Source organism: Bos indicus, chromosome 15 (genome assembly GCF_029378745.1).
Source record: "Bos indicus isolate NIAB-ARS_2022 breed Sahiwal x Tharparkar chromosome 15, NIAB-ARS_B.indTharparkar_mat_pri_1.0, whole genome shotgun sequence".
NCBI classification, from domain to species: Eukaryota; Metazoa; Chordata; class Mammalia; order Artiodactyla; family Bovidae; genus Bos; species Bos indicus.
Genome location: NC_091774.1, coordinates 49965970 through 50016873, shown reverse-complemented (window position 1 = coordinate 50016873; position 50904 = coordinate 49965970). Strand labels below are relative to the sequence as shown.

The 50904-nt window shown below is 37.6% G+C and overlaps 2 protein-coding genes and 1 pseudogene across 2 annotated transcripts; 2 read left to right on the top strand and 1 right to left on the bottom strand.

The window, feature by feature from the left end:
- Positions 1-17875: 17875 nt before the first annotated feature.
- Positions 17876-18817, top strand: LOC109569452 (olfactory receptor 52A5-like). The gene has a single exon (XM_019974809.2). It carries the CDS (start codon positions 17876-17878, stop codon positions 18815-18817), a length of 942 nt encoding a protein of 313 aa, XP_019830368.2.
- Positions 18818-20708: 1891 nt separating this feature from the next.
- LOC109568955 (olfactory receptor 52A5-like) lies at positions 20709-24555 on the top strand (annotated as a pseudogene).
- Positions 24556-46280: 21725 nt separating this feature from the next.
- Positions 46281-47267, bottom strand: LOC109568954 (olfactory receptor 52P1-like). The gene has a single exon (XM_019974303.2). The coding sequence runs from the start codon at positions 47232-47234 to the stop codon at positions 46281-46283; it is 954 nt and encodes a 317-aa protein (XP_019829862.2). The 5' UTR covers positions 47235-47267.
- Between the last annotated feature and the right edge of the window lie 3637 nt (positions 47268-50904).

Below are 50904 nucleotides of genomic sequence, written 5' to 3'. Positions count from 1 at the left end.
AGAAATCCCAGGGACGATCTCCTTCAAATGGACTGGTTGGATCTCCTTGCAGTCCAAGGGACTCTCAAGAGTCTTCTCCAACACCACAGTTCAAAAGCATCAATTCTTCGGTGCTCAGCTTTCTTCACAGTCCAACTCTCACGTCCATACATGACCACTGGAAAAACCATAGCCTTGGCTAGATGGACCTTTGTTGGCAAAGTAATGTCTCTGCTCTTGAATATGCTATCTAGGTTGGTCATAACTTTTCTTCCAAAGAGTAAGTGTCTTTTAATAATAATAAATAATAATGACTGCATCATGGCTGCAGTCACCATCTGCAGTGATTTTGGAGCCCCAAAATAAAGTCTGACACTGTTTCCACTGTTTCCCCATCTATTTCCCATGAAGTGATGGGACCAGATGCCATGATCTTCGTTTTCTGAATGTTGAGTTTTAAGCCAACTTTTTCACTCTCTTCATTCACCTTCATCAAGAGGCTTTTGAGTTCCTCTTCACTTTCTGCCTTAAGGGTGGTTTTATCTGTATATCTGAGGTTATTGATATTTCTCCCAACAATCTTGATTCCAGCTTGTGCTTCTTCCAGTCCAGTGTTTCTCATGATGTACTCTGCATAGAAGTTAAATAAACAGGGTGACAATATACAGCCTTGACATACTCCTTTTCCTATTTGGAATCAGTCTGTTGTTCCATGTCCAGTTCTAACTGTTGCTTCCTGACCTGCATACAAATTTCTCAAGAGGCAGGTCAGGTGGTCTGGTATTCCCATCTCTTTCAGAATTTTCCACAGTTTCTTGTGATCCACACAGTCAAAGGCTTTGGCATAGTCAATAAAGCAGAAATAGATGTTTTTCTGGAATTCTCTTGCTTTTTTGAAGATCCAGCGGATGTTGGCAGTTTGGTCTCTGGTTCCTCTGCCTTAAACATCTTTAGTGGGTCATTATTCAGCCTATTAGAATCTCCATTTTGGAATGTCTAAATTGAAACTATTTTGATTTGAAATCCATAGGGTTTCCTTGTTTTCAGTTTAATAAAGTGTGTGATAAAGACTTTTTTGTGTGTGATGGTAAAATATCCATAAGACAAAACTTATAATTTTATCTATTTTTCAATATACAGTTCAGTGTCATTAGAATAATCACATTTTTTATGTAACCATAAGCACAACTTAGCTCCAGAACTTTTTCATCATCCTACACTGAAACTCTGTTCAATTCAGTCACTCAGTCGTGTCCGACTCTTTGTGACCTCTGCAGCACTCCAGGGTTCACTGACCATTACTAACTCCTGGAGCTTGCTCAAACTCATGTCCATAGAGTAGGTGATGCCATCCAACCATCTCATCCTCTGTTGTCCCCTTCTCCTCCCACCTTCAATCTTTCCCAACATTAGAGTCTTTTCCAATTAGTCAGTTCTTCACATCAGCAGGCCAAAATATTGGAGTTTCAGCTTCAGCATTAGTCCTTCCAATGAATATTCAGGACTGATTCCCTTTAGGATTAACTGGTAGGATCTCCTGGCAATCCTAGGGACACCCAAGAGTCTTCTCCAACACCACAGTTCAAAAGCATCAATACTTTGTAACACAGCTTTCTTTACAGTCCAAATATCACATCCATACATGAATACTGGGAAAACCATAGCTTTGACTAGATGGATCTTTGTTGGCAAGGTAACGTCTCTGCTTTATAATATGTTGCCCAGGTTTGTCATAGCTTTTCTTCCAAGGAGTAAGCAAGTGTCTTTAAATTTCATGGTTGCCATCATCATCTTCAGTGATTTTGGAGCCCAAGAAAATGAAATCTGCCACTATTTTTATTGTATCACCATCTATTTCCCATGAAGTGATGGGACAGGATGCCATGATCTTAGGTTTCTGAATGTTGAGTTTTAAGCCAACTTTTCACTCTCCTCGTTCACTTTCATCAAGATGTTCTTTAGTTCTTCACTTTCTGCCATAAGAGTGGTGTTATCTGCATATCTGAGATTATTGATATTTCTCCTGACAAACTTAATTCCAGCTTATGCTTCATCTAGCCTGGCATTTCGCATCATGTGCTCTTCATGTTTAACTTATATAATATACTTTGCATATTTAACTCTTGAGAATCCCTTGGACTGCAAGGAGATCCAACCAGTCCATCCTAAAAGAAATCAGTCTTGAATATTCATTGGAAGAACTGATGTTGAAACTGAAACTCCAATATTTTGGCCATCTGATGTGAAGAACTGATTTATTTGAAAAGGCCTTGATGCTGGGAAAAATTAAAAGTGGAGGAGAAGGGGATGACAGAGGATGAGATGGTTGGATGGCATCACCAACGTAATGGACATGAGTTTGAGTAAACTCCTGAAGTTGGGGATGGACAGGGAAGCCTGGTGTGCTGCAGTCCTTGGGGTCACAAAGAGTCAGACACAACTGAGTAACTGAACTTAACTGAACTCTACATATAAGTTAAGTAAGCAGGGTGACAATATACAGCCTTGATGTACTCCTTTCCTGATTTGGAATCAGTCTGTTGTTCCATGTCCATTTCTTTTTTTTTTTCTAATTTAATTTTATTTTTTAAATTTACAATATTGTATTGGTTTTGCCATATATCAACATGAATCCACCACAGGTATACATGCGTTCCCCATCCTGAACCCACCTCCTTCATCCCTCCCCATACCATCCCTCTGGGTCATCCCAGTGCACCAGCCCCAAGCATCCAGTATCATGCATCGAACCTGGACTGGCATCCATGTCCATTTCTAACTGTTGTTTCTTGACCTGCATACAGATTTCTTAGAGGCAGGTAAAGTGGTCTGGTATTCCAATCTCTTGAAGAATTTTCCACAGTTTGTTGTGATCCACACAATCAAAGGCTTTGGTATAGTCAATAAAGCAGCTGTTTTTCTGGAGCTCTCTTACTGTTTTGATGATCCAACAGATGTTGGCATTGTGATCTCTGGCTCTTCTGCCTTTTCTAAATACAGCTTGAACATTTGGAAGTTCATGGTTCACATATCATTGAAGCCTAGCTTGGAGAATTTTGAGCATTACTTTGCTAGTGTATGAGATGAGTTCAACTGTGTAGTAGTTTGAGCATTTTTGGCGTTTCCTTTCTTTGGGATTGGAATGAAAACTGACCTTTTCCAGTCATGTGGCCACTGCTGAGTTTTCCAAATTTGCTGGCATAATGAGTGCAACACTTTCACAGCATCATCTTTTAGGATAGCTCAACTGGAATTCCATCACCTCCACTAGCTTTGTTCATAATGATGCTTCCTAAGGCCCACTTGACTTCACATTCCAGGATGTCTGGCTCTGGGGGAGTGATCACACCATCATCATTATGTGGGTCGTGAAGATCTTTTTTGTATAGTTCTGTGTACCCTTGCCACCTCTTCTTAATATCTTCTACTTATGTTAGGTCTCTACCATTTCTGTCCTTTATTGCATCAATCTTTGCATGAAATGTTCCCTTGGTATCTTTAATTTTCTTGATATCGCTAGTCTTTCCCATTCTGTTGTTTTCCTCTATTTCTTTGCATTGACTCCTGAGGAAGGTTTTCTTATCCCTCTTTGCTATTCTTTGGAACTCTGTATTCAGATGGGTATATCTTTCCTTTTCTCCTTTGCTTTTAGCTACTCTTCTTTTCTCAGCTATTTGTAAGGCCTCCTCAGACAAACATTTTGCCTTTTGCTTTTCTTTTTCTGGGGGATAATCTTGATCATTACCTCCTGTACAATGTCTCGAACATCCATCCATAGTTCTTCAGGCATTATGTCTATCATATCTTCCCTTGAATCTATTTGTCACTTCCACTGTATAGTCATAAGGGATTTGATTTAGGTCATACCTGAATGGCCCAGTGGTTTTACCTACTTTCTTCAATTTAAGTCTGAAGTTTGTAATAAGGAGTCATGATCTGAGCTACAATCAGCTCCCGGTCTTGTTTTTGCTGACTATATAGATCTTCTCCATCTTGACTGCAAACTATACAGAAAATTCAATTAAAGATTTACCAATTATGGCCCCACCCATCAGATCAAGAGCCAGTTTCCCCCATATACAGTCTCTCCCATCAGGAAGCTTCCATAAGCCTCTTATCCTTATCTCTCAGAGGGCAGACCAAATGAAAACCAGTCACAGAAAACTAATCAAATTGACCACATGGACCACAGCCTTGTCTAAATCAATGAAACTGTGAACCATGCCATGTAGGACCATCCAAGACAGATGGGTCCTGGTGGAGAGTTCTGATAAAATGTAGCCCACTGGAGATGGGAGTGGCAAACCACTTCAGTAGTCTTGCCTTGAGAACCCCAAGAAGAGTATGAAAATGCACAAAGATATGACACTGAAAGATGAACTCCCAAGGTCGGTAGGTGCCTAATATGCTACTGGAGAAGATTGGAGAAATAACTCCAGTAAGAATGAAGAGACAGAGCCAAGGCAAAAACAGCGCCCACTTGTGAATGTGACTGGTGATGGAATTAAAGTCCGATGCTGTAAGAACAATATTGGATAGGAATCTGTAATGTTAGGTCCATGAGTCAAGGTAAATTGGAAGTGGTTAAGCAGGAGATGGCAAGAGTGAACATCCACGTTTTAGGAATCAGTGACTTAAAATGGGCTGGAGTGGGCGAATTTAACTCAGATGGCCACTATATCTACTACTGTGGACAAGATTATCTTAGAAGAAATGGAGTAGCCATCATAATCAACAAGAGTCTGAAATGCAGTTCTTGGATACAATCTCAAAAATGACAAAATGATCTCTGTTCATTTCCAAGGCAAACCATTCAATATCATAATTATCAAAATCTATGCCCCAACCAGTAATGCTGAAGATGATGAATATGAACAGTTCTATGAAGACCTACAATACTTTCTAGAACTAACACCCCAAAAGATATCCTTTTCATTATAGGGGACTGGAACGCAAAAGTAGGAAGTCAAGAGATACCTGGAGTAACAGGCAAATTTGGCCTTGAAGTAGAAAATAAAGCAGGGCAAAGACTAACAGAGTTTTCCAAGAAAACATACTGGTCATAGCAAACATCCTCTTCCAACAACACAAGTGACAACCCTACACATGGATATCATTAACTACATTGCTTTCAGACAAAACTGATTTAAGAACAATGAAAACTATCACAGATGAATAGGAGCACAACATAGTTCAATTTGTTACCCAAAATTAATATTCAGAGCTTTTCATGGTCATGTGTGGACATGCTCAGAGTATGAGAAATTGTATGTGTCCCAGCTGGGGTCAAACAAGGTAATATTCTTCCTTTAAGTTTCACCTCAAATACTATAAATAAATGTCCTCTTCATGATGTATTTTGTGTCATGATTTAAACATTCTTGTACTTTTGGTGATAATTTGCTGTTTAAAATGCCTCCAAACATACTGCTGTCTAGTGTTCCTAGGAGCAAGAAGCTGGATGTACACGACAGACACAATGTATGCGGTACACAAGCTTCTTTCAGGTGTAATTCATAGTGCTGTTGTGAGTTCAGTGTCAGTGAATCCATGATATGGTATATCCAGAAAAAAAGAAAAAGAAAATTCCTGCATCCTTATGTGAGGACCTTCTAGAAGGTGCTAGAATAACATCTATAGTACATGATGAAGCTTGAAGAAAAGGAACAGAAACTAAACTTGTGAATTCATGAGATGACAACTAACAAGAACTACATAGTGGACATCACTGTTATGTGGTTGAAAGCCAAAAAAATTAATGCAATTCTCAGCTTCTAGTGATGTGTATGAAAAAGAGCCAAAACTTCTTCAGGAAACGGATAACTCCAGGGCCAGGTTAGTGAAAGTACATTGAATACACTGTTGTACCAAAAAGCAAAGAAATTATCAAAGAATACCAAGCACATGTCAAAAATATGCCAAAGCCAGATTATGGTGCTCCCACAGGCCTAATCTGGAACAAACTGAATGTTAAAGGGATGATAGTGGCTACTTATTACCTACTGAAAAAAAAAATATGGAACAAAGATAATGTAACAAATCTGTATAGTTTCAAAGTTTCTCCCACGAAATACTAAATACCAAAGGAAAATATATAACTTAACTGGGACAAATTCTGGCAGGCCCTATCTTAGTTAAATTATCAGTGACAGTGATCAGTAATAAGGCAAATTCATACCAGGAATAACCTGAAAAGATACATGGGAGTGAAAGAGCCTTCCTTCCATGGCATTCCCAGATAATCTGATATAACCATGAAGATTCATCAAACAAACCTCACTTAGGGACATTCTACAAAATAATTGGACTGTGATGGTCAAGTTTGTGTCGTACAAGAGAAGAGAAAAGTGAAAGTGAAAGTCATGTCCGATTCTTTGTGACCTCATGGACTATGCAGAGCCTTTCCTCTAATCTAAATATTTCCCCACTAGTGACCTAATGAACAATTATTAAAGGATTTGGGGATAAAAAATTTATAACCCCTCTGTTGCAAAGATTGTCTTAATTTCCTTTTATGCTATTAAGATATAATGTTATTGCAAAAAGACTCATTATTCTACATTTTCACTAAATATTTTATTATTCAGTTCAGTTCAGTTCAGTTGCTCAGTCAATTCTGACTCTTTGCAACCCCATGAATCGCAGCATGCCAGGCCTCCCTGTCCATCACCATCTCCCGTAGTTCACTCAAACTCATGTCCATCGAGTCGGTGATGCCATCCAGCCATCTCACCATCTGTCGTCCCCTTTTCCTCCTGCCTCTAATCCCTCCCAGCATCAGAGACTTTTACAATGAGTCAACTCTTTGCATGAGGTGGCCAAAGTATTGGAGTTTCAGCTTTAGCATCATTCCTTCCAAAGAACACCCAGGACTGATCTTCTTTAGAATGGACTGGTTGGCTCTCCTTGCAGTCCAAGGGACTCTCAAGAGTCTTCTCCAACACCACAGTTCAAAAGCATCAATTCTTCGGTGCTCAGCCTTCTTCACAGTCCAACTCTCACATACATACATGACCACTGGAAAAACCATAGCCTTGACTAGATGGACCTTTGTTGGCAAAGTAATGTCTCTGCTTTTCAACATGCTATCTAAGTTGGTCATAACCTTTCTTCCAAGGAGTAAGCATCTTATTTTTAGGATTTCTCTATGGCATTTTTGATGCTTTTGAACTGTGGTGTTGGAGAAAACTCTTGAGAGTCCCTTGGACTGCAAGGAGATCCAACCAGTCCATCCTAAAGGAGATCAATCCTGGGTGCTCTATGGAGGGACTAATGTTGAAGCTGAAACTCCAATTCTTTGGCCACCTCATGCGAAAAGTTGACTCATTTGAAAAGACCCTGATGCCGGGAAAGATTGGGGGCAGGAGGAGAAGGGGACGACAGAGGATGAGATGGTTGGATGACATCACTGACTCCATGGACATGAGTTTGGGTAAACTCTGGGAGTTGATGATGGACAGGGAGGTCTGGTGGGCTGTGGTTTATGGGGTCGCAAAGAGTTGGACACGACTGAGTGACTGAACTGAACTGAACTGGTGGCATTTTTGTTCCTCATAAAATCTTCAGGAAAAGAGTTTAGTTTAGGCCCTGTGGCAAAAGCATAATAGAGAAATGATGGTGGCCTCAAAGTACTGATTTGAGAATGGGAATATGATAACAAATACAATTATTATTTTAGATATGTGAGTAAAACTTAATAACTGTGTATTGGTGAACAGATGGAGCAGTTTCATAAAAGTACACCAAATGATAAATCTATTTTGTCAGTTTGAGAAACCATGAAACTATTTCCCAAAGCTGCTGCAATATTTACGTTCCTAACAACAACATCCGATGGTTGACATTTCTCCAGAATCACATCACCACTCATTTTCTGTCTGTTAAATTTAGCCATTCTAGTAGATGTAAGTTATTTTGTGGTTTGCATTTGCATTTCCTTAGTACTCTTACCTGGAAAATCCCATGGATGGAGGAGCCTGGTGGGCTGCAGTCCATGGGGTCGCTAAGAGTCAGACATAACTGAGCGACTTCACTTTGACTTTTCACTTTCATGCATTGGAGAAGGAAATGGCAACCCATTCCAGTGTTCTTGCCTAGAGAATCCTAGGGATGGGGGAGCCTGGTGGGCTGCCATCTATGGGATCTCACAGAGTCAGACATGACTGAGGTGACTTAGCAGCAGCAGCAGTGACTAATATCTGGCTTGGAGCTGGTTTGTCAGTTGTTCTCTGGCAAGGAAACTAATTCACAACCCCACACAGTGGTGAAAACAACATTCAGTCTGCCTGACCACGAAACCTCACCAGAGATCATAGGTAGCTGCATAGGCCATCCAAAAGCCCTGCTTACAGTGGCACTTGGTCAGAGAACACAGCCCCATCTGCAGAGCAAAACTGGTAACCTTCATCTAACCAGGGAATTCAGGGCACAGTCTTGCCTGATTCTGCCCCAAACCATGAGCTGCACAGATCCTCTGCCCCAATCCTGCTGCGTCACCAGGATAGAGAAGCTAATTCTTAATTCTACCTATTGATAAATATAGTTCACAGTCCTGATTGTCTAATAAGCCACATCTCCCTCCCTTAGCTCCTGACCATGACTTATCCGTCATCCTTTCATTTGTATGTTTTGCCCTTCAACACAGTTTGCAATTAATTTTTGTTCAAAAAGCCCTTCCCATGCAGACACATGAAAGTTATCATATGGGGTTTCAACACGTAATATCTAAGAACCAGGATTCAAATGAACATTCTAAAATTTCCAAACAAGTAACCTGGATCACTTTATTTTCTCTCTGTATTTCTTTCCACATTTGTGTGCTGGAGATAATAAATAACTAAATGAAATGATATAGCCCTGAAGTTTTTATCCAGAAAAATCATTCAGTAAGCACCAGCTTTTATAGATCGGGGGCTTGTTAGAATTCCCATTGGAAGAAGATGAAATTGAAGCCTAGGTTGAAATAGAACTTGAAGTTGGTATTCAAACTTTTTAGTTATTTCTAAGGTGTGTTTCTTCTTCCAAAATTACTAAGAATTTTACTGAAATTTCAGGTGAATCGATATATACTGTGCAATGTGTCTTGGAAAAAAATGTGACTTTCCAGTAAGAAACAATATATTAAATCAAGTTGTTCAATAGCCTTTTGTGTCTCTTAAGATAAAGTCTAAACTCATTTATGAAGGTTTTGAGAGTCAGTTTAATAAGAAGCCCATGGTCCCTGAGGAAGAGAAAGGGGCCTGGGGCTCTTGAAGAGGAGATAGCGGTCTGGAATTCTCAAGGAGGAGGAAAGGACAAAGGTCTTTTTTTTTTTTTTCCTTCTACATTCCTTAGTCTTAGTCACATAAAACTTTTTTCTTTAAGTCTGAAGCTGGTGATTACACAACACAACAACTCAATTTAAACTCTGTACTAAGGATTCTATAGCAACAATGTATCCTGCTTGAGGACAGTTTCTCCTTCCTGAAAACCTTCTGAATATTCTTCTTATTTTAAAATGTATATTATGGAAGTGGGTCTGGCAAGATCTTTCTAGTGCTACTTCTAACCCTGTCACCTTAAAATGTAACTTGTGGGAGCGTGTCTAGTAAAAATCTTTACAACCTTGAGACATTCTTTTGATTTATTATAATAACCAATTAAAGAAGTATATAGCTCCCTTGCTAAGACTAGCAAGGGGGGCACTCTCCAGCCCCCTTTTTATGTCTATGTCAGAAGCATTCTCTGTCCCTTTTCATATTTTAATAAAACTCTGCTACACAAAAGCTCTTGAGTGATCAAGCCTGGTCCCTGGTCCTGAAGTTAAATCTTCTTTGGAGATCACAATTCCGACATCGTTCACCATAAGCTATCATCTTGGGGGCTCATCTGGGATCTTCAGGACAAGGTAAGAACACTCAGAGCTCTAGTCTCTGTGCTTTCTCAGTATACATGCCTTCTGCTTTACTTTACTAACTCTCCAGTGTGCTTATGTGAATGAATGACATGCCCTGCATGAAGCAAGTGATGAGCCCTGCTTTGTGGTTTCACGGAGCCTCATAATGACTGAAGACAGCCCCAGAAAGGAGAGCCTTGTCAGGGGTTTATACCAACCTGCCAATACCAAGAGATACCCAACGTCCCTGTGAGGGGAGTGGCCAGAAATGGGCAAAGCATGTGGACCAAACTTTCCTTTCTCAGTCATCTTTTCCTGGTCTTTTTAACCATTTTGTAATTGAGTGGGGAATTAGAACTACTAACCTAATCTGTCGGATCATAGACTTTCAAGGGACTTGTGATCCATGCTGTTATATGTACTTTTACTTAGACCCCATGTATGGAAGCACCTAGCCTTGCTAGGAGCTGAAAGTTACATGAGCATGTTTGGAAGCGAGGCGGAACTCTAGCTCTAGGAACATCTCTCAGGCTAGAAGTCACTCTCCTGGCTGCCTACCTCAGGGGCCAGCAACCTGAAAGTGAGTCTTTGTCATGGCTGTGCCTCAAATCTATAGGGATAAAAACACTGCTGATGTCCATGAGGTTTCTGAGGACACAGATAGGGAATTGCAGGATTTGGCCAGATTGAAAGTGCAATGCGCTGCTTCTGCTGGTATCGCTAGCTCTTAGTGGACCAGAGGAGGCTCTCTGGTGGCTTTTGTCTCAACTCCTTAGACATTCGTTTTGTGGAATCTGTAGAAATAAACTATAAGGATTGGCCCTAATAGTTCAGGGACAAAAATCACCTTTTCCTCACTGACTGACCCTCCACCACCTCTTTTGCTGTCACATACACTAGCGTGGTGGAGCTCAGGAGGGACATCTTGGTTGTTGTTTGCCTCTTTATGACTCATTGCTTTTACTCCATTCAGGACTATACTCAGGAATGTGCATAGGCACACATGAGATGGATGCTTCCCCTGGTAGGCCCAGCGTGGGAAATATTCCAGGAAACTACTGTTACACCCTGGGTGGCATCAAAGGAAAAGGACAAATGAAATCAAAGGCCTTGGTGGTAAGGAAATAAATCACTTTGGGATGACATCAGATCTACCCCTGGTGCATCTCCACCCCACCTCCCTGGTAGAACTGGGAGGGACGAGTAAGGTGCCTGCATCAGTAAGGGACAGATTAAGTCTGACCAGGGAAGGAAAGCTTTGGTGGAAAATTTGTCTACACCCCCAACTAGAGCAGGGAGGGACGCCTCTGGTGGAAAGAAGTTGTGGCTGTGGATGCCACTTCTTTCTCTTACAGATGGGCACAAGCAGTTCCAGAACCACTCTTTTAAAATGTATTTTTAAAAAATCTGGGACAAGTTTGATCCCCAGAATTTAAGAAAGACACACTTGATCTTCTGTGATACTGAATGTCTGCAATATCCTTTGGAAGATGGGGAATGCTGGCAGTTTGAAGGATTTCTCAATTACAGTACTGTTTTATAATTAGATCAGTTCTGTAGAAAACAAGACAAATGGATAGAAGTGCCATATGTGTTGTTCTTTATCTGTCTGCGAGACATACCAGACTTGGGTGTGAAACCTTCAGCTCTTTCCTATCCTCTTACTTCTTACTTTGCTCCTGTGTCTGGGGTTTCCAACTGAACAGGCTGAGAATCAGGGCACTCTTCCAGGAGGGGCTGCCTCAGGCTTGGTAAAAATTAAAACAGTACTGTTGGATGAGTGTGTAATTTCTTCACCGTCTCACCACAACAAAGATTCAAAATGGCAGACGAGTGTTACAGCTTGGTTACAACTCAGTTTTATTGAGCAAAGGATAGTATACCCTCGAGCTGTGAGGGTGGGCCAACCCCAGAGGATAGGCCTCAGTCCATCTTGGCTTCCTCCTTTTGTGTATTTGTCTCCTCCGTGCCTTGAGCCTGCCCTATGCGAATTGGGCTGGCCAAAAAGGAGAGGAGTTTATTTCACCTGAAGTTCTCACTCTGGTCCATGGGTTTTCTTTTGTTCAGTTTTCGTGGGTTTTTTCCTTTCTTTGTCTTTTAGCCATTGACATTTTGGACTCCTTTTTCCTATTCTAACTACCTAACAGTACCAATTGCAGTTGAGACTATTTAGAGGATCCAAAAGTACATAGAAACCTTTATGGGACTAACTGTACTTTATGAGCTTACTTGGAGAGATGTCATGTATGTCTTGGGACAAACACTGACCCCTGACTCAAAAAGCTTGGATTTTGGAGGAAGCTACTACTTTTGGAGATGAATGGCTTGAACGTGAGACAAGGGGAAAGAGGGAACATGAAATAGCCCGCCTTCCTACTGGAAGCCAAGCAGATCCCCTAACAGTACCAGACTGAGATGATAACATGGCTAAAGGAAGGTGGGATTAGAGCGACTTTGCCGGATGTATTCTTGAAGGACTCAAGCAAACACGTGCTAAGACTTTGAACTATGCTAAGTTGACTAACTCCTTGGAAGGAAAGTTATGACCAACCTAGATAGCATATTAAAAAGCAGAGATATTATGTTGCCAACAAAGGTCCATCTATTCAAGGCTATGGTTTTTCCAGTGGTCATGTATGGATGTGAGAGTTGGACTGTGAAGAAAGCTGAGCGCCGAAGAATTGATGCTTTTGAACTGTGGTGCTGGAAAAGACTCTTGAGAGTCCCTTGGACTGCAAGGAGATCCAACCAGTCCATCCTAAAGGAGATCAGCCCTGGGTGTTCACTGGAAGGACTGATGCTGAGGCTTAAACTCCAATACTTTGTCCACCTCATGCGAAGTGTTGACTCATTGGAAAAGACCCTGATGCTGGGAGGGATTGGGGGCAGGATGAAAAGAGGATGACAGAGGATGAGATGTCTGGATGGCATCACTGACTCGATGAACATGAGTTTGGGTAAACTCCGTGAGTTGGTGGTAGACAGGGAGGTCTGGCGTGCCACGATTCATGAGGTCACAAAGAGTCGGACACAACTGAGTGACTGAACTGAAATGAACTGAACTGAAAGTTTAATTTTTAAAAAATGCCTGTAAGTCCCCATTTATTTGACATGTTGGGTAGCTGATCCTGTATAGTGGGAGTTACCTAATATTGACTGGTCAAAATTGACTACCACCAAGGTGGTTTCTAGAAATAAGAAATTTATATGCATTAAAAAAAAGTCCATGGAATCTCCTAAAGATTTCAAAAGTATTAGGGTCAGCTCTTATCACTATTTTCACTTCTCTCAGCCTTGTGAGATGAAATTATGAGTCTCAGAATATACTTGAAATAGAGTCCTAGAATTGACACTTACTACTTTGTCCAATATTCATGCATTTAGAAGCCATTGAAAGCTGGAAAAATTCCTCTATTGTTTATGATTTGTTATTAACCCCATTCCTCAGGAGAATTACATCATGCCCTTGTTGAACTGCTGATATAATATGTGTCCTTTGTTTGTCTCACTGGAAACAGTTTCTTTATAACTGCGTGTGCAATTATATTACCATCCCAGTACATACATATAAGAAGGCTGAAGAATTGAGCTTGTGAGTATGTGTTCTTCTAGGTGCCTCTGAGATCTACACAGAGAAAGGATCTAAGGAGACTGTGGGAAATTGGACTCTATAAATATGTATAAAGAGATTTTCTGATGAAATCACAAGAAGAGAATAATAAATACTTTAGTTGTCAGGATTTCAGCTAAGACATGAGGAGAATAATAAATAGTACTGAGTTCCTCTTGGTCAGGTTAGCATTTTTCACATTTCTTTCCCCTTCTTACCCCTGATGAATTTCTTTATATCTTCAACTAAAGCAAGTATATGTCCTACCTTATGTATTAAAAATAATACTGAAATAAAAACAGAGGAAACTTATATACTAAGGTAATTAGATTCCTAATATTTTTCTTTGACTAGTTATTTACCTTTCCTAATTCATCCCATTCTCCTTACAGATATACATCTGAAAACAGGGCAAATGAATTTGCAAATGTATTGTTTGGCACATTTTTGATATTAAACATATTTGAGGAAAATAAAATACTATTGCATTTCTCCTAGATTTTTCAATGAATAGTCACATGTTGAGGCCAGAAACAAATACTTTTGAATTTTAAATAGAATATCATGAGACTCTTCCTAGAGGAGGTAATGCTTGGGATGAACGTTTAATAATCAATGGTATTTGTCTGATGGGAAAGACAAAGAAATGGTAGGAGGAAATCTAAAGGAAATATAACAAGCGGAGGAAAGCCTAGTAAGTACAAATAGAATTCTAAATTAGTTTGCAGAATTCTAGCATGTATTTCATTATAGCTGATAAATTTGTTAGGATGATTATTAAAATAAGCTTACTATTAATATATATATGAAAATTGTTTCTCTTATTGCTAAGCATTTAGTCACTAAATGTCTGGTGGAATGAATAGTTTTCCAGTTTTCTTCTAGAGGAACTGAGGGGGGTTTTCCTCCTGTATGTAATTATGTATAATAAAAGACCTTTGTGTAAATCCTATTGAAGTATATTGACTACAGGACAGGCAAAGCTGGATCAAATAAAGATAATTGAATTTAAAGACCAAATCCAATTTAGCTTCTCCCTGATCCCTGAAATAGACTTCACCAACTTGAAACTCCTTGCATGAACATTTAGTCTCTCAGTAGCGTCCAACTCTTTGCAACCCCCATGGACTGTGGCTGGCAAGGCTCTTGTCGCCATGGAATTCTCCAGGCAAGAATACCAGAGTGGGTAACCATTTCCTTCTTCAGGGGATCTTCCCGACCCAGGGATCAACCTGGCTTTCCTGCATTGCAGGCAGATTCTTTATGTTCTGAGCCACCATGGAAGCCTGTGGAGCTGCTTACGAGGTGGTTAAGCATATGTATCCTGTGTTCAGGTTAGATTTATTGAAGTATGATTATTTATTTAGTCGTAGTCAGTTGTAAGTGAAATTCTGAGGTTGGACAGAATGTCTGGGTAGAGAGCCATATATAATGAGAAGAAAAAGAACCATGGGGAAGAATATGGGTTTCAATGGAATTCAGGGCATCAACAAAATAAAGGGAGTCAGAAAAAGCAACAAAGGAGAAGAGTGTCTTGAGACTGAAGGAAAAATGAAAGATAGACTGTGTTTATAGAAACAGAATTTTTATTTTAAAGATAAAATAGTTTTAAGCACTGAACAAATAATCAACATAGAAGAGTCCTTTAAAAAGCTCATTGTATTTGGACAGAGTATAATTTTGAATTTTCTTCAAACATATGAACTTTCAAGAATAATGGAGACAAAGTCTCATGACAATGGTTTAAAAATCACTTAAATTGATTTAAAAATAGATAGCAAGTCATGGGGATTCATTTAGGATTATAGCATAGTTCACAATGAGATCACAGCACCTATTAAAACAAATGTGTATAAACCTGAAATATATTTTATCATAAGGGAAATAACTGCTAAATTAATGCATGATTAAAATACATGTTTTGAGGGAAAACTGATAAACCTATATATATATATATATATATATATATATATATATATATATATATATGCTATCTAAGTCACTTCAGTCATGTCCGACTCTGTGTGACCCCATAGAAGGCAGCCCACCAGGCTCCCCCATCCCTGGGATTCTCCAGGCAAGAACACTGGAGTGGGTTGCCATTTCCTTCTCCAATGCATGAAAGTGAAAAGTGAAAGTGAAGTCGCTCAGTCATGTCCGACTCCTAGCGGCCCCATGGACTGCAGCCTACCAGGCTCCTCCATCCATGGGATTTTCCAGGCAAGAGTACTGGAGTGGGGTGCCATTGCCTTCTCCGATAGGTTTATTTATATATATGCAATTTACCAGAGAAAAGGTAAAGGAATGATAATGAGCTGTACTGAGCTCAGTCACTTCAGTTGTTTCCAGCTCTCTGCAAACCCCATGCAAACCCCAGAAGCAGGGAGATTGTGTCAGGGTAAAAGGCGTAGCTAATATGTTACACCATGAATATAAAGTTTGAGAAGAATGTGAATCAGGAAAAGGTAGTAAAAGCAGAAATGGTAAACTAAGACAATATGGGCCTTGTATTAAACTTTTGTGAGTGTATAGGCAATTGAAAATGAAAGCTTAATGAGGGACAGAGAAATGGCCAGAGAGATTCTTGTATTCCTTCCTCAACAAAGTTAGGTAATGATTTAGAAAAGCAAGCAAATAAGCATTTGAATTGCAGGTCTAAGGGACTAAGGGAATACTGTAATAATAGACTGCATTTTGGGCTCATTTACAAGTGGATTTCTATGATGCTGCAGATACTTCTGCACAATCCTACTGGAAGAAGAGAATCTGTGATCAACCAGTATGAGTAGAAGGTAAATGTCATACTGGGTTGATTTTCAGGGTTCTAGGAAATATTTGGAGAAACAGTGATATGAATGATGTGCCTATTTTCAATCTGTGAGAAAAAAAATAAACCTCCAAGGAATTTAAATAATGCTTACATATGGAAATTGCCAGCAAATATCTTTCATAACATACACTAATATTTTCATGGACTTCCCTGGTGGCTCAGTGTAAAGAATCCACCTGCCAATGTAGGAGATGCAGGTTTGATTCTTGGGATGGGAGGATCCTCTAGAGAAGATAATGGCAACCCACTCCAGTATTCTTGCTTGGGAAATCTCTTGTACAGAGGCACCTGGTGCGCTACACTCCAAAAGGTCGCAAAAGAGTCAGATATGACTTACGACTTAATGATTAGAACAACAGCAAATCACTTCCATAATAGAATGAATGGAGCAGACAGAAAACAGAGCTCTATGATAGTGTCCAAAGGTGGTTTGTAATAAATATATTAAAACTGGTTATTTCTCATTGGGAATCACATGATAAACTGAATTCCACTGAACAAATATAGTTACTTATTCAATATATAGTATATTTTAAGTTTTATGTTCATGGTTTTGATACTTTCTGATTTATTTTCCTAGAATAATATTGATAAAATAAATTTTGGTAGATATTTGAAATACAGGTAATATTAATTGTTCAGATTTTGATAACTTGAGAAATAATCATAGCAGCTTTCCATCTTTGGATATCATTGAATCAGGTAAAAATTTTCCCAGTTTAAATTTGCAGAAATAAACTTGCATGTGATTCATGTATCACATTTTATCCCAATATAAGTTTGCCTTATTTCTTTATTGTCATGTTACATTTTATGTTATTGTCTCTAAAATACCTATTTTTTCCCATATTTCTTAAAAAATTTACCTAGGTTCCAACTTGGGGATAAAGACAGATTCTAAATACTTGTTACAACCTTATATGTAACATATGTGTACTTAGCATACTAATTGTCTTATATAATTGCCACATTTAGATCATTGCCTATGTCTTCTTTGACTATGCCACTTTATAACTTATTTTCCCAAGATCTAGAGCAACTTCTAAAAGTCTGTTATTATCATTACTATTATTTTACTTCTACTAGACTGTCCAAATGAATTATAAGTTCTTTGATTGAAAAACAAACAAACAAAAAACCAGTTATGTTACACAGAATTTATGTTCTCAGAACTTGTTAGCTTAGCAGAACAAACTGCATTCAATGAGATAGTGTTTAACTAATTATGCAAAAACCAGAAGAATTCACATTGACTAGAAGGAGTGCTTCTTCTCTCTATGGTGAGTGTTTGTATGCCTCTGAGAGTGTATATGTTTCTATATATGTAACAGAAAATGAGAGAGAGAAATAGAAAACAGAAGCAGAAATTTGAGATACATCAACCAGGGAGACTGTATCTGTATTCCTGGACAAATTAAATTGTTACATTAAAAAAAAATGAATATGTCTTTCAAAATGCCATTTTAAACCACATTTAACCACTGACAATATGAATTTAGGTAAAAACAGAAAATAAGAAAGACAGTCAATACAAACTGCCATCTTGAATCAGACTCTCTAAACCCAGCAGTTCCAAGCCAACATGCTCCAGCTCAATGGTACAGTCTTCATGCCCTCAGTGCTGACACTGATTGGGATCCCTGGCCTGGAGTCTGTGCAGTTCTGGATCGGCATTCCCTTCTGTGCCATGTGCATCATTGCTCTATTTGGAAATTTCCTAATCTTGGTCATCATCAAATCTGAGCGCAGCCTCCATGAACCCATGTATCTCTTCCTGGCAATGCTTGGAGTGACAGACATTGCTCTCAGTACCTGTATCCTATCAAAACTGTTAGGGATATTCTGGTTCCATTCAGCAGAAATATATTTTGATGCCTGTCTCTTTCAGATGTGGCTCATCCATACCTTCCAGTGTACTGAGTCAGGTACAGTGGCCTTGGACCGCTATGTGGCAATCTGTGACCCTCTGAGACATGCAGCTATTTTTACCCACAAACTCCTCACTCAGATTGGGGTTGGAGTGACACTCAGAGCAGGTGTCCTTATAGCTCTGTGTCTCATCCTTATCAAATGCCGGCTGAAACACTATCGGACCACTGTGGTCTCCCATTCATTCTGTGAGCACATGGCCATTGTGAAGCTGGCAGCAGAAGATACTCGAATCAACAAGATTTATGGTCTTTTTGTGGCTTTCATTATACTTGGATTTGACATAATCTTCATCACACTCTCTTACATTCGAATATTTATAACTGTTTTCAAACTGCCTCAAAAGGAAGCTAGACTCAAAGCTTTTAACACTTGCATTGCCCACATTTGCGTCTTCCTTGTGTTTTATCTCCTGGGTTTCTTCTCCTCCTTTACACACAGATTTGGGTTCCATATTCCATCTTACATTCACATTCTTCTGTCCAATCTTTACCTGCTCGTCCCACCTTTTCTCAATCCTATTGTTTATGGTGTAAAGACCAAACAGATTCGAGATCGAGTGTCCAAGATTTTTCACTTGAAGGATGCATCTTGACCTCTCATCTATCTTATTTCAAATAATACAAATTCAGTCTGAGAAACACTAATTTTTAGTGTGATTGTTTGCTTTCTTTTGTTCATTGGTTTCCTGAAATAGAGAGCTCTAGATTTTACATTTGCAACACTGAAGCTCTGATTCCTATTCCAATAATTTCACTTGTATGGATACAGAATTACTTGGAGCATACATTTAGCCAGTAGATAACACAGAAGAAGAAATTATGAAGACTTTGTTTTTAATTAAATAAATTTGAAGGACTTCTTTTAAAAGTGCAACTAAATATTAATACTTTTTTGCTTCTTCTGTTTAAAAATATGAAGTGGCATCAATGCTACTGTGTAAAAATATCAGTGTAATGAATTATAATATATTGTGTATGGAACAAAATCTATGCTGTTGTTTATAAATATACTTATTATCATCATTATTATTGTATTTAAGGCCCTAAGGTTCTTTGTTCTGCAATTATGTGTTGAACATTAAGTCTACTTATACCTTATACATTGAAATATATTTATATTTTATATTTATAATATTAAGCAATGTAAGCATATTTATATTATTAAAATATTAAAATCATACTAAAATGTGTAATAGAGTTATAACTGAAGTTAATGGAAGCATTAAGTAAATATAAAAAACTGCACATTTAATATACTTGTTTTGACCTATGATATGATATATTAGCAATATTTTTTAGGTAAAAGCAAGTTCTATAACTATATCTGAAGAAGAAACAACTAATTCTATAAGAGGAGATAATACATATTCTATATATATATATATATATAGAATCCTTATGTTTATATATATTTATATATATATACACATATGACATATATATACATATATATGTGTATATATATATATATATACTTATATATATATATACACATATGACACACACACACACACACACATATATATATATATATATATACACACACACATATGACTTCCATCACACTTGTTCATGGAAGGCTCTTACTCTGGCTCTGTCTCTGTGTGTGAAGCATTCACGATTAGCTCATATATTTGTGGACAGTTATGCCAGTGCAGGTTAAGGTTTTTGATGACAAAGAAGACCAAATCCTTCACTTTACAGATAGGGGAAGTAAGCTCAAAGTGGTCATGCATAACGGTCATGAGTAATGAGAAATATGTTTACCCAAGATTTTACCTAAATTAGCTCTGAGTATATGTATACTTTTTCAAATGGTTTTCTTGTTAATTTTGTTTCCCAGTAAATACCCAGAAATGAGATAGCTGGATATTATGGATAATGGTTCTTTTCTTATTCCATATAAACTTTAGATTTTTTTTTTGTTTTATTTCTGTGAAAAATATTCCTTGGAGTTTGATAGGAATAATACTGAATATGTAGATGGCTTTAGGTGATAAGGACGTTTGACAGTGTTAATTCTCCCAAGCCATGAACACAGAATGCCTTTCCATTTATTTGTGTATTCATCAATTTCTTTCAAAACTGTCTGTACAGGTCTTTTACCTCCTTGGTTATATGTATTCCCAAACTCATTTTATTATTTTTGTTGAGACTGCTAATAGGGTTGTTGTTTTAATTTCTATTTCTGCTAAGGCACTGTTAGCATACAGAAATGCAACAAATTTTTAAACATCCAATTTGTATTCTTAAATGTTACTATATTCATACATCATGGTGAAGTAGATAGAGTAATTTATGTATAAAATCATGTCACCCACAAATAGTGACTGTTCCACTTCTTTCCAATATGAATGAACTTTATTTCTTCTTCTCGCCTAATTGCTCTGGCTAGGACTTCCAATATTTTGTTTACTAGGAGTGCCAAGAGTGGACATACTTATCTTGTTCTTGTTCTTACACGAATGACTTCAGTTTCTCACTATGGAGTGTGTTACCTGCGGGTTTGTCACAAATGTCTTTTTTATTATGTTGAAGTGCTTTCTATTCATACTTTATTGAAAGGAAATATAGTTATAGACTTAAATACTGTGTTGCAGTTCAGTTCAGTTCAGTTGCTCAGGTGTGTCTGACTCTTTGTGACCCCATGAACTGCAGCACGCCAGGCCTCCCTGTCCATCACCAACTCCCGGAGTTCACTCAAACTCATGTCCATCAAGTCGGTGATGCCATCCAGTCATCTCATCCTCTGTCGCCCCCTTCTCCTCCTGCCCTCAATCCCTCCCAGCATCAGGGTCTTTTCCAATGAGTCAACTCTTTGCATGAGGTGGCCAAAGTACTGGAGTTTCAGCCTTAGCATCATTCCTTCCAATGAACACCCAGGACTGATCTCCTTTAGAATGGACCGGTTGGATCTCCTTGTAGTCCAAGGGATTCTCAAGAGTCTTCTCCAACACCACAGTTCAAAAGAAGCAAGTCTTTGGCACTCAGCTTTCTTCACAGTCCAACTCTCACATCCATACATGATTACTGGAAGAACTATAACCTTGACTAGATGGACCTTTGTTGACAAAGTAATCTCTGCTTTTCAATATGCTATCTAGGTTGGTCATAAGTTTCCTTCCAAGGAGTAAGAATCTTTTAATTTCATGGCTGCAATCACCATCTGCAGTGATTTTGGAGCCCAAAAAAATAAAGTTTGACACTGTTTCCCCTGTTTCCCCATCTATTTCCCATGAAGTGATGGGACCAGATGCCATGATCTTAGTTTTCTGAATGTCGCGCTCTAAGCCAACTTTTTCACTCTCCTCTTTCACTTTCATCAAGAGGCTTTTTAGTTCCTCTTCACTTTCTGCCATAAGGGTTGTGTCATCTGCATATCTGAGGTTATTGATATTTCTTCCAGCAATCTTGATTCCAGCTTGTGCTTCTTCCAGCCCAGCATTTTTCATGATGTACTCTGCATATAAGTTAAACACTGTGTTTAGTGTCATACAAAAAGAGAACTGTCATACATCAGTTTTGACAGATTAACATTCTTTTAATTTAGTACATTGTCTCCAGAAATCTCATACTATGAAAAGAATAATTCTAGCTTAGAGGTTGTTTTTTTTTTTTTTTTTTCCCTGCAATTAAACTTAATTTCAAAGTTGTTTACTTCATCCACTCCTGCCTTCTAAAGTGAAGATGAAGAGCCTTGCCTGAAGGCTTCCATCACACTTATTCATGAAAGACTCTTACTCTGATTCTGTCTCTGTGTATGTGAAACATTCATGATTAGCTCATATAGTTGTGCAAAGTTATGCCACGCAGGCTAATTTTTATGTCTGCCTTTTTAATGACAAAGAAGACCAAATCCTTTATAGATGAGGGAAGTAAGCTCAAAGTGGTCATATATAATTGTCATGAGAAATGAGAAGTATGTTTACACAAGATTTTTCCTGAATTGGCTCTGAACACACAGACTAGGTTAGCGCACTTGAAGCAAGCAAGAAGACAGACATATGAGTACAAATGAATTGTATGTTTATCTGGACTATCCCATAGAAAGGATTGTGATAGTTTCAGAGCTCCCTACTTCTTGTTGTGACTGACTTTGCAATGAAAATAATAATAATTTCAATGCATCTATGTGGAAATCTTACTTCACAAACCAATAAGTATCCTCCCAAAGTCAACAATCTTTCCTTATGTAAAACGTAAGATGAAATATTGTTCAGCCATATAAAAGAATGAAATAATGCCATTTGCAGCAACATGGATGGACCTAGAAATTGTCATACTGAGTGAAGTAAGCCAGACAGAGAAAGACAATTATCATATGAAATGACTTACATGTGGAATCTGAAAAATTGATACAAATGAACTTATACACAAAAGAGAAACAGACTCAGAATCATATGAAACAAAGGAGAAAGGGCCAGAGAGAGGGATAGATGAGACGTTTGGGATTAACAGATACACACTACTCTATGTAAAATAGATAACCAATAAGAATCTACTATACTGTCCAGATTACTATATTCAATATTTTGTAATAACCTATAAAGGAAAATAACCTGGCAAAATAGATGTATACATATGTATAACTGAATCACTTTGCTATATACCTGAAACTAGCACATTTTAAATCAATTATACCTCTTTTTTTTTTTTTAAATGCCTATATGGCCATGTCCAGCTCTTTGCGACCCCATGAACTGCAGTACACCAGGCCTCCCTGTCCATCACCAACTTCCGGAGTTCACTCAGACTCACACCCATCGAGTCGGTGATGCCATTCAGCCATCTCAGCCTCTGTCGTCCCCTTCTCCTCCTGCCCCCATTCCCTCCCAGCATCAGAGTCTTTTCCAATGAGTCAACTCTTCACATGAGGTGGCCAAAGTACTGGAGTTTCAGCTTTAGTACCATTCCTTCCAAAGAAATCCCAGGGCTGATCTCCTTCAGAATGGACTGGTTCGATCTCCTTGCAGTCCAAGGGACTCTCAAGAGTCTTCTCCAACACCACAGTTCAATAACTCAGAAGACTTAACTACATTCAATTAGATAGTTTTAAACTAATTTTGCAAAAACCATAGGAATTCACATTGACTGGAAGTAGTACTCCCTCTCTCTATAGTGAATATTTGTAAGTTTCCAAGTGTGTATGTGTTTATATCTCTGTATACATAACAAAAAAAGAGACAGGGAAATAGAGAACAGAAGGAAAATTCAAAATAAATTATTCAGGGAAACTCTATATGCATTCACAACCAAATTTAACTGCAATATTTAAAAAAATGAGTATGTGTGTCAAAATGCCATTTGAAACCACATTTAACTACTGATGGTATGAACATAAGTAAAAACATAAAACAATAAAGATACTCAGAGAAAACCACCATCTTGAATCAGACTCTCTAAACCAGAGAGTTCAAAACAAACAGGCTCCAGCTCAGTGGTACAGTCTTCATGCCCTCGGTGCTGACACTGATGGGGATCCCTGGCCTGGAGTCTATGCAGTTCTGGATCAGCATTTCTTTCTATGCCATGAACATCACTGCTCCGTTTGGGAATTTCCTGCTACTGGTCATTGTCAAATCTGAGCCCAGCCTCCATGAACCCATATATGTTTTCCTGGCAATGCTTTGAGTGACAGACATTACTCTCAATACCTGCACCCTGCCAAAAATGTTAGGAATATTCTGGTTCCATTCACCAGAAATATATTTTGATGCCTATCTTTCAGATGTGGCTCATCCATACCTTCCAGTGTATTGAGTCAGGTATTCTGCTGGCCATGGCCTTGGATTGTTACATGGCTATCTGTGATCCTCTGAGACATGCAATCATTTTTACCCAGAAACTCCTCACTCAGATTGGTGTTGGAGAGACACTCTGAGCAGCCCTCTTTGCAGCTCCCTGTCTCATCCTCATCAAATGCTGGCTCAAACACTACTGGACCACTGTGGTTCCCCATTCATACTGTGAACACATGGCCATTGTGAAGCTGGCAGCAGAAGATATTTGAATCAACAAGATCTATGGTCTCTTTGTGGTTTTCATTATACTCTAATTTGACATAATCTTCATCATACTCTCTTACATTTAAATATTTGTAACTGTCTTCAATCTGACTCAAAAAGAACCTAGACTCAAAGTTTTTAACACTTGCATTGCCCACATTTGTGTATTCCTTGAGTTTTATCCCCTCATTTTCTTCTTGTTTTTTGCACACAGGTTTGGTTTCCATATTCCACCTTACATTCACATTCTTCTATCCAATCTCTATCTGCCTGTCCCATCTTTGCTCAATCCTATTGTTTATGATGTGAAGACCAAACAGATTTGAGATCAAATACCCAAGATTTTCCACTCTAAGGATGCATCTTGAGTTCTCTTTTATTTTATTTCAAACAATAGCAGAAACGAGTACTGAGAAAATGTTCTTGAGAGTTTGTACTTTCTCAGATTCAATGTGTGCTGAAGAGCAATGTTCTGGTTTTGCATTCAAGACAATAAGGCTTTGACTTCTATTTAAACATCTTAGCTTGTTTTGGATACAAAGTTTGTTGAAACACACAGAATTAGTCATATCTAATCTGAGAAATCTATATGCAGGTCAGGAAGCAACAGTTAGAACTGGATATGGAACAACAGACTGGTTACAAATAGGAAAAGGAGTACATCAAGGATGTATATTATCACCCTGCGTATTTAACTTATATGCAGAGTACATCATGAGAAACGCTGGACTGGAAGAAACACAAGCTGGAATCAAGATTGCCGGGAGAAATATCAATAAGTTCAGATATGCAGATGACACCATCCTTATGGCAGAAAGTGAAGAGGAACTAAAAAGCCTCTTGATGAGAGTGAAAGAGGAGAGTGAAAAAGTTGGCTTAAAGCTCAACATTCAGAAAATGAAGATCTTGGCATCCGGTCCCATGACTTCATGGGAAATAGATGGGGAAACAGTGTCAGACTTTATTTTTTTGTACTCCAAAATCACTGCAGATGGTGATTGCAGCCATGAAATTAAAAGACACTTACTCCTTGGGAGGAAAGTTATGACCAACCTAGATAGCATATTGAAAAGCAGAGATATTACTTTGCAAACAAAGGTCCGTCTAGTCAAGGCTGTGGTTTTTCCTGTGGTCATGTATGGATGTGAGAGTTCGACTGTGAAGAAGGCTGAGCACCGAAGAATTGATGCTTTTGAACTGTGGTGTTGGAGAAGACTCTTGAGAGTCCCTTGGACTGCAAGGAGATCCAACCAGTCCATTTTGAAGGAGATCAGCCTTGGGATTTCTTTGGAGGGAATGATGCTGAAGCTGAAACTCCAGTACTTTGGCCACCTCATGCAAAGAGTTGACTCATTGGAAAAGACTCTGATGCTGGGAGGGATTGGGGGCAGGAGGAGAAGGGGACGACAGAGGATGAGATGGCTGGATGTTATCACTGACTCGATGGAAGTGAGTCTGAGTGAATTCCGGGAGTAGGTGATGGACAGGGAGGCCTGGCATGCTGCGATTCATGGGGTCGCAAAGAGTCGGACACGACTGAGCGACGGAACTGAACTGAACTGAACTGAATCTACACATGATATAAAGTACAAAATTTAAGCTCAATTGACTCTTGGTGACAGATGTTTCCTAAAAGCAAAATTAAATGATAGTATTTTAGCCTATGCTAAAATATATCAAGTGTCATTTTGGGGACTGCAAAAGAAATTCAGTATAATGTATTATAATTCTAGTACATCTGAAAATAAATTTGTCCTTTTCCTCTATCATTTATTGAAACACTTCATCATCCTAAAGTTCTTTACTGAATGATCATGAATTAACCATTAAGTGGGGAATGAGGGTTTTACTATATGCATCAAATGGTAGTAATATTTTCTTATTTCCTGAGAAAAAAATCACACAACCTACTACAGGAGCATATATAGTGGAGTTCTTATATATTAAACTCAAATGGAAAAATTTGAATTGGTAGTAACTAAAGTCAGTGTGGAATGATTAGCAATGTACTTCCTTGTTTTATGTTATGGTCTTACAAATAAGTAAAATAAAGTTTTAAATAATGTGTTTTATTACTATAGCTGAAAAGGAAAATAAGTTCTGCAAGTGAAGCTATATATATTTTTAAATTATGCTCATGGTTTTATCATTTTTATGTTTCCATGAATCTAATTTTCAAAATAATTACTGCAGTTGGATTCATACATTTAAACTTGCATTAGCTTTTGTTAACTTAAAATTGCTTTTACTGTAAATGTTTTTGTGGATTGGTGAACAGTGGTTCTTATAGAAACTTATAGAAATTTTAAATAGTAAAGATCAGATGTAAGTTGATAAAATCAACTATAAAGGAAGAGTAATGAGTATGGCCTAATGAAACAGACATCTGATGGCCAAGGCCAGAACCTGGAATATTTAGAGATGTGAATTTGGATCCTCTCCCTTATTCTACATTCTACCTTCTGATTAACATATATTCACTTCATGTTCTTTGTTATGATCCTGAAATCTTCACATTCCATGTAGTTTGTGAAGTATAATTTCAGACTCTACCAGGGCTAAAAGTAACATTTTCATTATATTTATGTGTTCAAGTTTTGGACTAAAATTTGTTTTTAATGGAGTTATGGTTGTCTGTCTTACAAAATTATGTGTGGTCTTCACCATTAACACTTCATTGTCCTTTAATTACAAAAGATGACCAATGATATGCATAGTGCCAAAAGTCGGAATTTTTCCAATTGAACTTTTTTGCTCTTAGGACACTTTTATACTTAAGAGATGTATCCATTTCTATTAGTTTCACTCTCATTAATTGTGATATATCTTCTACCTGGAGACCCTAACCCTGATTCTGAATTGATAAAATAGTCTTCATTCTATAACATTAGGCTCAGACATTTTTTTGGTATCTTCTTTCTCAAGATTCCTTAACTGAGGTTTCCTTCTGGGGTCAGAGTTGTTTTGTAATCCACAGTGATCTGTGCAGTTCAAACCATATTATATTAAAATGTATCTGTAGTTTAGGGAATTATGTATGTATGTGCTTAGTCTATGGGGTCACACAGAGTCAGACATGACTGAAGCGACTTAGCAGCAGCAGCAACAGTGCTTAGTTGATCAGTCATGTCCAACTCTTTGCGACCCCATAGACTATAGCTTGCCAGGCTCCTCTGTCCATAGGATTCCCCAGCAAGAATACTGGAGTGGGTAGCCATTCCCCACTCCAGGGTATCTTCCTGACCCCAAGGATTGAATCTGGGTCTTCTGTATTGCTGGTAGATTCTTTGTCATCTGAGCCACCAGTGAAGCCCTTGGTGAATTATACAGTATGTCTAATAATTTAACTTTATCACTTTTTGTCATAATGTGGCATAATAAATTCTTAATGACTTGGACTGACTCTTACTGCTTTTATTTATTTGGTTTGATGTTCACTGAAAGAAGCAATTTTGAAGGATAGTCTGGTGGAAAAACACATGCCATAAAATCCATATACATTAATATTTATTTAAGGTAATAGAGCTCCCTAGTATTCCCTGGCAACTCTCTGGTGGCTCAGCTGGGAAAGAATCCACCTGCAATGTAGGAGACCTGGGTTCAATTCCTGTGTTGGAAAGATCCACTGGAGAAGGGAACAACTACCCACTCCAGTATTCTGGCCTGGAGAATTCCATGGACTGTATAGTCCATGGGCTCAAAAAGAATCAGACATGACTGAGCAACTTTCACTCACCCAGTATAGATATCTATTGGACAGTTAAAAGTAAGATCTAGGAGGCGGGGAAAGCTTGTCTAGTTCATCTTATCTTCTACTCCTGATATAGTTCTGACACTGGTATAAGCAGAGTACAATTTATTGAATAAACATAATAATGAAATTCCCCTCAGCATCTAATTGCATCTTTACAGCAGCCTAAAAAATATTTTTCCATGTTAGATTTGATGAACCTGAAAACTGAGATTAATGGGAAGTCTGTTTCTCACTGTGGGGTGGAAGTTACAAATATCAAAAAGGAGAAAAGTTGAATAATTATCTGTAGTTCGGGATTTTCTTAAAGATATCCATCAGTGAACCTGAAAGTTTACAATGTCTGTTGATATAATTTATCAAAATGAATGTAGATGTAATTTATGTAATGTGAGTAAAACTGATACATGTGTCAACATGCTTGTGTGTGATTGTGTTTTCTAATATTTTGTTTTCTGCAATGGCCTTTGCGCAATGAATTCCCAGTATAAATAAGCCAAAAAGGTCACTAGCAAATTCTAAGCTACATCACAAGATAGAACTTTTGATTCTATGGATCTATTTTGTTGATGTTCAGTCACTCAGTCATGTCAACTGTTTGCAACCCCATGGACTGCAGCATGTCAGGATACCCTGTCCATCACCAGCTCCCAGAGCTTGCTCAAACTCATGTCCATTGAGTCAGTGATGCCATCCAACCATTTCATCCTCTGCGGTCTCCTTCTCCTTCTGCCCTCAATCTTTCCCAGTATCAGGGTCTTTTCTAAAGAGTTGGCTCTCCAAATTAGGTGGCCAAAGTATTAGAGCATCAGCCTCAGTATCAGTCCTTCTAAGGAATATTCAGGATTGATTTCTTTTAGGATTGACTGGTTTGATCTCCTTGCAATCCAAGGGACTCTCAAGAGTCTTCTCCAACATCACAGTTCAAAAGCATCAATACTTTGGCACTCAGCCTTCTTTATGGTCCAACTCTCACATCCATATATGACTATTGGAAAAACCATAGCCTTGACTAGATGGACCTTTGTTGGCAAAGTAATGTCTCTGCTTTTTAATATGCTATCTAGTTTGGTCATAACTTTCCTTCCAAGGAGTAAGTGTCTTTTAATTTCATGGCTGCAATCACCATCTGCAGTGATTTTGGAGCCCCCCAAAATAAAGTCTGACACTGTTTCCACTGTTTCCTCATCTATTTCCCATGAAATGATGGGACCAGATGCCATGATCTTCGTTTTCTGAATGTGGAGCTTTAAGCCAACTTTTTCACTCTCCTCTTTCACTTTCATCAAGAGGCTCTATGGTTCTTCCTCGCTTTCTGCCATAAGGGTGGTGTCCTCTGCATATCTGAGGTTATTGATATTTCTCCTGGCAATCTTGATTCCAGCTTGTGCTTCATCTAGCCCAGCATTTTGTATGATGTACTCTGCATGTAAGTTAAATGAACAAGGTGACAACATATAGCCTTGACGTACTCCTTTCCTGATTTTTAACCAGTCCATTGTTCCACGTCCAGTTCCAACTGTTGCTTCTTGGCCTGCATACAGGTTTCACAGGAGGCAGGTAAAACCTCTGGATCTATAGGTTTGTCAAATTCCATTCCAGTGATCTTGACTTTATCACATGAGCTATGTTTTTATAATTACAGAGTTAATGTCATAAACTTTGTTTGTGTGCACATCATTTTTATCCAGCTAGAATTAAATTGCTTTGAAAGTAGGAAAGGATTTCACTAATCTATATTTTTCCAATACTGTAGAACCCACTGAAACTCCCAACTTCTCTGACCATGAGTCCTATTGATGTTGCACACCAGTAGAGTGTGATGCAAAGGCTTTACAACTCTAATTTCCCAAACCCGACAGTATCTTTAAGTGATATCACAAATCCTATAGGGCTAAGCTTTACAGTGCTGAAATTGCCCCAAACTATCCAATTGTGTCTTTCTCAGATGACTTTAGGAAGACAGCACCTTGCAAATTCTAGATTATACTAAATGAATCTCATTTGACATCCTAACTTTTATTCTTATATCGTTAATGTTTTTAATGCTACTTTATCTAAATTTAACACAAATTTCTGTTTTTTACATCATTTTCCTTTATGCAAAATTCTATCTGAATACAATAATGAACTGAAAAATGTCCTAAAGTTATATTTTCTCCAGTGGTCAGCATGATATCATGAGGACACTCTGAGAGAGGTACTGATTATAGCACTAACAGTTCTTTACCAAGTTGTGACTTAGTGGTTTGTGATGACATTCCTTAATGGTAAGTTGCATATTTTTAATGAGGGAAATTTAACAAATTGTATTTTTTCATATTTTACTTTATGGTAGTTCAGTATGATGTCAAAAGGAAAAGAAACAATGATACTGTGGATATTTTGTTAGAATTTTAAGTCTAAGGGAAATTAAGTTTTTATTAATGAAATAGAGGAATGCCACTTAAGTTAGATAAATAATCTGGGTTGAAAAAATAGCACCATTAAGTTGCATACTGACTTTGGGAAAAAAAAATAGTATGAAGAATGTTTCCTAACCTATATCCATTTAGCAGAAAAAGTGGATTCATGGATGTCCATGTTGCACTTGAGACATGTGTCTTTTAGTGTATTTACTGTCATATCCACACACTTCACACAATTCTTTCAGTTCAACTCTGGGTTCAACAAGAAGCACATAATGTATACTTTTCGGTATTTATGACTTAACTCTTCTTTTTGTAAGATGCCATTTAGGTAAATTTAGGCTGCCCAGGTGGTGCTAGTGGTAAAGAACTTGCCAATGCAGGAGACATAAGAGTTGCAGGTTTGACCCCTGGGTCAGGAAAATTCCCTGGAGGAGGGCTTGACAACTCACTCCAGCATCTTGCCTAGAGAATCCTATGGATAGAGAAGCCTGGCAGGCTACAGTCCTTAAGGTCACAAGGAGTCCAACACGACAGAAGCGACTTTAGTACGCACAAATGCATTTAAGTAAATAGAATGCTATATGCAAAAATAATTGGGATTGGATTATAAAAGTCCTATTCTTAAACCTATAGAACATAAATATTCAATATTTTTTAGAACCTTAAATACAGCATAACACTGTTTTTATATTTTCAATTATGTTTATTTATAATATATTAATGTAAGTGAGTGTAAATGTGGACTTTCTTGGGGGCTCAGTGGTAAAGAATCCACCTTTCAATGCAGGAGAAGTGAAAGTTTGATCCTTGGGTCAAGAAGATCTTCTGGAGAAGGAAATGGCAACTCACTCCAGTACTCTTGAATGGGGAAACCCATGGATAGAAGAACATGCCAGGTTATAGTCCATGGAATTACAAAAGTGTCAGACACAACTCAGCCACTAAACAACAATACAATGTAATTGGGGGAAAATTCAATATGCTCTTGAAGGGTTCTCCTTCACAGTTTGCTTAATTTCTTATTTCACTATAAGAAAGTGAAGACAAAAATATTGGAAAGTGTCTTTTTGGTTTGGTTAATGAAAAAATCCATTTCAAGAATAAGTTCTGACTGGCCTTACACTAAAAAATGGCACCCCACTCCAGTACTCTTGCCTGGAAAATCCCATGGATGGAGGAGCCTGGTAGGCTGCAGTCCATGAGGTCGCTAAGAGTTGGACACGACTGAGCGACTTCACTTTCATTTTCTCTTTCATGCATTGGAGAAGGAAATGGCAACCCATTCCAGTGTTCTTGCTTGGAGAATCCCAGGGACGGGGGAGCCTGGTGGGCCGCCGTCTATGGGGTCACACAGAGTCGGGCACAACTGAAGCGACTTAGCAGCAGCAGCACACTAAAAAATGAGAAATGATTGTAAGTTTGTCTCAAATTAAAATAAATGTTATTAGTCATATATATATATATAATATATATAATGCTATTATTCCCTTTATTTATAAAAGTTTAGCATAACATATAAGTTGCTGAAACATTTGTAGAAATGTGAAATCAGTGCTAAATATACAGCTGAAAAATTTTGCCCAATGATAAAATTTTGAATTGCATACACACATTAGCTCTCATTTATTTAGTGCTATATGTCCTGCACTTTTAGTACACCATATATCATTGTTTTGATGATTTCAAGAATTGTAGTTTCCATAAATGTTATTACAGATTTAAACAATGTGTTTAATAATATGCAAGAGATAAAAGGTCTAGGATAAACCAATTTCAATGGGTTAAAAATCCATAAATTTGTTTTATCATAGGCCTCTAACAAATAAAGTAGATCATGTTTACACTGTTGAGTAAGTCCAGCCTTAAAGTAATCCCCTTGTCTTCTTTATTTAATTGCAAAAATACTTTTCCTTTTCTTCCAATCTCCTCACTCCATTCAGAGAATAAAATATAGGCACCTCATTAGAACCGACTCAAAGGTGTTTCTTTTTATGGCTGAGTAATATTAGATTGTGTATATGCACCACAACCTCAGAGTTCCAGAAAAGCACCTACTTTTGCTTTATTGACTACGTCAAAGCCTTTGACTATGTGGATCACAAAGAACTGGAAAATTCTGAAAGCGATGCAAATACCAGACCACCAAACCTGCCTCCTGAGAAATCTGTATGCAGGTCAAGAAGCAATAGTGAAAACTTGACATGGAGCAACAGACTGGTTCCAAATCGGGAAAGGAGTATGTCAAGGCTGTATAAGCTTACCCTGTTTATTTAACTTATATGCAGAGTACATCATGAGAGATGCTGGGCTAGATGAAGCACAAGCTGGAATCAAGATTGCTGGGAGAAATATCAATAACCTCAGAAACAGAGATGACACCACCCTTATGGCAGAAAGTGAATAAGAACTAAAGAGCCTCTTGATGAAAGTGAAAAAGGAAAGTGAAAATGTTGGCTTAAAGCTCAACATTCAGAAAACTAAGATCATTGCATCCAGTCCCATCATTTCATGGCAAATTGATGGAAACAATAGAAACAGTGACAGACGTTATTTTTGGGTGCTCCTAAATCACTGCAGATGGTGACTGCAGCCATGAAATTAAAAGACACCTGCTTCTTGTAAGAAAAGCTATGACCAACCTAGATAGCATATTAAAAAGCAGGGACATTACTTTGCCAGCAAAGCTCCATCTAGTCAAAGCTATGGTTTTGCCAGTAGCCATATATGTATGTGGGAATTGGAGTGTAAGGAAAGCTGAGCACTGAAGAATTGATGCTTTTGAACTGTGATGTTGGAGAAGACTCTTGAGAGTCCCTTAGACTGCAAGGAGATCCAACGACTCCATCCTAGAGGAAATCAGTCCTAAATATTCATTGGAAGACTCATGCTGAAGCTGAAACTCCAATATTTTGGCCACCTGATGGAAAGAACTGACTCATTAGCAAAGACCCTGATGCTGGGAGAGATTGAAGGCAGAAGGAGAAGGGGACGACAGACGATGAGATGGTGGATGGCATCACTGACCTGACGGACATGAGTCTGAGTAGGCTCTGGGATTTGATGATGGACAGGGATGCCTGGCATGCTGCAGTCCTTGGGGTCTCAAAGAGTCAGACATGACTGAGCAACTGAACTGACTTGATCACAACTTCTTTATCCATTCATCTGTTGATGGACATCTAGGTTAGTTCCATGGTCTAGCTATTGTAGATAGTGCTGAAATGAACAAAGGGATACGTGTGTTTTTTTTCAATTTTGGTTTCCTCAAGGTATATGCCTAGGAGTGGTATTGTTGGGTCATACGGTGGTTTAATTCCCAGTTTTTTAAGGAATCTCCATACTGTCTTTCATAGTGGCTGTATCAATTTACATTCCCACCAACAGTGCAAGAGCCTTACCTTTTCTCCACACCATCTCCAGCATTTATTGTTTGTAGACATTTTGATGACAGCCATTCTGACCGGTGTGAGGTGATATCTCATTGTAGTTTTGATTTGCATTTCTCTAATAATGAGTGATGTTGAGCACTTTTTCATGTGTTTGTTAGGCATCTATATGTGTTCTTAGGAGAAATGTCTGTTTAGGTCTTTTTCCCACTCTTTGGATTATTTGTTTTTCTGGTTTTGACTTGTATGAGCTGCTTGTATATTTTGGAAATGAATCCTTTGTCAGCTGTTTCAGTTGCTATTATTTCCTCCCATTCCAAGGGCTGTCTTTTCACCTTGATTATAGTTTCCTTTGCTGTGCAAAAGCTTTTAAGTTTAAATAAGTCCCAGTTTTTTACTTTTGTTTCTATTTCCATTACTCTAGGAGGTGGGCCATAGAGGATCTTTCTTTGATTTATGTCATCAAGTGTTCTGCCTATGTTTTCCAGTAAGAGATTTTTAGTTTCTGGTCTTCAATTAGGTCTTTAATTCATTTGAGTTTATCTTTGTGTATGGTGTTAGGAAGTATTCTGATTCATTCTTTTACATGTAGCTGTCCAGTTTTCCCAGCACCATTTATCAAAGAGGCTTTCTTTGCCCCATTGCGTATTCTTGCCTCCTTTGTAAAAAATAAGGTACCCACAGGTTCATGGGTTTATTTCTGGGCTTTCTATCTTGTTCTATTGGTCTATGTTTCTGTTTTTGTGCCAATACCATATTGTGTCGATGATGTAGCTTTGTAGTATAATCTGAAGTCAGGAAGGTTAAATCCTCCAGCTCCATTCTTCTTTCTCAAGACTGCTTTGGCTATTTGGGGTCTTTCGTGTTTCCATATGAGTTGTGAAACTTTTCTTCTAATTCTGTGAAAAATTTCATTGGTAATTTTGAAAGGAATCACATTGAATCTTTGGATTGTATTTGGTAGTTTAGTCATTTTCACAATACTGATTCTTCCTACTCAGGAACATGGAATATCTCTCCATCTGTTTCTGTTATCTTTGATTTCTTTGATTAGTGTCTTATACTTTACTGTGTACTGTTCTTTTGTCTCCTTAGATAAGATTATTCCTAGGTATTTAACCCTTTTTTTTGCAATGGTGAATGGGATTGATTCCCAAATTTTTCTTTCTGATTTTTCATTGTTAGTATATAGAAATGCAAGTGATTTCTGTGTATTGATTTTGTATCCTTCACCTTTGCTAAATTTACTGATTAGCTCTAGTAATATTCTGATACTATTTTTAGGGTTTTCCATGTACAGTATCATGTCATCTGCAAACAGTGAGAGCTTTACTTCTTTTCCAGTCTGGATTCCTTTTATTACTTTTTCTTTTCTGATTTCTGTAGCTAAGACTTCCAGAACTATGTTGAATAGTAGTGGGGAAAGTGTGCATCCTTGTCTTATTCCTGATCTTAGGGTGAATGCTTTCAGTTTTTCACCATTGAGAATAAGGTTTGTTGTAAGTTTATCATATATGCCCTTCAGTATGTTGAGGTATGTTCCTTCCATGCCCATTTTTTGAAGAGTTTTAATCATAAATGGGTGCTGAATTTTGTCAGAGGCTTTTTCCACATCTATTGAGATGATCATATTGTTTTTATCTTTCCATTTGTTAATATGGTGTATCACATTGATTGATTTGTGTATATTGAAGAATCCTTGCATCCTTAAAATAAACTCAATTTGATCATGTTGTATGAGCTTTTTGATGTGCTGCTGAATTCCATTTGCTAAAATTTTGTTGAGGATTTTTTCATCTATGTTCATCAGTGATATTGGCCTGTAGTTGTCTTTTTTTGCATGTTGTCTTTGTCTGGTTTTGTTTTCAGGGTGATGGTGGCCTCGTAGAATGAGTTTGGAAGTGTTCCGTCCTCTGAAATTTTTTGAGAGTTTTAGAAGGATAGGCATTAGCTCTTCTCTAAATGTTTGATAGAATTCTCCTGTGAAGCCATCTGGTCTTGGGCTTTTGTTTTTTGGGAGATTTTGATGACAGTTTCCATTTCAGTGCTTGTAATTAGGTTGTTGAAATATTGAACTTTTCTAAGAATCTGTCCATTTTTTCCAGGTTATCCATTTTTTTTGCTATATAGTTGTTCATAATAGTCTCTTATACTCCTTTGTATTTATGCATTGCCTGTTGTAACCTCTCCTTTTTCAGTTCTAATCTTGTTGATTTGATTCTTCTCTCTTTTTTCCTTGATAAGTCTGGTTAAAGGTTTGTCAATTTTGTTCATCTTCTCAAAGAACCAGCTTTTAGTTTTATTAGTCTTTACTCTTGTTTCTTTGATTTCTTTTTCATTTATTTCTGATAGGATCTTTATGATTTCTTTCCTCCCACTAACTTTGGGGTTTTTTTGTTCCTCTTTTTCTAGTTGTTTTAGGTGTAAAGTTAGGTTGTCTATTCGATGTTTTTCTTGCTTCTTGAGGTAGGACTGTATTGCTATAAACTTCCCTCTTAGAACTGCTTTTGCTGCATACCTTAGGGTTTGAGTTGTGTTTTCACTGTCATTTGTTTCTAGAATTTTTTTGATTTCCCTTTGATTTCTTCAGTAACCTGTTATTTAGAAACATGTTTTCTAATCTCCATGTGTTTGTGTTTCTTACAGTTTTTATTTTCTTTCTTTTAATTGATATCTAGTCTCATAGTGTTGTGGCTGGAGAAGATGCTTGATATGATTTCCATGTTCTTAAATTCACTGAGGCTTGATTTGTGACCCAAGATGTGGTCTATCCTGGAGAATGTTCATGTGCACTTTAGAAGAAGGTGTATTCTTCTGCATTTGGATGGAATGTCCTGAAGACATCAAAGAGATCCAAATCATCTAATGGGTCATTTGAGACTTGTGTTTCCTTATTAATATTCTGTTTTGATGATCTGTCCATTGGTGTGAGTGGGGTGTTAAAGTCTCCTACTATTACTGTGTTACTGTCCATTTCTCCTTTTATGTCTGTTAGTGTTTGTCTTATGTATTGAGGTGCTTCTCTGTTGGGTGCATAGATACTTAAAATTGTTATGTCTTCCTCTTGGATTGATCCCTTGATCATTATGTACTGTCCTTCCTTATCTCCTGTAATCTTTCTTTTAATGTATATTTTGTCTGATATGAGGATTACTACTTGAGCTTTCTTTTGCTTCCCATTTTCATGAAATATATTTTCCCATGCTCTCACTTGCATTCTCAGAGAAGGTAATAGCACCCCACTCCAGTACTCTTGCCTGGAAAATCGCATGGATGGAGGAGCCTGGTAGGCTGCAGTCCATGGGGTCGCTAAGAGTCAGACACAACTGAATGACTTCACTTTCACTTTTCACCTTCATGCATTGGAGAAGGAAATGGCAACCCACTCTAGTGTTCTTGCCTGGAGAATCCCAGGGATGGGGTAGCCTGGTGGGCTGCCATCTATGGGGTCGCACAGAGTCAGACTCAACTATAGCGACTTAGCAACAGCAGCACTTGCAGCCTATATGTGTCTTTAGGTGCGAATTGGGTTTCTTGTAGACAACATATTTATGGGTCTTGTTTTTGTATCCATTCAGCCAGTCTGTGTCTTTTGGTTGGAGAATTTAGTCCATTTACATTTAAAGTAATTATTGATATATATGTACTGAGCTGATGTTCCTATTGCCATTTTCTTAATTATTTGGGGTTGATTTTGTAGATCTTTTTTTTTTTCTTCTCCTGTATTTCTTGACTATATAAGTCCTTTGAACATTTGTTGTAAAGCTGGTTTGGTGGCACTGAATTCTTTTAACTTTTTCTTGTCTGAAAACCTTTTTATTTCTCCCTTAATTCTGAAGGAGATCTTTCCAGGTACAGTAATCTTTGTTGGAGATTTTTCCCTTTCAGTACTTAAAATATATCCTGCCATTCCCTTCTGGCCTACAGAGTTTCTGCTGAATGATTTGCTAGTAAGAGTATGAGGTGTCCCTTGTATGTTACTTGTTGCTTCTCCCTTGCTGCTTTTAATATTCTTTCTTTGAATTTAGTCTGTGTTAGTTTGATTAGTATGTGTCTTGGCATGTTTCTCCTTGGTTTTATTCTGTATGGGGCTCTTTGTGCCTCTTGGACTTGACTGGCTATTTCTTTTTCCATGTTAGGGAAATTTTCAATTATAATCTCTTCAAAAATTTTCCCATACCCTTTCTCTTTTCTTCTTCTGGGACCCCTATAATTTGAATGTTGATGCATTTGGTATTGTCCCAGCAGTCTCTGAGGCCGTTCACAGTTCTTTTCATTCTTTTTACTTTATTCTGCTCTTCAGAATCTATTTCCACCATTTTATCTTCCAAGTCACTGATTTGTTATTCTTCTTCAGGTATTCTGCTATTAATTCCTTCTAGAGTATTTTAATTTCAGTAATTGTGTTTGTCTCTCTATGCTTATTCTTTAATTCTTCTATGTCTTTGTTAATTGATTCTTGTATTTTCTCCTTTTTGTTTTCAAGGTTTTTGATTATCTTTACTGTCGTTATTCTGAATTCTTTTTGAGGTAGTTTGCCTATTTCCTCTGTCCTCTCAAGTTTGGTCCAGTTGGTTGTGTAAGCTTCTAATGGGGTGAGATTTGTGCTGAGTTATATGTTTTCTTGTTTGTTTGTTTGTTTGTTTTTCCTCTGATGGACAAGGCTAAGGGAAGTGGTAATCCTGTCTGCTGATGATTGGGTTGGTATTTTTGTTTTGTTTGTTTAGATGATATGTCCTACACAGTGTACTATTGGTGGTTGGGTGATGCCCAAACCATTTGTATTAAAGTGGTTTCCTTTGTGTGAGTTCTTAATACATGATACTCCCTGACATTAGTTCTCTGGTTGTTTAGGATTTTGGAGTCTGGGCTCCCTCTCCAAAGGCTCAGGGCTTGATCCTTGGTCAGGAACGAGGATTCCACAAGTAGTTTGTCATGTCAATAAGTGAGATTAAAACAAATACCCCAAAATGAGAAACCAAAGACAAACCCCAGGCAAATGGCAGTTACAAAATCAGGCAAATAATAGTTAAAATAATGGAATATACACATATACATATACACCCATGAGCAAATTCAAAACAGTCCAACAGAAATAAAGTACAATATATTGACCTGGCACACAATGGAAAGAAAAAAATTTATTTACCACTTCCCTGGTGGTTCAGACGGTAAAGCGTCTGTCTACAATGTGGGAGACCTGGGTTCAATCCCTGTGTTGGGAAGATCCCCTGGAGAATGAAATGGCAATCCACTCCAGTATTATTGCCTGGAAAATCCCATGGACAGAGGAGCCTGGTAGGCTACAGTCCATGGGGTTACAAAGAGTCGGACACGACTGAGCGACTTCACTTTCACTTTCAAGAACAAAACTAATTAATGGACAAACTGGAAAACCAAACTAAAGCAAGGTGCCAAGTGGGGAATAAAGCAATGAAAACAAAACTAACACATATGTTGAAAGGAAAGGAAAGAAAGAAAGAAAAGATATGTAAAGTTAAATAGTAGTAGATGAAGAAGTTTATGTACATTAAAGATTACCTGCAAAGGGAAAAGAAGAGTAGGAAAGGCAAACAAAGGAATAAATGTAGAAGAAAATGTAATTGGTTTAAAAAATTAAAATTATAAAAAGATCAAAGAAAAAAATAAGAAAAAAGGAAAACTCTACAGAACTGCAAAAGCCCAATGTAGAGCAGAGGGTTTTAGCAACAATAAAATGTGTGGCTGAATATTTGCATATACATATACACCCATAAGCAAAATCAAAACAGTCCAACAAAAATAAACTACAATAGATTGACCTAGTGAAGAAAAGAAACCAAAAATTATATCTACCAGGTAAGAACAAAACTAACTGAAGCACAAACTGGAAAACAAAAGTAAAGCAAGGTGCCAATTGGGGAATAAAGCTATGAAAATAAAACTAACAAATATGTTGAGAAGAAAGCAAAGAAAGAAAGAATAGATATGCAAAGTTAAATAGAGGTATATAAGATGTATATACATTAAAGATTAACTGCAAGGGGAAAAGAATAACAGGAAAAGCAAACAAAGGAATAAATGTATAAAAAAGATAATAAATTTAAAAATTGAAAACTAAAATTAAAAATAGAGAGAGAAAAAAAAAAAAGGAAAACTCCATAGAGCTGCAAAAGACCAATGTAGAGGCAGAGGTTTATATCAACAATAAAAAATGTGACTGAGGAAAAAAAAAAGGCATTGAAAGGTGGATTCTTTACCACTGAGCCCCCAAGAAAGTCCATCTCTGTTGTTCAGTGTGTCAGGAACATATAGGCCCCCCGCCCTGGCTGGGGTGCTACTCTGTAGATCAGCACATCAGGCACTTAAAGTGGGGTCCTACTCTGTCGTTCAGTGCGCCAGGTGTTTGATGGGTCAGCTCTCTATTGTTCAGCTGCAGGTGCTGGCATGTGGGGAGAGAGGCTATGGTGATGGCTCCACCCCCTACGCGTGACTCAGCAGTATCTTCTTGTTTCCATGGCTGCCCAGCTTTCCTCCACAGGCATTTCCCACCACAGTCTCCTCCCTCACATCCCCTTGATCCATCTCTCCACAGATAGCAGCCCTCGCTCTGGGATTGTGGAGCAATCCTTAAGCTCCAGGTCCTAGCCGCTGCACCTTCCAGGGGACCAGCATCCCTGTCTGAAGTATGTATGGCTGTACAAGGACTGTCTGATTCTCATTCCATTTAGGCTGCCACAGATCAGCTGTTTCACTCTGACCTTAAAATGTTTCTCCTCTGACTCAGACTTTTGCCCCAGTGTGGGGATTGGACCCCTGCTTCAGTTCCCCCACCCGCTGAGGACACTTCCAGTCCTACTAATATGCCTAATTTTTTCCCCTAGTTACTTGGTCCTACCGAGTTTTGGGTGTTTCTGTATATTCTTTTCTGCCGGTCAGGTACTCCCGTCCACTCTCAGCTGGTGTTCTGCATGCATTTCTGTGTCTGAAGGTGTATTCATGATGCATCCATAGAGAGAGATGTACTCCATGTCCACTTTCTCCTCTGCCATCTTGTTCTCCTCCTGGCTGTTGGATTTTTATCCCTCCCTCACACACAAATAGTTTTTACTGCATCAATTCATATCATCATATGATTTAGCTTGATGATGTGATGGGTAACATTCATTGATTTTGAAATATTGAACCAATCTTGCACACAATCTTACTCACTTGGATGTAATGTAATATTTTTAATATATTATTAGATTTTATTTGTTAACAGTTGGTTGAAGATTTATGTATCTATATTCATGAGAGATATTAATCTAATTGATCTTTTCTGTTAAAGTTTTATCTGTTTCTGTTACTAGGGTTATACAGACTTAAATATCTAGACAGATTACTACATATAGTTATTCTTGTATAGAACTATGGACAGAGGTTCATGACATTGGACAGGAGGCAGGGATCAAGACCATCCCCAAGGGAAAAAAAAATGCAAAAAGGCAAAATGGTTGTCTGAGGAGACCTTACAAACAGCTGTGAAAAGAAGAGAAGTGAAAAGAAAAAGAGAAAAGGAAAGATATACCCAATTAAATGCAGAATTCCAAAGAATAGAAAGGGGAGATAAGAAAGCCTTCCACAGAGATCAGTGCAAAGAAATAGAGGAAAGCAATAGAATGGAAAAGACTAGAGATCTCTTCAAGAAAATAAGAGATACCAAGGGAACAGTTCATGCAAAGATGGGCTCAATAAAGGACAGTAATGGTATGGACCTAACAGAAGCAGAAGATACTAAGAAGAGGTGGCAAGAATACACAGAAGAACTATACAAAAAAGATTTTCATGACCCAGATAACCACAATGGTGTGATCTGGAGCCAGACATCCTGGAATGTCAAGTCAAGTGGGCCTTAGGAAGCATCAGTAGGAACAAAGCTAGTGGCGGTGATGGAATTTCAGTTGAGCTATTTCAAATCCTAAAAAAGGATACTGTGAAAATGCTGCACTCAATATGCCAGCAAATTTGGAAAACTCAGCAGTGGCCACAGGATTGGAAAAGGTCAGTTTTCATTCCAATCCCTAAGAATGCTCAAGTCATTCACTTCCATTCAATTCCATTCAATTCATTCAATGCCAAAGAATGCTCAAACTACCACACAATTGCACTCATCTCACACACTAGTAAAATAATGCTCAAAATTATCCAAGCCAGGCTTCAATAGTACATGAAGCATGCATTTCCAGATGTTCAAGCTGGTTTTAGAAAAGGCAAAGGAATCAGAGATCAAATTGCCAATATCCATTGGATCATCAGATCATCAAAAAAGCAAGAAAGTTCCAGAAAAAAACATCTATTTCTGCTTATTGACTATGCCAAAGATTTTGACTGTGTGGACCACAACAAACTCTGGAAAATTCTGAAAAAGTTGAGAATACCAGAGAGAAATCTGTGCGCAGGTCAAGAAGTAGCAGTTAGAACTGGACATGGAACAGCAGATTGGTTCCAAATCAGGAAGGGAGTATGTCAAGGCTATACATTGTTACCCTGCTTATTTAACTTATATGCAGAGTACATCATGAGAAACGCTGGGCTGGATGAATAGCAAGCTGGTTTCAAGATTGCTGGGAGAAATATCAATAACCTCAGATGTGCAGATGATGCCACTCTTATGGCAGAAAGTGAAGAACTAAAGAGCATCTCGATGAAAGTGAAAGAGGAGAGTGAAAATGTTGGCTGAAAGCTCAACATCCAGAAAACCAGATCATAGCATCTGGTCCTATCACTTCATGGTAAATAGATGGGGAAACAGTGGAAACATTGACAGACTTTGCTTTTGGGGGTTCCAAAATCACTGCAGATGGTGATTGCAGCCAAAAAATTTAAAGATGCTTGCTCCTTGGAAGGAAAGTTATAACCAATTAGACAGCATATTAAAAAGTAGAGACATTACTTTGCCAGCAAAGGTCCATCTAGTCAAAGCTATCATTTTTCCAGTAGTCTTGTATGGATGTGAGAGTTGTACAATAGAGAAAGCTGAGCAGCAAAGAATTGATGCTTTTGAACTGTGATGTTGGAGAAGACTCTTGAGAGTCCCTTGGACTGCAAGGAGATCCAACCAGTCCATCCTAAAGGAAATCAGTCCTGAATATTAATTGGAAGACTGATGCTGAAGCTGAAACTCTGATACTTTGGCCTTCTGATGGGAAGAACTGATTCATTTGAAAAGACCCTGATGCTGGCAAAGATTAAAGGCAGGAGAAGGGGACGACAGAGGATGAGATGGTTGGATGGCATCACCGACTCAATGGATATGAGTTTGGGTAAACTCAGGGAGTTTGTGATGGATAGCAAGGCCTGATGTGCTGTAGTTCTTGGGGTTGCAAGGAGTCGGACACGAGTGAGCGAATGAACTGAACTGATAACTATTATTAAAAAGGAAAATCTATTAATCTCTCAAAGGATACTGTTTTTTTCTGTATTATATATGCACATTTTGGTCATCGAAATCTGTTGTTTTTCCTAGAACTAAATTAAATTACACACATGAATGTGTGTATATAGGAAGCAATGAATGAAAAAACAGACCTATATCTGATAAAAAATTTGTTGTTTTTAGGTCACTAAGTCATGTCTGACTCTTATGCAACCCCGAGGACTGTTGCTCAAAAGACTTCTCTGTCCATGGAATTTTCCAGGCAAGGATACTGGAGTGGGTAGCCATTTCCTTCTCCAGGGTATCTTCTTGACCCAGGAATCAAACCTGCATCACCTGCATTGGCAGGCAGATTCTTTACCCCTGAGTCCCTGGGGAATCTCAACTAACACATTATGATGTAGTAAAGTGTTGCTCTAAATTATAGATTAGCAAACTTTTTATATAAGAGTTTGACAGTGAATATTTTAAACTTTTTGTATGATCTCTGTCCTAGTTATTCAAATTTGCCCCTATAGTGTCAAAGCCTCCATCAACAATACATTGATCAATGGATATGATGATGATCCAATACATTTTTTTTATTTAGAAAAAGAGGCAGCAAGATGGATTTAGCCTGTGTGCTACAGATTGCCCCATGAACCTGACAAAGTCATATTCTGTGAAGTAGGTCAAAAGTAATATTAGGCTCTATAAGTTCAAAGTATAATGTAGTGTTTAATTAAATGAATTCTGATTTTTGGCTAGATTTATCACCTGGAGACAAGGTCATTCATTGCATACAAGATTGTATGGCCCTTTCACCATTCCCATTGTACAACTCTTTATTTCTCATGGTGAACTATGACCATCACAGTGCCCCAAATTGGATATTTTCTTATTGGATTCCCCTCCTGCTTTTCTAATTATGTTTTTTTCTTTAAGTTTTATTCTCCTTTTTTAGTATGCCATGACTCTCTTCTGGATGAATTTTTACTTTTCATACAGTGTCTATTCACCTCCATTGTGATGTTGCCTCTTGGAAAACCTTTGACACCCTTACTACCTGGATATGTTATCATTACTCTTCAAGATTCAAGTCATCCTTTTCCTAGCATCTCCTCCAATATACCTTAGAAAATTGTCTCCTTGTGGTAGTTTTGGTATTCCATTATTACCTGAACAATTTTTAAACTGTTACTTTGAATTTATCTTTTTTTTTATTATCTGGGATATATGCTGATTTTTTTAAATAAAAATTAGTTCATTTTTTACTACTTTGTTTCTCATATATTTGGACAAATATTTGACACTTAATAAATGCTTTATGACATTAACTGATTCTCCCACTGACTTAAGTGACTTGATGTGTTACTTACTGAGACAATAAATTTTTTAGGATGGTTTGGGTGGGTGAATAAGTGTGAAATGTCCATTTTGGAGAATGTGGAATAACTAAGAGGATATCTTTGTAAAATAGAGAGCTATCTATTTCAGAGCTCTATTGGTATTTGGAATATAGAGCTATCTATTTCAGAACTCTATTGGTATTTGGAAAAACATCTTTTCTAACAGATCTTCCAAATTTCAGTACCTATCTTGGCATTTGGAATATAGAGCTATCTATTTCAGAACTCTATTGGTATTTGGAAAAACATCTTTTCTAACAGATCTTCCAAATTTCAGTACCTATCTTGGCACTATTCATGATAATATGGAAGAAGATTATTTATTACTGTGATAACTGTGTTTCAGTCATCATTTAATTTAATCCTTGCTCTGACACTATAAAGTATAAAAACTATTTCCTCTGTTTAATCAATGATGAAACTCAGAATTTATACAGTCAAAAATGAAACACAGCCAGTCATTAGTAACAGAAGCAACATTAGAGCCACTCAGCATACACTCATTGAAAAAAAAAAAAAAGGAAGACTTACATTATTGTAAGGAATCAAGCTATTTGCAGTGTAATTCATACAAAAGTTAATGAGATACAAATACAGTTATAAATAGGTAAGATTATGGCTACAGCAGAAAAAAAGTCAGAGGCTAGGAAGCTCATTCATTTGAAAACATACTTTGGCCAATAAGTATTTGAAAAATATATTCCAATCTTTGTCAAGAATCAACAATTTCCAATTCAATGAGCATTCATTCCATAAAACAATCCTAAAAGTAAAAGGATATTTTGCACAGAGCATTTATAGATGGGTCTTAATTAGGACCCTCTGTGTTACATGCATAGTAAAGTGAATGTTCCTAATTATGAAGCAAATTGCTTGCAAACAGCACTGGATGAATGTGACTGAAAAATTGATATTCTCTGAAGACAAAGAAAAGGGAACTGAACATGGATAAATAGGACTTTCACAAGTGTGAAGTGAAAGTGATTAAGTATTTCAAGTGTTACTGAGAATCCATAATCATGTTACCAGGTTACCCTGATTGGACATTTCCTTAGTAAAATAGAAGTGACTCTTGCCTAGGAGGTTGCCAAAATATTATAATACTGATCAGACATAAGGAGACTGAAAAATCTACCATGATACCTAAAAGAAGAGCAAACGTATTGGAATAAATACATAACATTGAGAGAAATGTGCTTCATTTTTGGCATGCTGATTCATCATTGCTACTAAAATAATAAGTAAAAAGACACTTAAAAATGATTTTTACTCTACAGTTTTTAAACAAAGCATGTAACAATTAAAAATGGAAAAAAATGTTTTCAAGAATGGCAATGTCCTGTATGTTGAGAAGTTTTAAATTGTTACAATAACTAACCTAGTCATTTCACATGAGTGGATATTATTAAATATTATGAATAAATATAAAATGTGAAGTAATATTAACAACAAATAACAATTGTTGCTAACATTTATTGAAATGCTAAGTATTTCAATAATTTAATATTTGTGAATGTGAAGAAACACATTTTTAGTTCTAAAAGAAAGAAAGCATAAAAATTGAAAATAGAGAAAAAAATAAATGTACAGCATCAAATATCCCCGATTAAAACCATAGATGAATCAAAAAATATGTTGGGGACAAGGTTGTAACTGTTATTAATGTACTATGACTTCATGAAACAGATTCTACCACCATGGGTTTGTATTTAAATATCTTAGTTTTCAGAAATTTTTTTGTTTGGGAAAAAGAGACCAATCACTCGGTCACGAATCTGCTTGGTCTTGACACCATAGACAAGGGGATTGACTGTGGGCGGCACCAGAAGGTACAAACTTGCAAAAATGATATGGACGCTTGGAGGCACCTTCTTGCCAATGCGGTGAGTTAGAAAGCTAAAGAGTGCAGGTGTGTAGGAGACAAGGATAGTGCACACATGGGCAGCACAGGTGCCCAGTGCTTTTGAGCGGGCATGCTGAGAGGAGAGCCGGAAGACCGCCTGGAGGATTTTGAGATAGGATGTGGCTATGAGCCCAAGGTCCAATACCATCACTGAAAGGGCCACACAGATTCCATATGTTCTGTTAACATGGGTGTTTGCACTAGCCAATTTCACCACAGCCATGTGCTCACAATAGGCATGATTGATGACATATTTGGTATAATACGGTAGTCTTCTAATGAGAAAGGGACATGGCAAAACTAGGAAGATAGCTCGGACCACACTAGCTAGACCCATTTTCATGACCATTGTTGTTGTCAGGAGGGTTGTATATTGTAGTGGGATGCAAATAGCTACATAGCGATCAAAGGCCATGGCAACTAAGAGGGCTGACTCAATTATGCAAAATGTGTGGATGAAATACAACTGTGCTAGGCAGATATCAAAGTCAATCCAATGTGCATCCAGCCAAAAGATGCCAAGCATCTTGGGGGCTGTGGAAGACGCAAGGGCCATGTCATTCATTGCCAGCATGCCAAGGAAGAAATACATAGGCTGGTGGAGGCTTGGCTCTAGTTTGATAGTAATGATGATTATGCTGTTCCCCAGCAGGGTCAGGGAAAACAGGAGGCAGACAGGAATGCTGATCCAGCAGTGAAAATCTTGCAACCCAGGAATACCAACCAAGAAGAAAGATGAAATGTAGTGATGAGTAGCATTGTCTGCCATGTTAAAAGTCAATAGGTTGTGTGCTTAGACAGAAAGTAGCTGGTCAAATCCCTCTGTGCAGAAAGTAGGATGACAGACTGTTTTTCCGAAGGCCCTATATGTGTGGAATCCAGGCACACTGCAAATGACCTGCTTGAAGGGCTGACTCTTCTTCTAAACCTCTGTCAATCATCAGGTTAACAATGTCCCCATTCTTAGTCCTGGAATCTTCACCTGCAAATGAAAAGATTAAGTTTATTTATTTCAGATATTTTTTCCTGAGTTTTCAATTTTTTTTTTTCCAATTCTCCCTGTAGCATGTATTTCTTGTTAGAGGATCAGTTAGCAACATAATAACTTCATCACTGTGCAAAAGGCAATGTTGGATTCTGATATAAACAGTTTTAGAAAAGAAGTAAGTCAAGTCTTTTAAAGAAAATGGAGATCAAGTATGAATACACATACATAAACACACACAAAAATTAACAGGGATTTCAAAATGCAATCATTATTTTAATAATACTCTTATCCATAGAGCACATAGTAGAATAAGACCTAACTCTAAAGCATAAAAACAAAGCTTATGAAAATAAGGACAATAAGGGCTTAATCATCAACCAAAGACAAATTTTTCCTATTTTAGATTAACTCCTTAAGAAGATCTGAAGATGGACACCATATTACAACCATATAAAAAGGGGAAAAATGGACATTTTATTTCTTTATGCTATCAAATGATCTATACGTGCTGCAAATAAGCACACAAGTGTTGCTAAGCTCAGCCTTGTCTCTGGAATGCCAACAATCCCTGCTGAAGGCAGCCCTACCTCTGACTCCTCTGGCATCCATCCTTCCTGATGAGAGGGAAGAGCAAGGAAAATACAATTCAGCTTTTTTGGTCTTAGCAGCAAAAGTAGTTTCTGATGACTCCTGCTCTGACCACCTTCATTAGTTATGATAACTGGGCCCTATCCTTCCTAAGATCCAGTTTCTACCTAGTACTCTAATTCTGGAATATGCACCCCACTTTTCTTAATGTGCTTTTTAGTATATAATAGTTCCCAATATCTTGCTTTCTGATCCTGAATTCTATTTACATGAAAGTCAATATATATTGAGAAATATACCTAACGGAAATGATTCCTTGTATAGTTGTTTTCATAATATCTGTATGAAAAAAAAAAAAAAACTTGCCTGCTTCTGTGTCTTCCTCTATGAAACATATGATACACTCAACCTATGTGAGTAAGCATTTGAAGTGTATTATTGTAAGAAATTGAAAATGTAAAATCAGTCATAAATATTTCCAAAAAATTCAAAACTTTAGCTACAATTTAGAATCCTAGAATTTTGGAAATTACTACATAAGTTACCAAGTCTATAACCTAGACAGAGAAAAAAAAAATTAAGACAAAATCTACAATAGTGAACATTCAAGTATGAAAGGTTTTCAAGTATTATTAAACTTCTGCTCTTTGAAAATCCTTAAATGATTGTTTTTTTCTTGGAAATTTTGCCAGGTTCCATTCTTACACCTGCCTCTGGGAGAATCAAACATACAAGAGGCTAACCCACTTCGAAATAAACCCATACCTTTTAGCTAGAAAAAATTACATTACAAACAAGAATAATTTATCTTGATAAATATAAAATAATATTGGAAAAATAGTCTTTTAGTTTCCAATAAATTTACTTATAAGATGATAGCATGTCTAATCAATACCAAGAAAAAGTGACTTCCCCTTGCTTTAAACAACAGAGGCTTTCTGTCAGAGCCCTAGAACGTGGCACACAGATGAGGAAATTATGGAGAACTACCCCTAAATCATACTCTGTTTGTACAGTCACCCTTCCCACCTAGAAGTTCTTCTGTCTTCTCTCATGCTTATGTTGAAAGAAACTTTGGAGAAATTCACTGGTTTCAATAAAGTCATTCTTTATATTAGCCTCAGCAGACAATCTGCTTAGGTAGTCAGAATATCTGCTCAAGACCTCTCTAACATTCTGCTGTCACGTTCATTCCATCTGCTTCTAAACCACATAAGTATCTAATTCTTTCTGACACTCTGGGCTTTGATATTTTGCCTGTTTCTCAGTCAGTCAGTGTTGCCCTTGGCTGAAATCTGCCACTCCAGTAGAGCTGACTCTTTTGGAATGCCATTGTATTTTCTAAACAGTCTTTGTTGAATGCATTATAAACTTTATATTAAGGTATTTTAATAATTACACAAAAAGATACCCCAAAATTAATTCAATAAGTTTTCCCCTCCTCTTCTATGTTATGTATCTTGTTTTGCTGACAACAATAGCCACCCAGCCATTAAATTAGGAATTATCAGAATTATCCTTGCCTCCTCTGTTTATTTCTAGTACCTCAGTCACGCAGCTATTAAGTCCCTATTTCTGTTAGATCTCTTACCTTATGCATTGTGTGCATTTATTTTCAAGTGAATCTCCATCATCAGACTATGCATATCCAAGAAATGTACACAATCTCAGTAAGTGCTCAGTAGATTCTGAGGAATGGTTGATGTAATGTTTCTCTACATCCTTTACAGTCTCTTAAGAATTTCACAGACCATTATCTTGTTCTCAAGGCTTCTGACTCACCAGAGATGGTTTGTTTATTCATAGTCATTAACTACCCTTCATTTATTTCAACTGTCTTCTTAGAATATGTGCTTTCAAAATTGTTTCTGGTTATGAGTTATATAACCAGAAACTTCCCTGTAGCAGAAATTTCCAGACAGTTATGCTCTTCCATAAACAATAGTGATACAGTATGCATATATTTATATGTACAATTTTATTTGGTTCCTCTTTTCTACTACCAAATCACATTACTGACATCACTCAGTTGTTTCTTATAAATGTGTAACATCATTTACACATTTATAAATCCTCCTTTCCTGCTCTACTTTCACCTGCTTTATCTTGAATTCTATCTCACAGCCCATGATATAGCATAGATGATAACAAAAGATAACTGCTGTTCTCTGCAAATCTTCAAATGATAGTCTTGCATTGTAGCATGTAGGCCAATATGCGTATGTGGGAATGGTTTAAAAATATGACAGTGGTTACCATTGGAACAGTGAGGACTCTGTGGTTAAGTTGAGAGTTATGGCTACTTTTTAATGTGCTATTCCAATGCTCAGGAGGCCCCTCTGTTTGAAAGGCTGATGGATCCCTTAGGAGACATAAAGTTGAAAGAGGACTGGGCCAAGAATAAACACAGTGCAATAACAACGTACTTCTGGAATGCGTGTGTATTAAGTCACTTCGGTTGTGTCTGACTCTTTGCAACCCTATGCACTGTAGTCCACCAGGCTCCTCTGTCCAGGGGATTCTCCAGGCAAAAATACTAGAGTGAGTTTTCATGCCATCCCAACCCAGGGATGGAACCATGTCTCCTGCACTGGTGGGTGGGCTCTTTACCACTAGGGCCACCTGGGAAGCCCCATGCTTCTGAAATAGCTATGTTAATATTCTAAACTCCCCAGAGCTTGTATTGATAGCTCTTATGTGTTTCTCCATTGCAGAATGTAGTATTTAAAAAAAAATGAATTACGATTAACATACAATATTATATTAGTTTTGTTAATGAATTAGGTCATATGGACCCTTATTTGGGCCTTAGCCCAGCTGAGGCCCCCTGTTTAGGCAAGGAAGTTTCTTTTCCACTTCCAGG

Coding starts and splice junctions, on each gene's coding strand:
- LOC109569452 (XM_019974809.2), top strand. CDS start 17,876: ATGCTCCAGCTCAATGGTACAGTCTTCATGCCCTCAGTGCTGACACTG.
- LOC109568954 (XM_019974303.2), bottom strand. CDS start 47,234: ATGGCAGACAATGCTACTCATCACTACATTTCATCTTTCTTCTTGGTT.